This window comes from Neovison vison, chromosome 4 (genome assembly GCF_020171115.1).
Source record: "Neovison vison isolate M4711 chromosome 4, ASM_NN_V1, whole genome shotgun sequence".
In the NCBI taxonomy this organism is placed as follows: Eukaryota; Metazoa; Chordata; class Mammalia; order Carnivora; family Mustelidae; genus Neogale; species Neogale vison.
Genome location: NC_058094.1, coordinates 221,313,917 through 221,386,005, shown reverse-complemented (window position 1 = coordinate 221,386,005; position 72,089 = coordinate 221,313,917).

Below are 72,089 nucleotides of genomic sequence, written 5' to 3'. Positions count from 1 at the left end.
TTCTTCATGGTGACTATCACTTAGGTTTGCAATCATTGGTGGTTTTGCCTCAACTAAGTTGCAAGAGGAAATTTGTCTTACTGATCATTATATAAATAGTACTTATTAATTCATCTGGTCACTAATAGGTTCTTGGTAAAAATCCTTACATTAGAACAGATGCCAAAAATACCAAGAGATCATTCTGGAAAAGAAGATGTTTCAGAAATGAAATAGGATCCTTATGTTCTAGACCTTTCGTATTTCAATTAGACCTATTCCTATCTCTATGCCTTTTACATCTTTGAGTTAAAAATTTCTGTAAGCCATATTGGTATAAGCTGCAACATAATTTCAGCTAAATTTGGAAAGAGACCAGATATTTGTGCAAAAGTCATAGAGTAAGAAAAACATAGGTATTTGAGGCTCAATGAATCCTAGAGGCAGTCTCTCCGTCCTCAGTGCTGAGGGAGGGTTCTAAAGGACCTACTGGTCACTCAGAAATGGAAAGCACAAACATTTTCTATTAAGTTGCTAAAATTCCCTCCTTGCAGAGGCCTGAATGGAAAAACCACAAGTTGGAAAGCCCAGAGACATCGTGTGGTGAAAGAAAAGAGTGGTTAAACCATAGAGATTGATTTGCTTTAGATGAACTATTCTTAATATTTCCTTTGTGTTGCATAAATTCACAAGAATGTTATTAATTGAATAGAGTTGATAGTCTCTGTGATATTTTTTTCAGCAGTAATAAATGTGGCCCAGAGCTAAATTAAGACATCCTTCCACTACTTCGGGCATAGCATTTTTTCCCGAACAGCTGGTTTCTGTTAATAGGCATATCCTTCCTGCCAGAGCAAGCAAATTTGTAATCCCCATCATGCTTGCTGGTAACTGCCCCAGAGCACATAATCACAGAGTACGCTCCCATTGCTTTACAGGGATTTTTTTTCTTTCAAAGTTGTACTTTGGGAGGCACACCATCTATTTTGTACTCCAGTTTCATGCCTTTCTTTAATTATAGCATCTGATATTTATGGTAAGAAAAAGAAAATACAGCTAAAGGTGTACAATTGCCTGTTTAAAATATGTGAGCTCACAAATCCTCAAAATATAAAAAGTTCTCTGAGACACTATAGACACATATTTCAAATTACAAAAGTGTCTCTTACCCTTACAATTAGGAAATATTAAAGAACAGACTCTGGCGATACTAGATTCAGATTTACTCAAGCTCTAAGATGCTCTGACAAGGAGCGGAATGACCGTCTTACCGTAACCTCAAATTTCCACTGCCTGTTCTTTGGGAGTATTTGGTAATGCATTAAGATTGGGGTTTCTGAGTTGTACTTGGTTTTATTTTTCATTTTAGACAATGATTCTATTCCTGATTTAGCTGCGGGAAAGCACTAATTGGGCTTAATATTTAATTCACCAAGTAAATCAGATCTTGAGTTTGTCCATAGTTTCCGTTTGAGCGGATTCTTCTAAGGACACAGATGTTTAATTTGAAATATTTTCATTTTAATTTGGAATGTATAGGTATTTGGGTTGATTACCTTTTCCGCATATAAAAGCAAAACTCATTTAAACAGAATTTGTAGGTAAATATTTAATCTATTTAGGTGCAAATAAAAATGTTTTCTATCACTTAAGCATAAAATACATGAATATAATTTTTAAAGTATATAGGAAAGGTTTCTTCTCAAAATATGTTCAAAAGTTGGAAAGAGAACTGAGAAGAGTTTCATCAGCAACTGTAGGTAAGATCAGGCAGGAGTAAGTAGGGAGATCATGCACAGTGGTCAGATTGAGGCAAATGATTTCAAGATGGATTTACTCGCCGCCCACCCCTGGATGAGCCAGACGCAGACTGTGGTCTGTCTGAGGGGGATCCAAAAGGCATTGCTGGACATGAAGAGGACACTTCCTAAAGATAAAAATTGTAATTGACAGGAAGAGAAAAAGACTTAAATTCGTATTATGTAGTAAGAGTCAGAAAATAGAAACAAAAAATTGACAGAAGTAGGAGGAAACGTGATCAACAGTCAAATGAGACTTTGCAGCAAGACCATTGCAGGATGGCTGTAAAAAATCTGAATAACATGATTCACAAATGCAACCAAATTATATACATCATCTGTTTATAAGTTGCCATTCTTCCTAAATGCGCATGGAACACTAATCATAATCAATAAATTCTGGGGTATTGAACAGAATCATATAGATTGTGTTCTCTGATCACAGAGAAATAGGTTGGAAATCAGCAATAACTGTCAAATCACCATATCTTTAGAAATTAATAAGCACAACAGCAAATATATCCCAATATGTTTGGAAATTTATATAAAATGAGAAAATTTCAAGAAAACACAGTCACGAACGCTTACATAAAAATAAATTAAAAATCTGAATAGTCCAATGTCTATTCAAGACATTGCTCCCATGATTATAAAACTTCCACCAAGAATGCTCTAGGACAAAATAGTGTCATCAGTGAATTCTGCTAACATTTAGGAAAAAGTAATTCAACTCCTAAACAAACTCTCTCAAGACAAAAAAAGGAGGGAGGATTTCTCAATTTATTTCAAAATTCACTCTAGTCTGAATATAAAAACTGACATAAACAGAAATGTTAAGCAAAGTACTAGCAAATCAAATCCAGAAAATATTGGAATAATACATTATGACCAAGGTTGGTTTTGCTCCAAGAGTACAAGGTGTTTTGATACTAAAAAGACTCCATGTAATTTGCAATATTATGAAAATAAAGGAGAAAAGATATGGCCATTTCAACAATTGCAAACAAAATATTTGATAAATTTCAGTATCTGTTCATGCCAAAAGCAAAAGTATGACCTTAGTAAACTACCAAAGAAGGAAATGTCCATATATAGAAACCAATTTCAGGTCAATTTTATATATTGGTTATAAAAATAACCACTTAGTAGGGGTACCTAGGTGGCACAGTTGGTTAAGGATCCCACTCTCGGTTTTGGCTCAGGTCATGGTCTCAGGGTTGTGAGATCCAACCCTACTTCGAGCTAGATGCTCAGTGTGAAGTCTTCTTGAGATTCTCTTTCTCCCACTCCCTCTGCCTCTCTCCTGCATTTGCACACACACTCTCTCTCTCAGAAATTAAAAATAGATAAATATTTTTTAAAAAACACTGAGATTTTTGCAAGATCTATAACCACAGAAGCTCTCTCCAAGTATATACAAATGAACAAGTAAACAACAAATAAGGAAAACAACTTAATAAACAGGTGAACTACTTAAATGAGAAAGTCACAAGAGATACTTAATTGTCCAATAATGTCAGTAAAATTTTTAAGTTTCTCTAGTCATCAGGGAAATGCAAAGTATAAATACAATATGATACCAATACTCCAAAAAACAGCTAAAAAATTTTTAGTTGAATTACTGAGTGTTGGCAAACATGAAGCCAGAGGAACTCTTTACCTCTGATCAGAGGGTGAATTTTAAGAAAGCTGTTTGCCATTATCTACTAACACTGAAATACATTTTGACCCAATATTTTCACATTTCTTTTTAGATAATTCCTGGTAGAAGTACACTCACACATGCACCCAGAGGTCAGATACAACAGTGTTTGTACCAACATTATTGATAATAATCAAAAACTTAAAACAACCCAAATGCCCAAGAGTATTAAAATGGATAAATTTAAGTGAGGAATTCTGTTACGGGAAGGCTTTCCCCCCAATGTCTCCTGTTTCTCAGAACATGGTGGGCAACCTAGTCTTCCAGTCAAGTTAATCTTCTCGTCCTTCAAAGTACCATATTATTTTTTTCAGCAGCAATTCTCACGATATTTAGCACTCTCTGAACGTAATTATAGTTACAGGAGAGTAATGTCGATGTTACAGGCAATATTATTCCCCTAAATTAGCACTCTGTTCTTAGAGAGTATGCCTCAATAAATCTTAGCCAAATTTATGGATTAATGCTAATTTACCAGTCTAGTAGAATTTGTATCAGTGAAAGATAAGTAGGTTAGTCTGATGTTACCTGTTCTTAGTGAGCACGTGGTGTTTCCTAATCTTACCTTCTATGTTTTCCATTTGTTTTCACAGAATTTATGGGATAATCTATTAAGTGATTTTGGTGGGTACTGATATTAAGGTTTCCTAGTTTGCATTTTCCAAATTGAGTTTAATGATTTTTGATAGGGTTTCTGATTTGAATTGGTAATTTCACAAACTAGAACATTTAATTATTTCTAGTACCTAAAAAACACTTCCCTTTACCATAATCTCAGGTTTTAAGAGTTGCTAGAATCACTTGGATTTCTTCTATATAATGGACCTTAGGAAAAAAATGGATTAAATACACTGTTAGTACATTTTGCGTGATCCTGCTATTTTATTACTTTTTATAAATGTGGGATTTAAACCTTATTTGAAAATCACTTTGTTTAGTGCATAAAGGAGAGGCAAAACCACAATGTTTTTCTTCTACATTCTCTTTGTCAACAGTGCTGAGTTTTTATTAAACACTACGTATACTTATGTCAAAAAGATGCATCTTTAATACTGTGCTACCTACCATTTGTCATTTATCTTACTGCATTAAAAAGAATTGTAAAGCATATAATCAACTTTTCTTTTGATGTTCTCAAGCATCAAATAATTTGCTTTTTTAAAATCTTAGACACGACTGGTATGTATTTTTGATATTTTTTATTCATTTTCATTGTATACATACCCCCATCCTGTACTTCTGATTTTTTTTTTTTCTCCACACCCATGTTTGTCAGCTAATCCCCTATGCTGTTTACCTCTCCACTTTTGATCTTCTTTGAAGAGCACTTTTGGAAGAAGACCAGAACACTCCAGTCCTAAACCATGAATAATTCATCTTATACAACTTTGGCCTGACCTTCCCTGGCTCCCAGAGACTCTGCCATTCAGCTCTCATTGATTTTATGGTGAAAACTGAGGCCACGTACACTCTCTTCTTCACATCCAAGAATCAATGTCCCTCCACTTATATAACTTCCAGGCTCAGAGGAAGTATAGAACTCTTATTATATTCATGGACTTAGAGAGATATAAGGGAGACTTGGAGGTCATTGAGTCTAAGTCTTTTCATTTTGCCGTCGATGAACCTAAGGCCAAGAAAGGTGTATCCAGGAAACCCAAAGACCCAGGGATGTCTACTCCCTTATCCTTTTAATTCATTCTTTTTTAACATTAAAAAAAAAACCCTATTATTTACTTCTGTTGTGTCCTGTTTTGCAAGATGTTGCTTTGTCAAAAATGTCTTCTCTTCTGGGGCACCTGGATGGCACAATTAGTTAAGCATCCAACTCCTGGTGTCAGATCAGGACCTGATCTCAGGATCCTGGTCTCAGGGTCATGAGGTCAAGCCTTGAGTTGGGCTCCGCACGCAGCACGGAGGCTGCTTAAGATTCTCTTTCCCTCTGTCTCTGCCCCACTCCCCTCTCAAATAAATAAATAAATCTTTTTAAAAATCTCTGTCTCTTTAATATATTCTCAGCGAATTCCATTGAACTGGAAACTTTTGTTCACTCCATCTGTCACTGTATCAATCATAAATGCATTAAATTATGAGCAAGGTGAAAGTACTTTTCTTACATTTCAGATTTCTAAATTTAGAGCTGTGGGGGGCTCTCACTTTGGTTCAGCAGCTCAAGGATGTCAGGACTGGCTTATTTGCAGTGATGCAACCTCTTCTTCCTAGTGGCAAGATGACAGCTTAGCCTCCAGCATCACAGGTCCTCAAGGCAAGAGGAAGGGCTGAAGACACCATACCAGTCATATTTGCACCTTGCACCAGAAAGCAAAATTCTCCTCCCAATTCCATTCAAACACCTTCCACTTGTATCTTGAACAGAAATATACCGTGTGGTACTCCTAAATGCAAGTGAGGCGGGGAACTGTAGTGGGTTTTCTTTTATGATTTTTTAAAGTAACTGTGCACATGGCTGCTCTTAACAAAATTGAGGTTTTGTCGGTAGGGAAGAGAGAGACTGTAGAACAGGTTGGCAATTCGCAATAGCCTCCGGTATTCTGGTACCACGAGAATAGAATCCACCTTCCTTCTCGTGGCCTTCAAAGTGAGGGCCTTGATTCATTTGCACCTGTGCCCTCTTCAGCTGTATTCTGAACCTCTTTGGCCCTCACTACTGAATTCTACCTAACAAGCCTTCTTTCAGTGTCTTTAGTAGGCCAGCTTTTCTCCTCAGGGCTTTCTCTGTCTGGCAAGCTCTACGCTCTACCCTGCTCTTCCCATAGCTTGTTCATTCTTACCCTCCGTCTTCTAGAAACTCTGGGCTCCTGGTGGAACATTATCTTCTTGGAGAAGCTTTCCTTGATCATACTACTCCACGAACTTCTCCCTCCATTCTTCTCTGTCAGCAGTTAGAGATTTTTTTCTTGAGAGCACTTACTACAGTTTGAAAATAATCTCCTATATTTTGTTAATGTTTGTTTTTACTTGTCTACTCGGCTGCTGGTGTTACTCATTTACTCCATTTACCATTCAGCAGAAGTTTCTCAAGCAGCAGTTATATGGCAAGCACTATCCTAGGTGCTAAACGCAGCAATAAGTAAGATGAAAAGACCCTGACTTCGTAAGGTTCACATTTTAGTGGGACAGACAGCGATCACTCTGTATCTTGTTTCAACATCCTGGCTGATGTCCAATAAATATTTATCAAATGAATAATAAACAAGGATTACTTGCCAGAAACTATATGTACACTGAGGCTACCACCCTTATTCTTTGGGAATATACCACCTACTCATGGTTTTATTTTTAAATAGCTAGAATAGTTTTTGGCTTAAACAACCTACCACAATCACTCTTATGAATTATCATTGAAGACTAGTGTCTGCAAAAATTGCTCAAATTAAAGTTGAATAATTTTATTAAGAACAATCTGAATAATTGAAGTAACTTACAAGTTGTTTAAAATATTTAGACAAGAGGTTTAATGAGGAGGTTGGAATTGATGGTATCTAAGTTCTATCATACTTGTCAACCTCAAGCCGAGGGACGGTGAAAGGTGGGGATGGTAGGATAAACTATGATCATTTCAGTGATAAAAAGATCAAGAAGTAAGGGGCACCCAGTGGCTCAGTGGATTGAGTATCTGACTCTTGGTTTTGGCTCAGGTCATGATCTCAGGGTCCTGGGATCGAGCTCCGTGTTGGGCTCCCTCCTTAGACGTGAGTCTGCTTGAGTGTCCCCCTCCCCCTCCCCCTGCCCACACACATTCTCGCTCTCTCTAAAATAAATAAATGTTTAAAAAACATCTTAAAAAAGAGGTAATAGCAAAGGTTTTAGTATCTAACCACTAGTATTTTAATGAGTCCAGGGAAGAAAATATGGGTCACATATGTTTCTAGCCCCTTTTGTCTCCTAGGGAAACTTTGCTACCATTAGATTTATTAAGGAAACCAAAAATGAAATTATGTGTATTAGTAACAGCTCTTGTGCCTAGAATAATGAAGGTATGTGTACGGTGCTTCAGGATAGCTGATGATAATGTTATCACCCAAATAAATGTGGTTGTTCCAAAGGGGGAATTACTGGTTCTGAAATACCAGTCATAACCTGGAGGCTAACAAAAAGTTTCTCAATACTCCTAACTATTCAACAGGTGTCTGAAGAAGGAAACACATCTCATACTGAACTATAGGTTTATTATCAAGGCCATACCCCTGTTTCTCCATCTGTAAATTTAAAATAGGGGTACAGGTATTGCAAGAGTGTTGTAATTGACAAAGAGAAAGTGTTTTGCATCCAGCAGACTGCTAAACATGGATTTGCTGTTACAAACGTACACATAAAGCAAATATAACAATATATAAACTCGTTGTTTATATGTAACAATATATATCTTACTATAATATATTGTTATATATGCATATTACATATATGTATGTTATATATAAAACATATATTTATATATATATATAACAGCAAATTCTTATTTAACCGTTTGTACTATGCAAAGTATTTTTTTTCTAATGAATATATTATTACTTTAACCCATTACAAAACATATATACATACAGTTGACCTTTGAACAACATAGGGTTTCTGGGTACCAACTCTCCCCCTTACCTCATGCAGTCAAAAAACTGTGTATGCTTTTTAACTCCCCAAAATCCTGTCTACTAATAACGTATTGACTGAAAGCCTTACAAATAATACAAACATTTAGTTGACACTTATTTTGTATGTTATATGTATTATATACTATATTCTTTCAGTAAAGTAAGCTAGAAAAGAGGAAATTTTAAGAAAATCATAAGGAAGAGAAAATATATTGATAGTACTCTACTGTATTTATAAAAGAAAAAACAAAACTCATGTATAAATGGACCCCTGTAATTCACATTTGCATTGTTCAAGGGTCAACTCTATTACCCAAGAAAATTGTTTGATCCTCTTACTGAATTTGACTAGAATTTTGCAACTAATCATATCCTGGTCTTTTATTGTTATTGAATTTATCCTTTGATTAGTTCAACTAAGTTTACCCCCAAAAAGAAGAATGTAAATTTTGTTTGTTTCCGAGGCATCAAATGCTCTTTCTCATATTCACCTGAACAATTAAATAGAATAACTAAAATACATGAAAAATTAAATAATAATGCAGGGCCACTTGGTTCAACCGAACTAAAAGCTGCATTTGTAGTCAAATGCTCTACCACTGAGCTATACCCCCTAAAAGCTGCATTGGATAAAACAAGATCTTTTGCTTGTTTTTGTTCACTACAGTAGGTACTAAATAAATGCTGAAAATTTTGACTAATTAGTTGATAAAAATAAGATTTTCTTAAACTTCCAGAAGAGTATTTCATTCAGTCCATATGGTTTTCAACTACAAATTTTCCTACATGATTTATGTGGTCTCATTTGTACATACTTCCTGTTAATGGAATCAGATATTTTAAGGTATTTCTTATTCAGCTGTATATTGAATATCTATTTTGTGTTTAGCTCCAAGTAGCAAAAGCAGTGCAGTTTTTTTCATTCCTTGGACCATTGCCAAAATTGTCAATAAGAACATGTGAACCACCAAAAAATGAAAAACAGTAAATTTACACAATCGGGCCTTCTAAGATAGTCGCATTCTGTGCCACAGAAATTCTTGCTTCGGGGAGTTTGGGCTCTACCACATCATGTAACCTTGTAAAGATGTGTTCATAATAGAGAAATTCTGTCCAGTAGACATGCTTTCAGAATGAGTAATTCAGTCAGACATGTCTCTACAAATCTTTTTTCTGTTGGTTTTTTTTTTTTTTAAAGGAGGAAAAGGTGTCTGTAACCACCAGAAATAGCATGTACCAATCCAAAGAAAGATTTCAAAATTTGCAGAAAATTCTGAGGATCATCAATTCTATAATTTCAACCACATATACTGAATTTTAAGTAGAAGTTTGATTTATTTTTGCTAGTATAAATGTATGAATGATAAGGCAGTGCTGTTTGAGATAAAATATGCTTTATCCCTGAAAATATATTCACATCTTTCATTCAGATTAGAGATAAATGCACACATCTGGGCCACTTTCCTTGTCATCAAGAGGAAAAGAGAAAAACTATTTTTCTTCTTTATTATCTCTTAAATATATGTAGCTATTGATATATATGTAGATAAACATATAAATATACATTTATATGTCTCAGTGAATCCTGATACTTTGACTCTCTACTTACTGTTTTATTCTGTGATTTCTATCAACTTTCCGTCTGTAGGTTCTACTTGTTCACTAAGTAATGCGCCTTGCTGACTCCACATATGCGCGAATGTTCAGTGTTGTTCTGTCCCCAGGTGTCAGTGTTCACTTGTTCATTTAAATCAAGCTTCTGCCAGCAGGGAGCCTGGACTACTGAGGGCGTGGTAGCTGCATGGACCCAGAGACTCTTAGCAGAGTATTACTGATGATAACATCTCAAGAAGCTACTACAGAATTTGGAAATACTCTTGTCCCAGACATTTGGTTTCACCCTGCTCCTTGAACAAAAGTGGACAGAGAAGTAATATCAAAATAACATTTCCCCTTCTCAGTTCTACCCACCCTATGTAGGCCTGGCATAGTCGTGGCCCATGCTAGTCAGGGCACCTTCAGTATGGATGTAAGGAGGGTATTTTCCCCATTCTTTATTTTTTTATAAAAATGTTTAACATGTAAATGTTATGTATACATATACATGATTATGTGTAGGTACATAACGTGATAATGTTATGTATACATCTACATAGTAAAATGACTACGACAGCAAAGCTAATAACATAACCATCTCCTGGTATAGTGACTTTCTGTGTGTGTATGTGTTTGGTGAGAGCCCCTAAAATCTCTCTCTTTTTTTTTTTTAATTTTTAAAATTTATTTTCAGCGTAACAGTATTCATTGTTTTTGCACCACACCGAGTGCTCCATGCAATCCGTGCCCTCTCCAATACCCACCACCTGGTACCCCAACCTCCACCCCCTGCCCCTTTAAAACCCTCAGATTGTTTTTCAGAGTCCATAGTCTCTCATGATTCACCTCCCCTTCCAGTTTCCCTCAACTCCTTCTCCTCTCCATCTCCCCTTGTCCTCCATGCTATTTGTTATGCTCCACAAATAAGTGAAACCATATGATAATTGACTCTCTCTGCTTGACTTATTTCACTCAGCATAATCTCTTCCAGTCCCATCCATGTTGCTACAAAAGTTGGGTATTCATCCTTCTGATGGAGGCATAATACTCCATAGTGTATATGGACCACATCTTCCTTATCCATTCATCCGTTGAAGGGCATCTTGGTTCTTCCCACAGTTTGACAACCGTGGCCATTACTGCTATAAACATTGTGGTACAGATGGCCCTTCTTTTCACTACATCTGTATCTTTGGGGTAAATACCCAGAAGTGCAATTGCAGGGTCATAGGGAAGCTCTATTTTTAATTTCTTAAGGAATCTCCACACTGCTTTCCAAAGTGGCTGCACCAACGTGCATTCCCACCAACAGTGTAAGAGGGTTCCCTGAAATCTCTCTTAATGAATTTCCAGCCTATAATGTCGTTTTATACACTATTGTTATCAGGCTACAGATTAGAGCTCTAGAACTTATCCTACGTAACTGCTGTTTCTACCCTTTGACCAACACTATCTCCTCTGTCCCTCCCTCCCCACCCCTGGTAGCCCTGCTCTACTCTCTGCTCCTATGAATGATCCTTTCTTTAGATTCCATGTGTATGTGAGATCCCACAGTATTTTCTTTCTGCTTCTGTCTTACCTTCCTTAGCATCATGTCCTCTGCATTCATCCCTGTGGTCACAAACGGCAGTCTGTATAGGCAACGGAATATTATTGAGCCTTTAGAAAGGAGACTTTTTTAATACAAAAAGGACTGTAGACTTAGTCTCATCAGAATTACTGGGCTTATATATGACAAATAAATCAATCTGAAAGGGTTGCCTAGATGCTTTCTTCTTTCCAGAAATATTTGTCATCCTTACCTAATTTGTGGATGCATATGTGAAAATATGAGATGGAATGATATGGAACCATTGAGCCTTTCTTCCAAGACATAAAAAAAAAATCAGAGTGACATATCAGATATCTTCACTATATCCAGACAGTGCTGAATGCAATCAATATCAAAAGATAGTTTTTTTACTCTGTCGATCATATTTCTTGAAAACAAAAGTCACCTGTTATCTAATACAATCTTCCATCAGAATAAGTTTTAATGATCTACAACTTGAAAATCAGAAAATTTTTATAATAGTTAAGCTTGGAGGCTTTTTATAGTTTCCTTGTCCTAAGGAAACCAAAGAAAGGTTAGCTTCATAATTCACTTACATAGTTTAATTTCTTGCATTCTCATTCCTTCTGCCTACTTGTACCACCACAAATATACACAAAATCCTTAACTTTTGCTGAATAGGTAGTTTTTTTTTTTTTCAGATTGAGACTATTCTATAAGCCTATAATCACAGATTCTATTTTTCTTTGTGCTTTTTCTTTGCAATTCCTCAAGATGGTATTTGATGCAGAAGGTGGTACCAGAATGCTTTGCTCTTACCAGTTGGTGAATTAAATTGCCTCATTTAAAGTAATTCAAAAGAGGAGAAATTACATGGAACAGTGTAAGCTGAAGATCTGAGCATGAAGGAAGATCCTAGAATTTTAGGGTTAACTATAGGACCGAGAGGAAATCTCTTTAGCTGTCTGGATCTGTGACTACTTTAATAAAATATGGCAGCTTTGAAAAGTGTTTTTATAAACTCTAAGAACTCTAATACTCACGTACCACCTAACATGCTGAAAATATTGAAGGTGCTATGAAATAGCAAAATATAATAACAGGATTTTCCTTCAGCATTCTTAGAAATTGTATGTGTGTGTGCACGTGCACATGCATGTGTGTGCAGTAAAAACATAAAACATAAAATCTAGCCCCCTAACAAATTTTAAGTGTACAGTACAGTATTGTCTTATATGCAGATTATTTAACAGCAGATCCCTAGAATTTTCCCATCTTGCGTAAGTGAAACTCTGTGGCCATTAAATCACAATTCGCTTCCTCCTCCCTTTAATTTCTAGCAACCACTATTCTACCTTCTGTTTCCATGACTTTGACTGTAGACACTTCATGTAAGTAGAATCATGCAGTGTCTGTCCTTTTGTTTACTGGATTATTTCACCCAGCCAAGTCATCCATGTTTGTTTATTATATAACAGGATTTCTTTCTTTTTAAGCAGTAACTAATATTCTATTGTATGTGTGTATGTACATTGTATGTATGTCCATGTATATATGTAAACGATAACTAAATTTACTTATCCATTCCTACATCAAAGAATTCAGGTTGGGCGCCTGGGTGGCTCAGTGGGTTAAGCCGCTGCCTTCGGCTCGGGTCATGATCTCAGGGTCCTGGGATCGAGTCCCGCATCGGGCTCTCTGCTCAGCAGGGAGTCTGCTTCCTTCTCTCTCTCTGCCTGCCTCTCTGCCTACTTGTGATTTCTCTCTGTCAAATAAATAAATAAAATCTTTTAAAAAAAAAAAAGAATTCAGGTTGTTTCCACCTGTTGGCTGTTGTAAATAATGCTACAGTAAACATGAAAGTACACATAGTTCTCAAAGATCCCAGTATTGGCGCGCCGGCGTGGAACAGTCAGTTGAGCAACGTGCTCTTGCTTTCAGCTCAGGTTTGATCTCAAGCCCTGTGTTGGGCTCCACACTCAGCTTGAACTTTGCTTGAGATTCCCTCTCTCCCTCCCGCTCCTGCTTTGCTCCTCCCCTATCCACATGCACATGCTGCTCGCTCTCTCTCTCTCTCTCTCCTTTTCTCTGTCCCAAATAAATCTTTTTTTAAAAAGATCTTGATATCAGGGGTGCCTGGGTGGCTCAGTGAGTTAAGTCTCTGCCTTTGCTCAGGTCATGATCCCAGAGTCCTGGGATCGAGTCCTGCATCAGGCTCTCTGCTCAGCAGGGATCCTGCTTCCTCCTCTCTCTCTCTCTCTCTCTGCCTACCTGTGAACTCTGTCTGTCAAATAAATAAGTAAAATCTTAAAAAAAAAAAAAAGATCTTGATATCAGTACCTTTGGAAAAATACTCAGTGGGAGATTGCTTGATCAAATGGTAGTTCTACTCTTAATTTTTTTAGGAGCCTGCATACTGTTTTCCATAGTGGCTATACCAATTTACATAACTATCAACAGTGCACAGAGATTTTAACAACTTCACATCCTCGCCAACACTTGTAATTCTCTGGGGCTTTTTGTTTGTTTGTTTTTTAATGGCCACCCTAATGGGTATGAGACAGTATATCATTATGGTTTTGATTTATATTGCTCTGATAATTAGGGACATTTTCATATACCTGTTGGCCATTTATATGGGAAACTTCTTTGGGAAACTGTTCATTTATGTCCTTTTCCATTTTAAAAATTGTGTTGTTTGTCTATTTTTTGCTATTGAGTTGTAGGAGTTCCTTAAGTATTTTGAATATTAACTCTGTCAGACACACGGCTTGCCAATATTTTCTCCCATTTCATAGGTTTCTTTTCTCACTTTGTCAGTTAGTTGTATCCCTTGCTGTACAGAAGCCCTTTGATTTGATATAGTCCCACTTGCCAGCTCTAGCTTTCATTGTCTCTGCCTTCAGTGTCACATCTATGAAATCATTACCAAAACCAATGTTTCCCCCATGTTTCCTTCTAGGAATTTTATGTGTTCAGGTCTTATGTTTAAGTCTTTATTCTATTTTGAGTTGACTTTTAGAGATGGTATAATAAGAGAGTCTAATTTCATTCTTTGGCTGTGGATATCGAGTTTTCCATGCACCATTTGTTGAAAATACTCCATTATGTAGTCTTGACACACTTATCAAAGATCATTTGTCCATACATGTGTGGGTTTATTTCTAGGCTCTCTATTCTTTTCCATTTTCCCATGTATCTGTCTTTAGGCCAGTACCAAACTGTTTTGATTATTCTAGTTTTATGATACTTTCTGAAGCCATAAATCAGTGTTCTTAAATCTTAATTGGTGATAAAAGTTTATAAACAGGGACACCTGGGTGGCTCAGTTGGTTAAGCAGCTGCCTTCAGCTCAGGTCATGATCCCAGCATCCTGGGATCGAGTCCCACATCAGGCTCCTTGCTCAGCAGGGAGCCTGCTTCTCCCTCTGCCTCTGCCTGCCATTCTGTCTGCCTGTGCTCGCTCTCTCCCCCCCTCTCTCTGATAAATAAATAAAATCTTTTTAAAAAAAAGTTTATAAACAGCCAAAATAATAGATTAATATTAAATAATTCAAAGATTAAAATGAAAGGAAAAGAAAATGTTGTAGAGATCAATAGATATTACTATTACTTGGTAAAACATTATAGAAAACATGGATCCTATGGTATGTGAAGAATTGTATAAGTAAAACCCACTGCAGGCTCAAAGAGGACATCTTCACAGATGTTCAGAGGTGTATGCAAGAATTTCAGAAATAAGAGACAAAGGTGTTTCAGGAGAGGGAGGCTTGGCCCCCTTTCATTGTGCACTTCAGAGCACATTTTTTTTTTTTAGATTTTTTTTTCCAGTTTATTTATTTTCAGAAAAACAGTATTCATTATTTTATCACCACAGGGGTACCAGGTGGTGGGTATTACAGAGCACATTTTTTATTAACACACTCCATTTAGTGCTAGTTCTTTTTTTTTTTTTTTTTAAGATGTATTTATTTTAGAGAAAGAGCGAGCAGGGGGAGGGGCAGAGGGCAAAGGAGAGAAATCCTCTAGCAGACTCCCCGCTAGATATGGAGCCTGATGTGGGGCTCCATCCCAGGACCCTGAGATCGTGACCCGAGCTGAAATCAAGGCCCGTTAACCCACTGAGCCCCCCAGGTGTCGCAGTGCTAGTTCTTTTCTCAGTGGCCTTTGCACGTAGTCCGTGGGTGGAAACCTCACTTTCCCTCATGGGCACGGCTTCAGCTGCAGTTCTCTGGAGTTGAGGCAGCTCTGTATTCCAAATCACTCACAGAGAAGTGATGCTGAATCCCTTGTTGTTCACTCTTTGCTTCTTATGTTCCCCTTTTCTTCCCAATTCCTTAAAAGTCCAAACTCTTCTAACACTCATGTCCCCCAGCTAGATCCCCTGAGAGGCCTCGGTTTTGTCATGGCATTAGTCTGTTAGTGCTGCTTGTTTAAGCTCCTCTGGTGGCTTACATAACAGACATCTTTTTCTCACAGATTGTAGGCTAGAAGACCAAGATCAAGGTGTCACCAGGATTGGTTTCCCCCGAGGCCTCTCTCCTTGGCTTGCAGATGGCGTTCTCACTGTGTCCTCACATGGCCTTTCCTCCATGTGTGTGCATCCTTGTTCTCACTTCTTCTAATAAGGACCCTCTCCTCCCCCACTGGATTAGGGCCCAGGCTATGACCTCATTTAACCTTAGTTGCCACCTTTAAGGCCCCAAATCCAAATATAGTCACACTAGGGATTAGGGCTTCAACATATGAATTGGCAGGGATGGGAAGGGGTAGGAAGCATAATCCAGTCTGTCACCATCATATACTGCATCTTAGTCAGGTCCTGTCATTTAAAGATGATTTTACCTCCTCGTTTCTTGTCTTTCTCTCCTCCCCAGTGATAACCATTCCTGGTGTCTTAAATATGTATCACGTGACCTACCCACCATTTCTTCTCTCAGTTCCATGAGCATCTCACCTCCAGCCTGTTCTGCTTCAACCTCTCTGTTCCCAGGATGTGTCCCAATCGTGGTAAATCCACTCCTCCGAGAGATCAGTTTAAACATAGAGTTCTTTCATCAACGATTCCTGTGTTTCCAATTCACTGTTTCTGCTCTTGGATCTCAAAGCCATTCTCCCTGCCTGTCACCCCCCTGTCACCTTCCTTCTAACAGAGTTTAGGTTCTGGTGTTCCCACAATCCATCATCATATTTTTACCCTTTGTAAACACTTACAAATTTTTTTTTAATTTCTCTCCCTTCTTGTTATTTGTTTAAAATGGATTATATAGGGGCGCCTGATTGGCTCAGTGGGTTAAGCCGCTGCCTTCGGCTCAGGTCATGATCTCAGGGTCCTGGGATCAAGTCCCGCATCGGGCTCTCTGCTCAGCGGGGGGCCTGCTTCCCTTCCTCTCTCTCTGCCTGCCTCTCTGTCTACTGTGATCTCTCTCTGTCAAATAAATAAATAAAATCTTTAAAAAAAAAAAATTTTTTTTTAAAAATAAAATGGATTATATATAATTTTTTCTCTAGACTTCGAAATTAAAACCAGAACATTTATTGAGAAGTAAAATAACTGTAATTTCTTTTTTCATTTTAAATTCTTAACTATCTAGATTAATTAGGTATTCCATTTTCTGGATAGCCTTCCTTACATTAGTAAGATATTCCCCACATTTATAAAAATTGACCACATACCAAGTCATAAAATAATCTTCAGAAAAGTGAGTTTCTCTGCCCCAGGATAATTAAACTAGACATAATAATGAAAAGTTGAAGTACATAAAACTTACATTTGAAAATTGTGAAACACACTTCTAAATAATTCATTGAATCAAAAAATTAATAAAAACTTAAAAGTACAGCTGAGTACTATTTTTAAATACTTTGCTTTATATTTCATACAGTGAAAATGTTTAAAGAGAACTATATAGAAGGACAAACACTCCATGATTCCACTAACATGAGGGATACAAGGTAGTGCAGCTCATAGCAGTGGAGAATACAACAGCAGTTTCCTGGGGCTGGTGGTGGGAGAAACAGGGAGCTATTGTTCAGTATGTCTAGTTTCAGCTATTCTAGGTGAGTAAGCCCTAGAGATCTGTGTATAACATAGTATCTGTAGTTAATACAGTGTGGGTCCAAATTTAAAAGGGTAGATCTCCTGTTAAGCATTTTTACCACATACACATACACACACACACACATTTTTGTACCAGAAATAAAATGTTTTTACCTCCCACCCCCGCAAAGAGGAGACTCTGTACTATGTCTAGACTAGACGATGTCAGTACTTAGATTGTGGTGATGGTACCACAGGTGTTGCATATGCCCAAATCCATCAGTGTGCACACTATATCCATGCAGTTCTTTATGTATCAGTTAACTGCTTTGAAGAAGAGAACTTTATAGTTTAAATAGTTATATTGTAGTGTAAGCAGGCCTTAAAACTAATTGGCTAAATTCTCATTTTAGATATTCTTATCCTTGAGGGAAAAACAGTAAAAGAGGATAGAAGAAATAATAAATACAGGGTGAGAAATTAAAGAAATAGAAGCCAGTGTTTCAATTTAAAAATAAAATCAAACTTAGTTCTTTTAAACAATTAATAAAATAGCAAATACTGTGTAAGTTTCAGTGAGAAGAAAAAAAGAGAGAGAAATCTCTACCTAAAAGGGAGACAGGGGCGCCTGGGTGGCTCAGTGGGTTAAGCCTCTCTGCCTTCGAGTCGGGTCATGATCTCAGGATCCTGAGTTCGAGTCCCACATTGGGTTTTAGTCCTACATTGGGCTCTCTGCTCAGTGGGGAGCCTGCTTCCCCTTCTCTCTCTGCCTGCCTCTCTGCCTGCTTGTGACCTCTCTCTCTCTGTCAAATAAATAAAAATCTTTAAAAAAAAAAAAGTTTAACAAGTGACAACTAAAATTTTAAAAAAGAGGGAGACAAACTATAGACATACAGAGATTAAAGAGACAAGACAGAGAGGAGTTTTGTTTCTGCTCTGGTGGTATAAACCTCTCTTTGTCCATTCCTTCTGTTGCTTTCAGCTATAAATTTTAAACAGAATCCAAAACAAACTACCTGAAATTTCTGAAAAGTAAAGAAAAACAGATTGTCCAAGATGGTTAAAACTTGGAGAAACGACTTTCATGGGGATGAATTTTGTGCGACTTTTCCATAAGAACAGGTAATAGCTATGGAGAGCGCTACCCAAACAGCTAATGGTCGAATAGAAACCCCACCATATTCTCATGATCAGAATCAAGGAAACCCTCTAAGAACAAAAGAGAGAGGTAAAAGAAGCTATGTAAGGAAATGGACCCAGAAAAGAACGTTATCTAATTTTATATATGAACTTCTGCAAATATCAACCTAACTCTTGGACAGCAAATGTGTAGGATGGACCAAAAGGAGAAAAGTTAAAACTTAACTGAGATTTGAACACTACTTACAGAATGAGAGACAGAATGCACTGTATAAACTTAACTATGGTTGCCTGCTAAAACAAAAATTCAATATTATCTAGAGATTATAACTAAATCCAGAATCTATACAACAAAACATTAAAAGCGTCCAATAAAAAATCCAAAATTACTTACCATGCAAATAATGAGGAAAAATAAAGCTGATTTTCAAGGAAAGACATAATCTACATGTGCCAATTTTAAGGTGATCCAGATCTTAGAATTATCAGGCAAAAACTTTGAAGCAGCTATTATACGTATGTACCATGATGTAAAAGGGAAAAAAAGCACTTCAAATGCATCAGTGAAAGAAAATATTAGTAGAAAAATAGAAAAATTTAAAAACTAAATGGAAATTTTAGAACAAAAAAATAAAATCTGAAGCTGAGAACTTACTATATGCTCCCATTAGCAGAACAAACATGTTGGGTAAGCAGTAAACATGAAGATAAAACAAAAATACATAGGTATATGAAGAAAGAGAAAATATAGGACAAAAATCTAGAAAGTCTGAGTTACCTCTAGGAAAATATCCATCATCTGATACACATGTAAGTGGGGTCCCGGAAAAAGAGGAGAAGGAGATTGGTAACTCCCAAAAAGGTGAAGAAATTATGGATTAAAACTCCCTCAGTTTGGTGACAAACTTATATTTACAGATTCAAAAAACCCAGTCAACCCTAATCAGGATAAAATCAAAATGCCTAGAGACATCATAGTCAAGCTACTGAAATTAAAATGTTTTTACAAAGTAAAGCATTAAAGGTAGCAAGAAAACAACACATTCCAGAAAGGGGATAGGGGAAGAGACAATTTGAATTACTGTGGATTGCCACAGAAATCACAGAGGCCAGAAGACAATGGGATAACATTTTTAAAGTGCTAAACAGACAAACAAACAAACAAACAAACAGAAAAGCACTCCCAGCCCAGGATTCTGTATCCAGCAAAAATATTTTTTTTAGAAATGAAGGCAAAGTAAAGACGTTTTTTGGTGAAAGAAAACCAAAAGAATTTGTCATTAGCAGCTACCTGTTTTTCCCACTCTATATATGTATGACTGCTTATTAACTGGTGGGTAATGTTTATAGATGTAATAATATATATGAAAACTATAATAAAGTCAATTGGATCATGAGAATAAAGGAACCTGTGTGGTTGCCAAGTTTTTACATCTTAAATGAGGCAGTACAGGATTAATGCTGAGTAAATGTACATGTTTATTTAAACTGTAATAGAATGCAAAAAATACTTAGCAAAAATATCCAGTATATAGGTTAAAATAGCATACCAAAATTATTCAAATCCAAGCAAAGGCAGAAAAATGGGAACAAGGGAAGGAGAAAAAAAAACAGAGAAGACAAATGGAAAATAAATAATGGTAGATAAATCTAACCATATAAAAATCCACTAATGTTTTTGGTCTAAGAATTTCCATTAAAGGGCAGAGATTGATGGAGTTTTTAAAAAGCAAAACTCATTCGCAAGCTGCTGATGAAGGACAAATTTTAGTATGAAAATTCAAGTAAATTAAGAGCAAATCGAGAGTAAAAGATATACCATGCAAATCATGAACATAAGGCCAGAATAACTGCATTATTAAATGAAATGGACTTTAATACAAAGCGTACCACCAGATGCAAAGAGCAACATTCAGTAATCATAAGAGGTGTAAATGATGAGGAAATCATAGAAATTATAAATGTGTCCACCAATAAAAGAGCCCCAGATCACAGGGAGGATAAAAATGAACGAACTAAAGAGTGAATTAAGCTATTTTACAAATATAGCAAAGGACTGTGATATCACTCACTCAACAAATTAAGAGAAATGCAGCATAGGCATTCATTTCAAGTGAACATAGTATATTCACCAAGAGAGACCAAAAACAGAACTCCCTAAAATAGAACTTCAGACCCAGATGATTTTATTGGCTAATTGTATCAAATATCAAAGGGAAAGTTTGAAACTTTCTTAAAAAAAAAATATTTTTATTAGAGAGCAAGAAAGAGAGCATGAGCAAGGGGTAGGGGCAGAGGGATGAGCAGACTCCCCGCTGAGTGAAGAGCTCAATATGGGGCTGGTCCCAGGACCCCAAGATCATGACCTGAGCACAAGGCAGACGCTTACCTGACTGAGCCACACAGGCCCCCCTCAAGGGAAAGTTTCCTACAGACTTCCGTGGAAACATTTTTTTTTTTAAGATTTTACTTATTTATTTGACAGAGAGAGAGAGAGAGAGATCACAAGTAGGCAGAGGCAGGCAGAGAGAGAGGGAGAAGCAGGCTCCCTGCTGAGCAGAGAGCTAGATGCGGGGCTCAGTTCCAGGACCCTGAGATCATGACCTGAGCTGAAAGCAGGGGCTTAACCCACTGAGTCACTCAGGCGCCCTCGTGGAAACATTTTAAAAGAGGAAAGAACATAAACTTAGTACCAAAAAACTATCAAAGATGTTACAAAACAAGAGTGTTGATAGTTAATAGTTGATAGACTGATAGCACTCATAAATATAGGTGATAAAAATCTTTCAATCCAATATCAAATGAATAATAAATTATGACCAGATTGATTTGATCAAGGCATACAGAGTTGGTTAGGCATTCAAAAGCTACCAGTGAAATTCACCATGTTGACAGAATAAAGAAAAAACACCGATAAACATTTCTATAGATGCAGAAAAAGCATTGGACAAAATTCGGCAACAATTTATGATAAAAGAAAAACAGAAACACTGGTGAAATTAGGATATAATAGGAAACTCTCAAACTAAAAGAACCTATAGCTAACAGCATATGCAGTGAGGAATGAGTTAATTCTTCCCTTCTAAAGTCAGGAACAAGAAAAAGATGGCCACTTGTGCAAATTCTATTTCACATAGTACTGGGAGGTTCTAGCCATCCTTATAAAGTAATGAATAAAAGGTACAAACATAAGGGGAGGAAGAAAGTAAACCTGTTGCTATTTTCAAATGATAGAATTATATATAGAGAAAATGCCAGAGAATTTTCAAAACGTCTATTAGTACTAATAAGAAAATTCAGCAAAAATCAATTCCTTTCTTATATGCTAGTAACAAACAATTGAAAATAAAATTCAAAAAGTAATGCCATCGACACCATGAAACACTAAATATTAAATCTGATGAAAGTAGTCCAAGACTTTTATACTGAAAATGACAAAACTTTGCTGAGAAATATAAATGGGGATAGACTAGGGAAATAGTTATAAAAGTTCATGGGCTGCAAAAGTTGAAATCATTAAAATGGCATTTCTCTCCAGACTGATCTGTCAATTCAATGCAATCCCAATCAAAATCCTGATAGGCATGTTTTTTTTTTGGCTGGGGCCAGAGGGATTGACAAGCATTACGTGCAGTATGAGGGGACTTTGGATATCAAAGGAAATGTTCATTGGTTTGATTAGGTGATAGTTTCCAGGATGTACACATAGTCAGAATTCATCTATTGCACACTTGAAATACATAGAGTTCATTGAAAATCCATGAGGCCTGGGGCGCCTGGGTGGCTCAGTGGGTTAAGCCTCTGCCTTCGGCTCAGGTCATGATCTTAGGGTCCTGGGATCAAGCCCCGCATTGGGCTCTCTGCTCAGCAGTGAGCCTGCTTCCCCTTCTTTCTGCCTGCCTCTCTGCCTGCTTGTGATCCCCCTTCTCTGTCAAATAAATAAATCCCCCTTCTCTGTCAAATAAATAAATAAAATATTAAAAGAAAAACTCCATGAGGCCTTATGTTACAAAAACAAAAATATAAAGGCAAGGAAGTTTTGACCACCTAATGCCCATACATTTGAAAACTTACACAAAATGGGCAAATTCCCAGAAATCTATGAAATATAAAAACGAATATGAAAAAAATAGTCTGAATTTAAAGCTAACAATTATTGAATTTATTTGTTCAAAAATCAATCTTTTCTCAAAATACCAAAAGCCAGATAGTTTTGTGGATGAATTTGATCAAACCTGTAAGGAAATGATCAAAGCCTTCCTTAAACTATTTTTGTTTGTTTGTTTCAAGTTTTTATTTGAATTCCAGTTAGTTAATATAGAGTGTAATATTAGTTTCAGGAGTAGAAGTTAGAAATTCATCCGTTCCGTATAACACTCAGTGCTCCCCACAAGTGTCTTCTTTAAAGCCCATCACCCACTCAGCCTCTCCTCCCCTCCAACAACCCTCAGTGTGTTCTCTAGAGGCAGGAATTTGTTTTATGGTTTGCCTCCTTTTTTTTCAGACTCTTTAAAAGAATAGTGAAAGGGGGACCAGTACCCATCTAATCTGTGTGGCTAGTATAACCAAAACAGGAATATTAGCCACAGACAGTACAGAAAAGGAAAGATAAAAGCCAATGTCAGTCTTGAACATGGTGCAGAATTCCTAAACACAATATCACAATATTAGCGAAATGAATTCAGCAGTATATAAAAATAAAATACATAATGCCAAAATAAAGTTTAGGAATACCAGGATTGTTTAAAACCCAAAAGCCAAGGGGTGCTGGGTAGCTCAGTCTGTTGAACATCCAGCTCTTGATCCCGAGGTTGTGAGTTCAATCCTTGTACTGGGTTCCATGCTGGGTGTGAGACTACTTAAAACCCAACAAAACCAAAAATATAATTCAGAAAAGATCATGTTATTGGGGGGGGGGGTGGAAAATGTATTATATGAAATTCAGTTATTTTTTTCCTTAATTATCCAGTAAACATAGAAGAAAACCTTCTTTCTTTTTAATTATGTTCAGTTAGCCAGCATATAGTACACCATTAATTTTTGATATAGTATTCAACGATTCATTAGTTGTGTATAACAATGAGAGACTCTGGACTCTAGGAAACAAACTGAAGGTCACAGAAGAAAGCCTTCTTAACCAGATGAAAAGTGTCTTCAGAATTACAGAGACAAACATTATTCTTAAAGGGGAAACATTAGAAGAATTTGTCAGTAGTCCATTTTATGCCTTTGTAAGAATTATTTTAATAAGTAAACAAATTGCCTTTGTTTGGAATTAATGACTGTAAAAAAATACCAAAATTTCAAAATGTTATGTATGAGGTGAATGATGTCATGAATAAGCTATATGCTGTATAAAACATGACTCTAGTAATGTCTCTGAAAAGCACGCTAAAATGAAGGGGTACTGGACCTAAATTTTAGAAAATCAGAAATGAGACCCTCACATTTGAGTATTCCCAATTTAAGAGGGATGTTGAAAAGAAATTGGATGCCCTCCCCAAAAAAATATCTGTTAAGGTGGCGAGGGTATTAGAACATTTTCCCAGTTATTTGTAGCCCTATAAAGTATATTCCGTATAGGGTGTCATATCACTTCTAATGAAGAGTTTGGAATTCATTCATTATGGTATATTATTTTGATAAAGAGATACATTTTTTGATTATACCATTGATTCAGTCAAAAATTTAATGAGCATTTACTAAGTGCCAAGGCACCATTTGAGCCGTTAAGGTACATAGGGAATAAGGGAGACAAAAATACGTCCTCATGAAATTTCTGTTCCAGTGAGAAACCTACCCATCGGAGCATACTGTTACCCAGAAATCATGGCAAGTTTGGAAAATAGTGCTGAACAGGAACTAAAAATCATTGATAGTCCGATGCAAACATATAATATAGGAGCAGTTGTCGATGGCGTGTTGAAAGAAACATGGGTAATTATCATAGCCCATGGCCAGAAAGTCTGGGTGGACAAAATTCTGCTGGCGGCATAGGCCTAGTCAAGAAAAAAAAAAAAAATGAACCTTCCCAAGTCAGGAGAAGAGCGATTATATTTACTGAACTACATACTGAATATAACCCAGTCACTTAAGGGTAACGTAGCAGTGTTGGGTAAAAGCAATCCCTAAATATGTCAAGTGACAATGTAAAATGAGCTCGTTGCACCCTGGAAAATGCTTCATAATAAAAGACGCCCAATAAATATGAGTCCTTTGCTAGGCTGGTAATTTATATTCATGAAGAGGATGCATCCCGCAATGATCATTTAATTAACAAATATAGAAGATTCTAAAGAGAAATGATCCTTCCCTGATGCCGAATGTGTCATCCAATATCAGTGTCACTGCTAAGGTATCAGGAACGTCAGATAAATCTTCAGATGCCTTATACTCGATGCAGAGGAAGTAATTTCACTTGGGGATAAAGCTGCCATTTGGCTCAATTACCTTCATGCAGTCTAATTCTAGAAGGCAGGCAGGTTTCCTATTCAACACACTCTTTTAAGCTTCGAAGGGTTTCATCACCAGAATGATTTCCCTGGACATGGAATATGTTTCACTTCGGCATTAAACGAAGTTTAAAATCAAACAATCTTTGGGATTTAGGCAGTTTAGATCTCCCGGTGAGTGGGGTTTTTTCCTAAAGCCAGCACAGCAGTGAAGAAATGTTGCCATTGCACTGTATGACCGATCAGGTTTGAAAGACAACCTGTTATTTTATCAATATATTGGATATATTTTGTCAGTGAGTTGTGGAATGAGTAATTTATGTAAGGTCAACAAAGATTTATAGTGCGTGGAAGACAGGCACTCAAACCCTGTGGTACTTGCTGTATTTACTGTTCATTTCTCCATGAATTCTGGGTGCTCCTTGTGACCTTTATGCCTTAAGCTTTGCATTTAAAACACCTCATATGGGGCGCCTGGGTGTCTCAGTGGGTTAAGTCTCTGCCTTTGGCTCAGGTCATGGTCTCAGGGTCCTGGGGTAGAGCCCCACGTCCGGCTCCGTGGGGAGCCTGCTTCCCCCTCTCTCTCTGCCTTTCTCTCTGCCTACTTGTGATCTCTCTCTGTGTGTTAAGTAAATAAATAAAATATTTTAATAAAATAAAACACCTTGTAAGAAGGAAATGTAAGTTCATAGTCAAGTTTGTTTTTCGGCTTATAGGTAAACAATGCCTTGTTTTTAAAAAATATATATAGTAATAACATTACTGTATGCATAATGCAATATAAATTCCATTTTTTAAGATTTATTTATTTAAGAGAGAGAGCAGGGGAGGCTCGGAGGGAAAGAGAATCTCAAGCCGACTGCCGGGTAAGCACAGAGCCCTACTCAGAGATCAATCTCACGACCCTGAGGTCATGAGCTGAGCTGGAATCAAGAGTCGGATGCCCAACCAACTGAACCACCCAGGCACCCCTATAAATCCCATTTTTAAAAGAATATTAAGTAATGCTTTGGACAAAATAGTTGAATTTTGATGAACTAAAGAAAGGATTTTACTATAGGGTGTCCCCCTCAAATCAGATTATTTAATCAATTTTAGTCTGTTTTTGAATTATTTTTTTAAAGATTTTATTTATTTATTTATTTATTTATTAGAGAGAGTGTGCACACAAACAGGGGGAGGGGCAAGTGGAGAGGGAGAGGCAGACTCCCCACTGAGCAGGGAGCTGGATTCAGGGTTCTAGCCCAGGACCCTGGAATCATGACCTGAGCCAAAGGCTGATGCTTAACTAACTGAGCCACCCAGACATCCCTTAAATGATTTTTAACTAAATATCTAGACATAACATTTAATTTTAAGAGATTAAATTTAGAAGTCTTTTCTCAAATGCAACTGTTTTTGAATCTGTTACTACTTTGCTAAATTAAATAATGCATTATATATATAATATTAAAGGAGCGAAAAGGCAAAAAACACGAGTGGAAGTTTATGTCTAGGTGTTTCTGACTTTGAATTTCTAACTGAATACTTCATGATACTGTGTTCAAAATGTCTTTCATAATACATGTTAAATTTGGTTACCTTTAAGAACATGTATTTTATTTTTCAGGATATGCTTAATTTCAAATTGTGTTCAAACTCTATTTCTGTAATTAGCACTGCATTTTTTTTCCTATGGGCCTGTTTAAAATTATAACTATCTTTTGCATTGGATAATTACTTAGTCCTAAGAAATTTCTTAAATATTATGCATGATACACTTTGTCTGTGGGAAAATGGATTTTTATTCTGCCCCAGTCATTCTCTTATAGGTCTTTTCTCATTATGTATGTCTTATCATCCCAAGTGTTTTGTACCAGTAAATCCAGGAAACATTCTCACTCTCTATGTCATCCAAAAGAATGGAGAAGGGAGGGAAGAAAAACCTAATTAGCAAGAAGACAGTTCATTCCAGCTACTTAATTTAGAAAAAATAAAAAACTGTCTGCTTTGCTTCAGTCTAATGCCAAATGGAAAAATAAAGATAAGGGTTCACTTTGATGAGCTGACAAAAGATGTCACAGGAGAATAAAAATATAAATTTTTTCACCTAAGTTTTTTATCAAGTAAATTCAAATTCAATGATCATTATTTCTTTTATATACATGGCTGATAATGTGTTACTGCTAAGATTTGTATTTTGCAAAGTTTATTCAGGTATATAATAAAAAAATGAACCACTTGTAAACATTGTATTGTTTCCAACCTGTATAAATTATTAACAGAACCCTCATGATTTATACATGAGAACCTTTATTATTCATAAATTAGAAGAAATCACCACCATCTCCTATTTGCACTTACTGAAATTATATTCACTATTCAACCCTCAGCTGAAACTTTTTCATGAAGATTTTACATTTCACCTGCATATTATCATAATCCTTAAGTATGTCTCTTTCCTTTGAACTTCTTCATCACTTCTGTGGGGAAATAAAACTTGGATTTCTCAGTGCTTGTATAAAAAGCCTGGATTCTTCCCATATGATGAGAATTAGCTCTGCATTCATTGGTTTAGTTAATTGTTCTGAGTTGTTCTGAGATCAGAAAGTTACACCTCTTCCAGCCTGAAGTGGGTCCTTAAATTAAGCCCCCAAGGTGTCCAGAAGATTCAGGTGCTATCTCCCTAATTATTTACAGTTCAGAAGGTATGGGCTCCAGACCTTGAGGCATGTTTAGGTCACTATAGTCAGAGATGCCCAGGGTTTAGTTGGTCTTTGAAAGATGTATTCGAGGGGTCCCTGGGTGGCTCAGTGGGTTAAGCATCTGCCTTCAGCTCGGGTCATGATCTCAGGGTCCTGGGATAGAGCCCCAGGTTGGGCTTCCTGCTCAGCAGGAGCCCGCTGCTCCCTCTCTTCCCTGCTTGTGCTCTCTCTCACTATCTCTGTCTCTCTCTTTCTCTCTCAGGTAGACAGACAGACATAATTGCAATAAAAAAGGGTTAGGATGAGAAGCCAGGGTCGTTTTCACTCTTCTCCAAGGAATGGAAGTTCCCCGCCTCCCCTGACCTTTTAGGAGTGAAGGGCCATCTCTTATTAATCCACTGTTCTCTTTTCCTGATGCATAGAGTATCCCTCCAACTCCTATTTGAAGAATTTCCATTGATGCTCTTTGCATGGTCAGAAAGGAAGGTGGGGAACAGGGTGAGGGGCAGTCTCTGATCCAGAACACCTCATGTGAGCCTTCAGGGTAAAATTAGCAAAGACAGATATTAACCTCAGTAAAACAAACTTTTTACATTTTCTGATAACTTTCCCCCATCTTGGTTTCCTCCTCACTGTATTCCTTCACAATATGCATGCTTTGGACATTGAAGAAAGCAAGTGTTTGTCCCAGTCAGAGGGCTGTCAGTATTTGTTTCGCGGATAAGGACTAAACAGGAAATGAGCCACTATTGTCAAATTGAGATGTGGAGGGAGGATCTCCAAAGGGTGTTGAGACTGGAAATTGAACTTTGTAAGTAGCCATAACGGTATTTGACCTTAGAAAAACCAAAAGCCATTGACGTATATGGAAAAAAAATGCAAATCTTCAATTTGGGAAACATCTGTTCCTTATGAGAGTTATTTATTAAACCAAGAATTTAAATATATTTAGACGCACTTGAAATTTTTTTTAGTCTTTTGGCTTAGAATTAATTTTTGTCTTGTATAGCGCATTAATAGTTGAGACGGTTTTGCTGTATTTTTTCTGTTTTAGCTTTCTTTGGTGTCACTGCTGTCTAACTAAAAAGGCCACTGTGTGTACCAGGCAAGGACATCAGCTTGTATGAGGACTGAGGAAAAGCAGTGCAGCTGGGCCATGATCAGAACGGGGAAGAATAAAGTAAATCTGGCCAAAAGGGGAGCCAGAACCACATCCCACGAAGGCGGGCAGGTGAATGTTTGTGTGGAAACTTAGGAAGGAAGAAGGGAGCCACTTGGTCCTTTTCTAAAAAAACTTTTCACTTGGAAATCATTTCAAACTTGAAGAAAAGTTGCAGGAATCATGTAAGAATGCTACCCTTGACTCAGATTTCATAACATTTTGTCACATTTGTTATTTTTTCCCCTGAATTGCTAGACTGTAAATTGTATCACTCCCATATCCTGAAATATCTCCAAGGATTTCCTAAGAAGGAAAGAATTACCTTGTACAACCACAGGACAGTATCAAATTCTGCAAATAGTGAGTGTTAAAAATACCACAACCCACGTTCTGCTGAGCCCCTTAACCCATCGGGGTCTGTATTCATTTTGTATCACTGCTGTAACAAGTTAGCACAAATGTAGTGGCTTAAAACAATGCAAGTTTATTTCTCACAGTTCTGTAGGTTACAAATCTGGTACAAGTTTCCGTGGACCACAATCAAGGCGTTGACAGACTAGGCTCTGGGACAGTCTCCTACCTCACTCGTTTGAGTTGTTGGCAGAATTCAGTTCCTTGATACTGTAGGACCTTTGTCCATTTCCTTTCCTTGTTCATGACAACCATTCCCAGATTCTAGAGAGCACTGCATTTAATGGCTTGTGGCCCCCTTCCGCCCTCTTCAGGACCAGCAAGGTTGGGTCGAGAACTGTTGTCATTTTCTCTCTCTCTCTATCATACATACACACAAACCACAGGAAGATTCTCCACTTTTAAGGACTTGTGATTAGGTTAAGCCCACCCAGATAATCCAGGATAATCTAACCTCATCAACATCTGGAACCTTAATCACATCTGAAAAACCTCTCAGCCATGGAGAGTAACACACCCACAGGTTCCAGGATTAGGAAGTAGACATCTCGGGGTGGGGCCATCATTCTCCCTGCGACACAAGGCAAGAGTTCTGCCACCTGGGCCCCTGCTACCTTGCATGTCTCCACGTGGTCCATCGAGGCAAGACCGACCTGAGTCCTGGCAGATGTTCTCGATTCCTCCCGGATTGAGGAAAGATGTGCAGCTTTGGGAGAAGCTTCTGTGAAGCTGTTTCTCATCCCTCTCTCTAGTTTGGTTGAGCAAGGGGATTTCTCCTCCCCCCACGCCTTATACCACAGCTGCAGGCCTCTGGGTAGGTCTGCATAACTACCAGGCTCCAGCTGACCCATGGGCTCCTCAGGGACCTGCCACCAAGGCCCACCGGTTACCTAGCCCCTGTAGCTGGTGTCATCTTGTGAGACGAGGGACATGGGGAACTGACCTTGGCTATGGCGTGTACGTAATAAACTGCCTGACTCCATCGGGCCTGTTGTCTCCTGAGCGGCCAGATCCACACAGACATGGCAGATCAGCTCAACAGCTGCAGGAGCGATCCTTTTGGCCTCAGCGGCCAGTCTGCTTGACCACTTGACATCCAGCGATGTCCTACGTTGTGTTACCTTTTCCCGCCTAGGATCTGGTCCAGCGTGAAGCATTGTGCTTATTTATTATGTCCCTTTTACTCATTTAATCTGAAATAATTCTTTTACCATTTGCCTCCAGAACAATGACATTTTAATTTTTTTTAAAGATTTTATTTATTTATTTATTTGGAGCATGTGAATGGGGGAGGGGCACAAGGAGAGAGAAAATCTCAAGTAGACTGCGTGCTGAGCACAGAGCCAGATAAGGGACTCAGTCTCCCGACCCTGAGATCATGACCTGAGCTGAAATCAAGAGTTGGAGTGAGTCACTCAGGAGCCCCCGTTGGCATTTTTAGAGGGCGGTTCTTCCGTTCGAGTTTATCTAACATTGTCTGTCGATTAGAGTCAGGTTATGCATTTGGGGCTGGTGTGTTGAATGACTGATGTGTGTTCTCACTGCAACACGTCAGGATACATGTGACAGCCGTGTAACCACTATGAAGGATGCTCACTTCCATCTCTGGGTTAAACTAGTAGCCCCCAGGTTTCTCCAGCGTGGCATTACCATGTTTCCATTTGCAATAAATACTTCGATTCTGTGCAAATACCCTGCTCCTCCTAAAATTTCCATCCACTAGTTTTAGCACCTGTTGAAAATTCTTGCCTGAATTACAAGGATGTTGGTTGCAAAACTACAGATTCCTAACTTCGTCATTCAATATGTTTTTGTTATTTGGCATTCTGCTAAAAGGAAGAGCTGTTCCTTCCTAATTAGTTGTTTGGCTTGTTACTTAGATATATTTAGTTACAGTGAAAATCACGGAACCCTTATTCGAGGCTATTTAATTCAGTTTAGAGAATGGCATTGCTCCTCTCTTCAGTGTGATTGGTTTTATGGGGGAATTTTCAACAGCTGTAGTGGGTTGGTTTTCATTTTCTCTTTCCTTCTTACAGTAACTCTATGCATGTGATCTGCTTTTCCTCTTCCAACTCATCTCCTGGACAGAATTCGTTGTTCAGAAATGCCCTCTTCAATTAGAGTGAAATCCAACTTCATTCTCAGATAACGTAATTATTGGTAGGGGCAAGTCGGCTTGTCTTGTGGTTCTCTATTATTTGTGTCCTTCCGTTCCTCCTCGAACATCACTGTCTCCTTCTACTATGTGTTTATAAAAGATGCCCCCCCCCTTTCTGTTTACCTTCTTGAAAATTGTTGCTTCCTGAAGCAGCCACTTAGGTTCACATACTTCTGAGACCGTTCCCAGTAACCGGATCTGTGCCTAGTAGCTTTCCACTTAGCCTGGGGCTTTTTCTGGGGCATCAGTTTAGTGCAGTTGTTCTGTGCCCTTGGGCTTCTGTTTGCTGCCGCACAGCTCAGCAGACCAGTAGTGAAATCTGTGGCTCCGGTGATAGTTCTGATGTTATTGATGCAGTGAATTTTCTGTGTGCTCCTTACTAAGTTGAACGGTTTTTATAAAAACGTGCAAAGAAATGTGGATCTAGATAGCCGATCACCTGAGGAGAAACTGGAAATTCACATTAGACTGTGAGGCAGAGGGTTGCATTTTTAAAAGATCCTGACTTCTTTGAAGGAAGTAGATTATTAGACTCGAGACTGGGTGCAGGAGGTGGTTTCAGAGATGGTTATAGGAGTCTGCATGGAAGATTGCTCTGTTCGGATCAGAGGTTCTGGCAGGGAAGATGGAGAAAAATACAATCAAGAAATGTTTAGAAATTTTCACTGGAAAGACTTAATTATTGATTGGATGTAAGTCGTGCAGCATCCTAGCGTGAGCCCCAAGTGTGCTGTTATCTCACAGCTTCACATGTATTCCCCCATTTAATGGAACGCAGATGACTGGGTGTGGAATGCCACACCACACACACACACACACACACACCACACACACATCCACATCCTCCTCCCCAAAACCTGTGAATGTCCAACCTGCCAAAGGTTCTTTGCAAATGTGATTATATTAAGGATTTTCAGATGGGGGAATTCCTATGAATTATTCAGGTAGACCCAGGAAAATCACAAGGGTCCTTATAAGAGGGACAGAAGAACAGGGTGTCTGGCTGGCTCCATGGATTAAAGCCTCTGCCTTTGGCTCAGGTCCTGGGATCGAGCCCCACATCAGGCTCTCTGCTCGGCAGGGAGCCTGCTTCCTCCTCTCTCTCTGCCTACTTGTGATCTCTATCTGTCAAATAAATAAATTTTAGAAAATCTTAAAAAAAAAAAAAGGGACAGAAGAACAAACCAAGGAATGTGGCCAACAGTCTAACAGTGGAAAGTACAAGGAACCAATTCTCTCTCACCCTCCAGAAGGAAAGCAGCTCTGCCTACACCTTGATTTTAGCCTGGGAAGATCCTTTGTAGATGTCTGAGCTCTGGAACTGTGGCTGAGTTTCATGGTGGCCATAGCACGGTGACATTCCATGTCTCCCACAAGCTACCCCTTCACTTTCTCTAGAGCTCTGTGAAATCTTAGCTCATTAAGAAACCTTTCGTGATCATCCTATCCAGAATAATCCTCTCACTCTCGATCCAAAGCCACTCTTTTTCTTAATAGCTGTTTCATCATTTGACCTATTATGCATTTTTGTCCATTTTTTTTTATTGTTTTGTTTTGTGGGTTTTATTTTTTTTGCTGATGAGAACAGACTTGCTTTCCAGAGTCTTAAAACAGTGCCTGGCCCATGGTGGTAAATATTTCCTGAATAAACTTATAAAATAAATAAACTATTGAATCATAATACTATTTTATAATATAAATAAAACTGGATAAGGAGAGGATTTGGAGGGAAATTAGTTTGGGGATATGATGAGTCAGATGCTTGGAGACACTGTTTTGAACTCAAGAGGGCAGTTAGTCCTAGGCATGTAAATATGGCAGTCTTAGTCATGGTGGTTAACTGAAATCATGGAAGTGGATGGGCTCTTCTAGAAACAGTGTATAGTCCCTGATTGGGTATCATCGTGTGGGTTGCCTTACATGTACTTCAACAGTTCTGAAAATTGACTCATTTTCTTCATCATCTCCAAATACAGGTTTCCCCTCAACAACTTTATTTTAACTAATGGTACTGCCTAATAGGCATCCAAATAGAAACTTCAACTCTTCCCACTTTGCTTCTTCAATATTGAGTTACCAAGATGGGAAAAGACAAAGACAATAGTCTTTATAAGAGGGACCCAGGAGAATTCAAGTCAATTACACAAATTCTGTTGATTCTAGTCACGTAAATCTCAGAAGTCCGTCCATTAGTTCTATTCCTACTGCCTATGCCCTAGTTCATAGTTCTTCTCTTACTTGGCTTCATAATAATCTGCCAACCCATCTCCTAGCTCCAACCCTCTTTGCCAATTTATCTTCGTTTCATGAAACTAAAATTTAAATCTGTCATTTCCTGGCAAAAGAAGAACACCCTAGTCTACTATATAAGATCTGTTACAGTTGATTTCTTACATCCCTTGCCAGTCTTAGTTTAAATCTCATATTTCTACCCTCACCAGATACCCCCCCAAAAATGCTGCTTCAACCCTCACATGATGAACACAACATGCGTCTTTCTGCTTCTGTGCTTTTGCAAATGTTGTTGTTACTTCCCCCTTCTACCCAGGTTCAACCCATCCTTCAAAATTCACTTCAAACTTAACTCTTGCCTAGAATGTTCTTTCTGCCTTTTTGACCAGTATTGATTTCTCCTTTGTAATCCCCCACTATTGTGCATATCTTTATAGCAGAACTTTTCATACTCTTCTGAATTAATTTATTAGCATGCCTACATTCATGCTTTACAGTATTGTCCGCACTGCAAAGTTTTGTTGTTTTGTTTTTTCTTTTTATCACATTTGTCTGGTACTCTATGTGCCTGGCGTAGTGCCTACCCTTTATTAGATCCAAAATTAAAATGTTATGAATGACTACAGTCAAGCCCACTAAATTATAGCTTTGAAAATAATACATGAAGGAGGTCTGAAGATGTTTCTTAAAAAGGCAACTTGTCTGTGTTGATTTTTTATTATCTCTCTCTTTATTATCAAGAAGTACGGTACTGTGCAATATTGGTTAAAAATGCTTTGCAATAATCAGAGAGTAAAAGACGGGATTGGACACCATTGTACACCATCTCACATCCCATTCTGCCGTGTGCTCCAGCCCGAGTGCTGCTGCCATTCTTAGGATGAATGATGGACAACACTCTGTCTCCGTTGTACTACACTCTGCCTCTGCCCCAGAGTCTGGAACCCTGCTGGGGAGCGGTGGGGGGGAGCCTGTGTGAGAGGCTCAAGGAGCATAGCAAGTCCACATCCCTAGGGTGGGGTTATGGAGCACTGGCTCTGTGTTCTTTTCATCATGTGGGAAAGCTTGTTCACTATACACAGCTCCTTAGAAGTCCTGGGGTCGTTTAGCCGCCATTGCCTACCATGGACAGCAGCATGTGCCCTGCCTTCGTTGTCCCCATTTCTCTGGCTTGCTTCCCAGGCCCCCACTCCAGTTCCCCAAAAACACTTTCCCAAAATTAACTACTTGTCTTCAAGTCCTTGTCTTGGTTTCTGCTTTCCGACAGAAACCCTGACCAAGAAAACTCAAAATTGTCTCTGGAAAGCAGACCCTCAAGAAGGAATTCTGAAACTGCTCAGATGGTCATGACTTGGGGACTGACGCCCCCAACACCGAGTAGCCAGCACTTAGTACTAAGCTTCTAGGATGGGGTAGACTGAGTTGAGGTGCAGGTAAACTGGGTTAAGGTGCAGGTAAAAGGTGAATGGGATGCCTGTGGCAATGGACAGCTTGGGGCATACATAATCGTAAGAGTGTGGAATTGGCCACTTTTCTTAACTACTTCAGCTTGAAAAAGAAGTTAACAGGATCAGAATTAGTCTACTTACAGCTCCAAGCATGCCGTGAAAGTCAGAAAACTTCCAACCAGCATGAAAAGAAACCTTTATGCTATGGTCTCATGAGACAACCCATGATGGAAAATCATGCCCAGGACATAATCGTGAGACTGAGAGAGCTACAAAGCAGACTCCCTATGTAAGCTCAACAGCTGTAGGAATGTAGTGGGTCCCTGAGATGAAGCTTTTGGATAGGTGAAATTAAGATTCTTGAACTCCTAGGACCTGCTGGAACTTGTTTAGGCTAGCAGAATTAACTACTCCCCATTATTAGCAGAGGAAGTGTCCCTTACCTGGACAGCATGACAACACCCTACATGAAGTAGATGTCTTGCCATGTGCCACTTGTCCTTCTTTAGAGAAATCCAGGTGGAAACCCATTGCTTCCAGGTTAGTAAGTGTGGTTGGAACATAGCACAGCCTCAACAGGGAAATACAGTGCTCGCTCCAAGAGAAATAGATGTCCCCTCCATTGTGAGCCCTGGCTAAGTAGCTATTGGTAGCAAACAGGAAGAGAGTGCCCATGCTTTGTGAGGGTGTCTGATCAGGAAGGGCTGAAATCTGGCTAGGCAGTAGTATATTGACATAGGAAGATTCTCTCGTGATTCAGAGGTTAATGTATTAACAAGAACACTTAGTGTCAGCCTAAATGTGTTTGGGTTTGCTCCTTGAAGGTAAGACATAACACTGGCCTACAACAAATTTTGTAGAAATGCCAGAATTGCCCTAGCAAGTTCCAGGGAACACCTCAGAGGTGTGGGAATGTCAGAACGAATTTGTGACCCAAGATTGGAGAACCCGCCATCTGATTATACTTCCTAGGAGGGCCCAGAGAACAAGCCCTTCACTAACACAATAAAGAAGGCACAGGTACTGATGGCTTGTCCACGTAGATGATTCGATGATGGCTGTTCTAGAATTAAGGTCTGTAGTGTCCGTGGGAATCCTGGGATTCTTGAATGACAGAGGCTTTGTACAAGTCCTTAACTGACCACCATAGATGCATGCAGTTCTGTAATGGACAGCAAGATGTAAAGTGGCAACGAGGGTGCCTTGGTCCACAAAAGTCTATGACCAGGGGTAATATTCTGAGGAATTAAAAAGATAGGGAACTGATCATTTGTGCCGTTTAAGAAACAATTCAGAATTGTTTAACAGAATGTTAATGTCAGCTACCACACTGGAAAGGTGCAAAGTTTCATTCCTTTCCCAAATCTGATCAAGTTCACAGACCCAGAGCCCATTAATTGAGGAGGAAGCAGTGCTCCCTTAAGAAAGGACCCTGAAATGTTTCTACAATGTATACAAGCAGTGTTGTATCAGTGTATTGTGTATCAGTGTATACAGTCAGCGTTGTATCAGTGTATTGTGTATCGGTGTATACAGTCAGTGTTGTATCAGTGTATTGTGTATCGGTGTATCAGTCAGCGTTGTATCAGTGTATTGTGTATCGGTGTATACAGTCAGCGTTGTATCAGTGTATTGTGTATCGGTGTATACAGTCAGCGTTGTATCAGTGTATTGTGTATCGGTGTATACAGTCAGCGTTGTATCAGTGTATTGTGTATCGGTGTATACAAGCAGTGTTGCCCCAGTTCTTCTCCCAAAGTGACTTTTAACCATCTGCCAGAGGAGGGGCTTCCGGAGGCCAGAGGATAACTGAAATCCTAGCCCAACAAGGTTTCACAGTGGGTCAGTGGGTCTGTAGACCTGACATATTGTCTTTTCCCCTCTCTTCCAGTGTATAACCGAAATGGATATAATTAGGATCTGACACAATCCGGACCCATATAGGGAGAAGGGACCATTGAAGTCCCTGATATGTACGTTTTCATCATTATTCAACCTGTTATTTTAGTTGAAGTAGTTAGAAAAAAATTTACTTCACACAGATATTTAATTGGAAAAGGCAGATGTTCCATGTCCTGTTCAGATAATTGCTGTTCTTTGATATTACACCAAAATTCAACAGGTAGTGACTTTTTAAACATGAGTTGCAGCGTGGAATCTGATACCATATCAGTGAACCTTTCATACTTGGTTACTTAATAATCTATTTGTCTGTCTTGCATTTTAAAGACATCTTTTTACCCATTCTTGATTTTAGAGCACATTCTAAAGACTGACCCATTTAGTTACACAATAGCAAAAAATCCTATTTGTTACTCTCATTACCAATCTTCTCAGAAAGATCTTTAAGGGTAGAGAAGCTGCAGCTCACAGCATAGATAAGTATTTTCCAAAATTCCAGTTGTTGTGTGAAGTATTCAATTTTGTCATCATCCACACATTCCTTCTTTTCCTTCAGGAGACAGGTTTGCTTCATTCATTTTCAATGAAATGGCTACCACTTTCCCACATCTGAAAAACCAGCCTTGGTCTATCAGTTATTCTTTCTAGTAAAATGTTACACTGTGTGGAAGAATGACTAGGAAACCTCAATCTCATGAGTGCTGTTCCTGGAGACAATCTTCCAGCTTCGGGGTGCAGGAATATTGAATATGGAATTGAATATTGAAAATACTCAGTAAAATATAACACAAATAATATCTTATGGAAAATAGCTCTAGTTTCGAAACATAGTGAACAACAGAGAGACACTGTTTTACCAGATCAGAAATGAATACTTTCATTTCATTAGGACATTCTGAACTTCTCTCCCCTCTGAGTGCCTGGCAGTGGAGACTACGAGTCCAGGCGGGGGCTTGTTTGATCTGATGCTAAGGCAACAGCTGCATTGCCAGTCGCTGATGTTGGCATCACTGGCGCAGATATCCACAGAGTGAAAGGGGAAGATCACATCTTCTATTATTATGAAAATAATTGGGAACAGGAGACACCCTAAAAAATATCCCAGAGACACCCCCCCAAGGAGTCCACAAACCACACTTTGAGAACCTCTGTCTAAAAGCCAATGAAGGCTGGGGCACCATGTAGAAAGAGAGATTTGAAATCCCAGATGTGATCTTTATGAAGGTGCCACACAGAATAATGATCAGAAATTGCAACACTTTTCAAGAATCCCCAGTGTGCAAGCCAAGGAGATTGCGCCCCTAGTGCTTCTTTCCACCATGATGGAAACAGCCCCAGGTCCTAGCAGACAAAGAAGGCAGCTGTTGCCTTGGAGAGGAAGCCAGTCACCACTCTCCCACCAGTAATCACAGATAACCAGAGGCCAGGGGAAATTCACACGTACCTTTCCCTATCACCCTTAGAGCAAGGAACATTTGTGGGAATAGACATTGAAGAGCCACTGAAATGTCACAAAATTCCCAAAGGTTGATATGCAAAATGAGATCTAATATGAGTCTAGTAATGGCTCCTTCTTCCCCTAACAGGCTTGTAATTTCTTTGGCAAGGAAATACATCATTGGAAATACATCAGTGCCTCCACAGTCCCCAGCACAGCGCTGGCCCTGTAATAAGCCTTAGATAAATAACTGATTACTGACTTATTGATATAATAAAATGCTGAGTTAATGTGTGCGTGGGTAATGGTGGGGAACATAATGAAGCAAATATGCCCCAGGCAGAGAGATTTCATGCAAACTCCCACATAACACAGGTATGCACTTATGATCAAGTTCTCCTAATTCCATTTCCTTGATTTTTTTATTCACAGAAAAAAATCTTATTTTTTAATACATTATCATAGACACTCCATACAGTTTGTCCTGTTCTGTAAAGAGTGCTCAGGTGGCCCGTTCTCAGCTCAGCCTCACTCTGAGCCCTACAACCCACCTATGTCCCAAAGCAGCACAGCGGGAGGTTGGCCGGCACCTTGTCTCTGAGGCACGGCAGGTGGTGGCAGGCAGTTCTGAAGTCCTTGGAAGGGCCATGGCAGAGAATCAGCTGAAAGAGTCTAGCACTTCTCATGTTACACCGCGAGGACTTGCAATTTCCTAGGCATTAAGTGCTTCAAGAGTACCTCCCTCAAAGCACCGTTCTGCTGCTGTGACATTTAGCAGACATTTCAAACTTGAGAGTGCATTCTGCAGCTCTGGAGGAGGCTATGCAGCATTGAACACAGCACTCACAATCTGGTCCCCAGTGGAGGAAATACAGTTCTTTCTCGAAGCCCCTTGCCTCTCAGACCACTGTGATTGACTACGAGGACCCAAAGAAACTAAGCAACTTAGTGAATTTTAGCCTGTGTACAAACTATCTAGGGGGCACCTGGGTGGCTCAGTTGGTTAAGCCTCTGCCTTCGGCTCAGGTCATGATCTCAGGGTCCTGGGACCGAGCCCCACATCAGGCTCTCTGCTCAGCGGGGAGCCTGCTTCCTCCTCCCTCTCTGCCTGCTTCTCTGCCTACTTGTGATCTCTCTCCCTGTCAAAGAAAGAAATAAAATCTTTAAAAAAAAACTATCTAGAAGAAGGACATTTTATCATATGTATGTACACATACATACATTTATACACACATACGCATTCTGCATATTTTATATATATATTTACTTACATGTAATATCCTCTGATGTTTTCATATTTGTTTTATTTTCAGAAAATGAAAATCCCGTTGCCAGCCTCTGTCATTAGCAAAGAAAGCTAAGATGTGAAATGTAGTTTTAGGATCAGTGGCTGTTCCTCCCTCAGGCTTCTGAAATTCCCTTTGTCAACTGCTTGTAGGTGAGCGAAAGCCCTTTAGCGGAAGCACATGTTGTGTGTACAAAGCCAGTTGTCTTAAACAGTTGCAACAGTAATTCTAAATGCCTTTACACAAAAGTACAAAAGAATTCCCCATTTTGGGGGGTGGAGATTGTGAAGGACTAGAGCTTTTGGGAGCAGTGGGTGCCATCACACGGTGTGGAGGACGACCAAGTATCCCAGGGGGACAAAGGAGCTCTAAAGAGAGTAAAGATCAGAGAACGAGCTGCCCGGATCCCCCTGCTTTGTCAGACCAATTCAGAAAGTCTAAGTTCTTTGCAATAGTGCTATACAAGACAGCCTGATGTAAATAACTTTCCCAAAGCATATTTGCCTTCCATTCATTCCTTGTTACACAGAGCTATCCTAATAACATAGTTACTTGGCATTTTCCCTGTTTTTAGGGAAAAAAACATTTTTAACTTTTGATGCTTGATTTTTAAAATTTCTATATGTACATTAAAGATTTCGATTTTGGTCCTTTCTCTGTTATGGCAAGTTCTGTAAATGAGCCGAAAAATCCGAATTCCCTGGTAGTGCCGCCAGAAAACCCACCTGTCTGTTCGTTTGTTTCTTTGCCTTGAGAAGCCAGGGCTACACGCCCCCCTCACTGTCCCAGGGAATCTCCATCCCGTCTTTATAAACAAGGGCTGCTGAGGGCCAGAAGCCTCTGAGAACAAAACAGAAGAAGAAAGCAAGGATGCAAAACTGCTGTGAGGCCTCTGATCTTTCTACTTCAACAAACCTCTCTGCTCGTAGCTGTCAGATGTACCCCCAGAGCTTGCTTACAAAGCCTTGGCCCAACTCCTCAGAGGTTTTCCTGTTCTCCCCTTCCTTCCCTCTTCCCTTCTACTGCTTGCTCTCTTCACTGTTCTCTCTCCACATCTCAGCCAGACATCTCTGTCTCTCTTCTTCAAACCACTTATTCAAAAACTCCGCTTATTCGAAAATTGTTAATCCACGATGTCTGGAATTGACTTCTTCTGTCTTTTTTTTTTTTTCCAATTTATTTATTTTCAGAAAAACAGTATTCATTGTTTTTTCACCACACCCAGTGCTCCATGCAAGCCGTGCCCTCTATAATACCCACCACCTGGTACCCCAACCTCCCACCCCCCCGCCACTTCAAACCCCTCAGACTGTTTTTCAGAGTCCATAGTCTCTCATGGTTCACCTCCCCTTCCAATTTACCCAAATTCCCTACTCCTCTCTAACGCCCCTTGTCCTCCATGCTATTTGTTATGCTCCATAAATAAGTAAAACCATATGATAATTGACTCTCTCTGCTTGACTTATTTCACTCAGCATAATCTCTTCCAGTCCCGTCCATGTTGCTACAAAAGTTGGATATTCATCCTTTCTGATGGAGGCATAATACTCCATAGTGTATATGGACCACATCTTCCTTATCCATTCATCCGTTGAAGGGCATCTTGGTTCTTTCCATAGTTTGGCGACTGTGGCCATTGCTGCTATAAACATTGGGGTACAGATGGCCCTTCTTTTCACGACATCTGTATCTTTGGGGTAAATACCCAGGACTTCTTCTGTCTTAACGAAACCTCTGGGGCTTCTAGAAGAGCTCCACAAAGGCATAATAATAGAAAAAGAGGTGTGAGTGAGCCCAAACATGTTCTAGGTATGTTTTTTATGTTCTTTATTTTTTCTTTCCATGGTAATAATCAGAAATGGAATGCATGTATAATATATAAAGAATGGAATAGAATATGTATTTGCATTACCGTTGGTTTTGAATGGCCCAGCAGAATATAAAACCAATAACCGATCATGAAGTCAGAACTCCTGGGAGCTTCCTCCATCGTCTTCTGTGTGGCTCCTCCACCTAGATCCCTCTGCCCTGTCTGCACACACTGGGTTGGGGCGCCATGACACATTTGACCCGCCATTTGCAATCCAATGGCTCCCACCATCTTTCTATAATTGCATTCTGAAATTTTTAAGAGAGTCATCATTTTCTAAATCCTTGTAGAATTATTCCAGCTTGAAGAATAATTCTGGTGACCATATGCCCAAGTGATTTATTCTCAACTTCATCTTAAATATTCTCACAATCATTTTTCTCCTTTAAGTTTTTTTTTCTCACTTTCATATTTTTGCTCTTAACTCTTCCTTCCCCTCAGTTCCGTCTAGAATAACAGTTTAAGGTTTCCGTACCATTGCTTTTTATCCTTGTGCTTAAATTTTTTACTGCTTCTATACTAATGTTTTTAGGATTTGATCTTAGTCTTTATTTCAAATTGAATCTATTTTAACTGAAGTTTTAAATTTTAGCTTTAATCTTTAACTTTCATATTAGAGCTTAACTCCTGTATGTTTATGGGAACATAGGAGTTAGTAATGTAGCTTCAACCGTTTAACTTTTTTTCTCGTTTTATGTTCTTACAAATTTTTAAAATTTATTTTCCCAATTGCGCCTCTTATCCTTTTCTATACCTTTTTCATAATATTTGGTGAGAACCTTGCTCCACTTCTCTGCAAATTGTGTAATGATTCTAAATTATCAAAAAAATAGAGGAGGGTGTTCTTCCCCTCTTCTTTCTAGAGTTGTCCTTATGCTTACTTCTCTGGCTTTTCCGTACAGATCTAGACCTCACACTTCTAACGATGAACATTCAAAAACAAACTTGAAACATTCAGCTTAACCTGTTGGTTAATCCTTAAAAGATTTAGTTCTTCCCAGGTAGGCTTTCCTTCATAACAGTCTCTCACCTTATGCAGAAAAAGGCTCATTTTGACATTTACAGTCTGTACCTGTTATATGCATGTACCATGAGCCTGAAGGTTTTGTAAATTCAAAGCTAGGGCAGGACCCACAGTTCGCTGCCACTGGCCTGAAACTTGAAAAACCAGATGGTTATAGACCTGCTGGTGGTTGTTTGTGATTAGTAATATAGTAGAGAACCAGAGAAAAATTCTAGTTACATTTGCAAACTCATTCAATTTTCTTGGTCATGCCAGTTCCGTTCTCAGAGGGACCATCCAAGAGTCCTCCAAGTGTCGGAGTCCACTGACCCCCTTCACTCATTAGAGGCGTCAAGGTGAAGATTCCAAAGAAAATTTGATCCAGATTCTGAGAGATGAGTGCGTTATGTGGGGAACTATACTATTGGACAATCCCAGGATGAAAAACATATCAAACCCTGAGGAGAAGAAACATTTTTGCTTTAGACCACATATTTTGGTTCTCTCTAGGAAAATTCTGTATCACAATGGACAGAGACATTCTTCCTAACGGAGCACTGAATATTCTTCTGGGGAGAATATAATACCAGAAAGAAAATCTAATCTATGAAGTTCTAGATGAAAATCAAATTATTCTTGATTTTTTGCACTTTATATCCCTCCTGTTGAACCTACATAGTCATTGTCTTGTCCTGGACTTAACTTGGATTTCCATATAAGGACCAGTGTCAATGAACATCTTTTCATGTGCTTTCTTGGCTGTTTTAAGTATATTCTTTTGGTGAAGTAGCTGTTCAAATCTTTTGCACATTTTAATTGAGTTTTTTATATTCTTATTATTGAGGTATATGAGTTTTTAATATTTAGCACAAATGATCTCTTAAGTGCCTATTTTGAAAATATATTTTTCTATCTGTGGCTCTTCATTTTCTTAAAAACCCTCTCTGGGTTATGTGTTTTGGTCAGGAGCACACAGCAAGACAGCTTGATTCTAATTCCACCATTGTTTCCAGTAAGCCATTATAAGAACAGACTTTCCTCTGCTGATACCTCACTGAGTATTTGAAAAACATATCACAGATCAGGAGTTTATAGTGGAGGAGGGATCAGTAATCTGTAATTACTGTGTTGCCTCTTCAGAAGAAATCCCCTTGGAAATTTCCCATGTGGAAAGACTACCAGGCTGAAGTATTAACAGCAATCCCTTTGTTTTGTTTTGTTTTGTTTAATGATTTATTTATTTGACAGACAGAGAGATCACAAGTAGGCAGAGAGACAGGCAGAGAGAGGGGGAAGCAGGCTCCCCACTGAGCAGAAAGCCCGATGTGGGGCTCGATCCTAGGACCCTGAGATCACAACCTGAGCCGAAGGCAGAGGCCTAACCCACTGAGCCATCCAGGTGCCCCAATCCCTTTGGTTTCTTATACAGTTTATAATGCAATAAATCAATCTCTTTTTTTTAAGTCCTCAGGGCACGTGGGTGACTCAGTCAGTTAAGCACCCAATTCTTCATTTCAGCTCAGGTCGTGATCTCATGGTTGTGAGACTGAGCCCCCTGTTGGGCTCTCTGCTAGGTGTGTAGCCTGCTTAAGATTCTCTCTCTCCCTCTCCTTCTGCCCTTCCCCAACTCTAAAAATAAATAAATAAAATTTTAAAAGCCCTCAATGTGCTAAAACATTGGCTCAATATGTAAACAAATTTAAACTTTAATAGAACACAGAAATAAAAACAGCTTTGCAGAAATTTCAGTGGTCCAGTACTATAAAATGGTAGTTTATACCTAAGTACAGAATTTTGCTGAATTAACAGAACTGCTCATTTAAGACCATAACAATGACCTGAGTGTTACTCTCATTTCTATAGGAACATACATACTAATAGAACATCCTTAATCCATAAAGAATACAGATACATTTGTGCTGATCATTTGTATTCTCCCACTTCATTCCCCTTGAAGTAACTGGCTAGGCATAGAAGGATGCACAAAGTGACCTAAACAGGGATTCAGTCTACCCCGTTGGTCTAATGCTTCTAACAAACTCACTGGCTTGATTTTCCTCTAAAAATAAAATTTATTAAAATGTTTCCTAATGATCTATAGGAACTTCTACTTATATTCACAGTTACTAATTTAAGACAGTATCAAAATCACTGAAAAGTATCTTATTTCCTAAACAATTAACTTTAAAGGAAATTGCAACTTATGATTTACCAAGAAATTGTCACATTCCAAAGAAAGAAAATTTTGTGATACATGCATAGTTTCTCCTCAACTGAGACAAATGCGTCTTATTTCAATTATATAAAAGCAAGTTGCTTTCTGAGTTCTTGTAGTGCTTTCTAATTTTAAAAAATTTCATTTAAAAACCTAATTGGTTAAAATAAAAAAAAAACTGGGGAAGATTTTCTCACCCAAAAACTGATCAGTGAGTTCTCTGAACCATGGGCTTTGATTGTTGGCTGGTCATTTCTTTTTATACATACTGTTGGCATGCTTCCAGTTACACAGATGCAAAGGATAGTCTGTCCTAAGTTTTAAAAGGGCAACTCAGTATGTACTTCTGTCAAAATTTTAGACTCCTCATTTTTTTATATAATCCATCCAAAATGCATGCCACTGTTTTCCTTGATAAACAGCACGCTTCTCGGGGCCTTCTTAGGATGGGTCATTAAACTGGAACTACGTGTGTACTTTGGGTAGGGGCATTCCTCAGATGGGCCCAATTCTATATTTTTATTAAACGGCAGTTTTTATTTTTATCAGAATTATATGCCTATATTTTAACTTAAATATTTCTGTAGTACTGTTATATAAAATAAAAATTTCCTGACCAATTCCACTCTGTCCCATTTCCTCCTCTCCTTAGGTCACCATATTCAATTCTTTCCAAGCTGACATTTTAAAGAAATTACTTGGATATTATTAAATAACATGCTTACTAATTCTTGATTATTCAGTTTCAGTTTCTCCAAAAGAATACCCATTACAGAGGTTAAAGATGAAGCTTTATTTCCTCCCCCACCCTTCTGAACTTGCCTGTTTCTCATATCCATATCCTCCCAATATAGTTTTTCATAACATAAATCAATAGTCAACATTTACATTGATAGAACTATGTAAACATTATTCCCAGCTGAGCTGCACAGTACACTATGATTGCTCAAGTTCACTGAATACCTTTTTGTTTTTCCTGGAGTTAATAATTACACAATTGTCTAATTTTCTAGGTAATTATCAGTTTAATCTGAAAATTTCATCCAGTCCTGTATCTCCCCTTAGTAAATAAAGGTAGTCTATCAAAATTGTAGACTCATCATTTTATTGTATAATTTCGTCTAAAGCACATTCATTTCTTCTGGAGTCATCTGGGCAGTTTCCATAAGGACTGGTTGCTTGCTAAGCTTTCATCCCCTCCTAAAGATTCCCTTTTTCTTTCCTCTCTATGAGTTTTTTATTATTTTTTTATCCTATACCTTCCTCATTCCTGGGTTACTTTTTTATTTTGATAAAGGATTTTTTTGTTGTTGTTTTGTTTTGTTTAAATTTCATTTATTTATTTTAATTTCATTTCAGCATAACAGAATTCATTGTTTATGCACCACACCCAGTGCTCCATGATTTTTTTAAAAAATATTTATTTATTTGACAGGGAGATCACAAGTAGAGAGGCAGGCAGAAAGAGAGAAGGGGAAGCAGGGTTCCTGCTGAGCAGAGAGCCTGATGCAGGGCTTGATCCCAGGATGCTGAGATCATGACTTGAGCCAAAGGCAGAGGCTTAACCCACTGAGCCACCCTTTATCAGGTGCCCCTGATAAAGGATATTTTCCATTATCCTCCAAGATAAGATGTACTAGTAATAAATGTTGAGAACTTACACATCTAAGAATACCTACCTCTTTTAATACTTGAATGATAATTGGCCTGGGTATAGAATTATAGATTGGAAATCATTTCTCTTTGGCATGTTGTGTTCTAGCTTCTGGTGTCTAGTTGGTATTTTTCCCCCCATGTTCTGGTATGTTTTAATAATTTGTTTTGGCGAGGGTGAAATTTTGCCCATTTTTCTAGGCATTCATTGGGCCTATTTGTTTAATAACTCTTGCATTTCAGTTCAGGGGAAAATTCTTTAAATCATTGCCTGATACCTCTTTCCCTCCATTTTCTGTTCTCTTTCTGAAACTTCTGTTATTTATAATAATGTATCTGCTGTTCTGTTTCTCTAATTTATTTATTTCTCTGATTTTCCATTTCTCAATTCTGTTTTCTGGGAAGTTAATGTAATTTTATTTTCCAATCCCTTCTCTTGAGTTATTTTTTTCCTGCTGTCATGTTTTTTTAATTTTGAGAAAGTCTTTGTTTCCTGTGTCACCGTTTGTAACTGCATCTGTTCTTGTTCCATGATTCTAATAGCTTCCTTGGCTCTTTGAGGATATTCAAGATGATGATATTTCTTAAATCATCTATATGTGTGTATTTTTAACCATTTCCTCTCTGTTTCCAAGTTTCCTTTTTCTCTTTCATTTATTTAACCTCTCTGTCTCTGTCATGGAAGAGCTATCTGCAACAAGTTTCTGTTGTCTGTTCTTAAGAGTGAAAAAGGAAGAATGGACTCATTCAGTATATGGGCTAAGACTCACAAGCATGAATTTTGTTGTGGGTTGAGGAGGGGCACCTGGGTGGCTCAGTCCACTAAGTGAACTACTCTTGATTTCTGCTCAGGTCATGATTAAGATCCAGCCCTGTGTCGGGTTCCCTGCTCAGCGTGGAGTCTGCTTCCCCTTCTCCCTCTGCTTCTCTCCCTGCTTGCCCATGTGCTCTCTCTGTCTCTCTAAAACAAACAAACTAGCAGTCTTTATTGGCGCTGAGCAGACCAAAACGTTTCATTAGAGAATCAGTGATGTCAGTACCTTTAGAGCTTTCCTCTTAATTGATCAAATCTGCAGAGAAGATTCTTCCATGCTCCTGTTCTAAGGATAAAAGCCTGACTGTTAAATTCTAGGAACCATGTAAGAGAACAGGACTAGACGTCCTCAGTGTCATGCATGCCCACATTCACTTATTTGAACTATATACAGTACAGAATCTCCATTTTCACACGTAACGGGTGTTCCGCGTTGCAGAAGCACTGCATTTTACCAACTGAAGAAACATGTAGCATTCTGCTGGGGTAAGGAAAGCTGTATTGTTTTCACACTCTTTAGAAGTTCTTTTGCTGGGTTATATTTCAGCTTGCTATATACTTTGGGTGCCCTACACACATGCTAAGAAATGCTGTGTGAAAAGCCCCTGTTGTTAGTTCTGCTCTAATTAATTACACTACTGCATTAAGTTTGGAATTTGGAAAAGAAAGAGGGAGCCAGAAGAGGTTTCAAATTTGTCTCTGCGTGAAAGTGCATTGTGTCCAACATGCTTCGTCTAATCACAAGTAGGAATAGCCTTGCGGCCACAACTAGCTGATGTGAAGTTTGTACCACCTCTGAACCTCAGGGTTAGCTGGTCTGTAGAAGCTGCCACCCTCTTCTGCTCCAACTCCCAGGGCCCACCCACTTGACGTAGGCAGTTAGGCTATACTGCCACCGGGTGGTAGCTCGCGGTATCATTCCTAATGTCTCTACTACAAACTACATTTTGAAAGAGATTCAAGGTTTATCTATTAATGTTTCTACTCATATTATTTATGAATTTAAAGTACAGATATTTAAATGTGCCCCAGGAAGGAATACAGCTGACACTGACTGGGTTTTTTTGGTAAGTAATTTCTAAGGGAAACCTCACATCCTTCTCAAACTCATCTTCGTTACCAAAAACAGCTTAATCTAACCTGTTCTTTGTACAAATATCATACAGAGTACTCCTTTTAACACTTCTTGAATTCTGAATTTCAAAGTGCTATTTTAAATATTTACCTATGACTTCTTAGCCTTCAAATATTTTTGCCTCACAAGCCTGGAAGATTTTTAAATACATCTTCATTTCTCCTAGTATTTCGTTACTGCCAGCTCTTGTCCTCTTCTGATGTGCTAGTGATATCTGGATAAATCTTCCCCACCTCATTAGACCAAAAGAGTCCATGCCAGGAACCAAAATCTAAATCAGTCAAAAGCCATTGTGAGAATAAGCAATACTCAGCAATAAAAATGAGCAAACTATTGATACATACAACTTAGGTGAATTTCAAGAAAAAAAATAATAAAGCTACATCCAAAGGTCATATACTGTATGATTCTATTTATATAATGTCCCCAAAATGACAAAATTATAGAGATGAAAAACAGTTCGTGATTGTCAGGGTTTAGGGACGGCAGGGAGAAGGAGCCAGGAATGACTGTAAAGACTAGGAAGAGAGAGATCTTTGTGGTGATGGAATAGTTTTACGTCTTGACTGCTGTGGTGGCTACACAAATCTACCTACGTGATAAAACGATACAAAACTATACACATACAGTGTACCAATTTCAGTGTGCTGGTTTTGATATTATAGTAAAACTATGTGAGATAGAACCATTGGGGGAAGCTGAGTGAAGGGTACCAGCAATACTTGGTACTATCTTTCCAGCTTCTTGTGAATATAAAATAATTTCAAAATAATTTTTTTTAATTAAAAAAAAAAAAAAAGAATGACGAGCACCTAAGTGGCTCGGGCAATTAGGCATCCAACTTTTGATTCCAGCTCAGGTCATGATCTTAGGGTCGCGAGATGGAGCCCCACGTTAGGCTCTGTGCTCAGTTGGTAGTCGGCTTCTCTCTCTCCCCCTTTCCTTTTGTCCCTCCCCCCACTCATGTGCATGAGCGCATGCGCTGTCTCTCTCAAATAAATAATTAAATCTTTTTAAAAAAATTTTAAATAAGTAAAAAGAATAAAGAGTTCAGTTTCTTTTAATAATTAAAACTTTAATACCTGAAATCTAGACATTAGAAATTGCTTTGAAATGCACCATCATTGTGGGTACCTTGTGTTCTATTGTGCCTAGAAATGAAGTGAGGCAGTAAAACTCCCAACTCTAGGTAGGAACAAATGAGTTTTATCTTACTACACCATGTCCCCCATCAGCCTGGTACAATTCATTTATACAGTTTGAGAATCCATGTACCGTAATCTCTGTATTGAATTTGGAGTTTATCTTGAGTCCTCATTTCTAAATTTGTGCCTCTTTTGGACTTCTTTTCTTCCTATTGAAATGGCACACTTTTTTTTTTTAATGCTTTAAACTTGAATATCTGTATTCAATAATATGGTACCTTAGAATTTGGCTTTCTTTTCCTTTATTCCTTGTCATATAGTTTTATTACTTCTTGAAAGATTGTTTTCTTTTATTGTTTTGGGCTAGAGACTGTTAAAAAAGTGGCAGCAGTTGCTCAGAATAACAACAACATTTTATGGAGAAGTTTAGAACCTTTATTCCATGAAGAAAAGTCATTCTGAAGTTTTAATGGTGCCCCTATCAATCATTACAATTATGTTATTGTTTGAACCTGTGCCACTGGAAAACAATGTGTGATATTTCCCCAAATCAAATTTTAATGAATAACAACTTGGTATTTACTGCATTGTTATTATATTCTGGTAGCTTTGATTTAAACTTGAACCATATCAGCCATATATTTAATTGATAACAAAAGGCATTCCCCAGCCTAAAAACTGACTATATCCTATTCACAAACTGATGATTTTTAAACATAAAACATTCTCGTTGTAACACTATTACTTGTAGTTGATTCACAGATTAATGTATAGTCAGATTTAAACCTAGAATTGGATTACTACAACCAGAACTATCTTGGACCTATCTGTTGTCTTTAAAGGTTTGTTGATGTTGTTCCAAAAACCAAACAAATGCACAGTTCTTTCAGTAAAATGTGTTCAAACAACAAAGGAAAACATCTCATATTTTCTCTTATTACATTCTCTAACTCTCAGATTTCTTACAATCTTGCTCCCACTTTGTCCAATTCTGGCCTCGTCCTGACCCCCTAACTTCCATGGGAAGTCAGACTTCCAGCAGGAAGTCCTGACTCCATGAAGGTAGCACTGCGGGACCAGAAGGTCAGCTGGAATCCCTTTGCTTCCCATCTTCCTTGCCAGTCATCAGATCAGTGGCTCTCAGCTTGAAATGCACCCTTCGATATCTGTTCAGTGATATTGCTATTGTCATCCTTTGGAGCGTTTCTCTTTTAGAGCGGGCACAACCTCTGAGGGTGCAGGGGCAGGGACACTCCCAGGGTCTCTGGAGTCTCCGTGTGGGTGTGAGGATAGCCGCCTCGCTCTGCCAGAGACACTCCTGCTTCCTCGTCCATCCACCTCGCAGCCTCCACGTGGTACGACCTTTCCACACGAACCTGAGCCCCTCTAAGGGACCAGCACTGCAGAAGCCTCCTCCCCCAGGTCTTTCTGCAGCTCCGACAACCCCCGTCCCCTCTCGTTCCCTTGAACGTTCCTCCTAAGCCTCCAGAACCCCATGGCTCTGCGGTCTGCCCCTACTTACTAATCACCCGTTCCCTGCCTGCCAGTCCCACTCCTGCAGGACCAAAGCTGTGAACTTCTCCACTATCACAGGATGGAGAAGGGGACAAATGGAACGGGCCACATGAAGGAGACAGTAAACCTAAGAGGAGGTTAATCCTAAAAGTAAGGGGTGATTGGACATAGGCACACTTGCGTTATTCCCTTCTTTCTGCTCAAGAACAAAGAAATGGCTGTACCCAGGAAAGAAGACTCAAGCAAGGAGATTGCATCGGCTGGAATGAGAGAGCTCCATGGGCTGCCAGTCGGCATCTAAATAGCTCACCCAGCAGGCAGTGAGGAGTGGAGGTTACTGTTTCAGGAGGAGAGATTAAGAGCCTTCAGGAAGCTTGAAGGGCTCCTTGGTCTCTTGGGGATGTCCATGGATGGACTAGAGCAGATATTTGTGTTCCAGTGTCCAGACTGCCTGTGTGTTTTGGTGGGAAAAGAAACTATGTTTGGTCAGATCTGTTAGCTTCGTTTAGCATTATTTATACGTTATAACATTGACTATATAGCCCAAGATCCAGGAAGTCCCAAGTTTTTCTTGTTATATCTCAATTCAGTCTAGAGAAGGAAAAAATACCTCTGATGTGTCTCAGAAATTAAACAGAATACCAGCTAGACATCATCGGTCAGTGATTTTTTTTTTAATTATTATTTATTTATTTATTTTCAGAAAAACAGTATTCATTATTTTTTCACCACACCCAGTGCTCCATGCAAGCCGTGCCCTCTATAATACCCACCACCTGGTACCGCAACCTCCCACCCCCCCGCCACTTCAAACCCCTCAGACTGTTTTTCAGAGTCCATAGTCTCTCATGGTTCACCTCCCCTTCCAATTTGCCCAAATTCCCTACTCCTCTCTAACACCCCTTGTCCTCCATGCTATTTGTTATGCTCCACAAATAAGTGAAACCATATGATAATTGACTCTCTCTGCTTGACTTATTTCACTCAGCATAATCTCTTCCAGTCCCGTCCATGTTGCTACAAAAGTTGGGTATTCATCCTTTCTGATGGAGGCATAATACTCCATAGTGTATATGGACCACATCTTCCTTATCCATTCATCCGTTGAAGGGCATCTTGGTTCTTTCCATAGTTTGGCGACTGTGGCCATTGCTGCTATAAACATTGGGGTACAGATGGTCATTGATTTTTAAAAATAAAAGCAGGAAGTTCTACAATGCAGATTGTCTGAAGAGGGAAGGGTGGGGGCTCTTTGGGAAATCGCCGGAGCCCATCACTGAATCGGAAGTCCAAATAGAAGTTGGACAGCTGAGCTGGAAAATTATAGAAAGGGAGAAAACCACAGAGGTCTTATCAACCCATGAGTTCTATGATTCTAAAATCTGGGTGGGGGGGATCTGAGCATTAAAATAATCACAGTAAAGTTCATTGAGTTCAATTTTAGCCTGTAATTCTCATTTACTGTTTGTGTGGCACAGATGCAGTTCCATTCTTTCCCAAAAGGAGGCAGCCTATGTCCTTCAGTCAAAGTATAATTCCAGTGCAGAGTTGACACTCAAAAAACATTATGTCCGGTGCCTGGGTTAGCTCATTGCATTGAGCCTCTGCCTTTGGCTCAGGTTGTGATCTCAGGATCCTGGAATTAAGCCCTGCATTGGGCTCTCTGCTCAGCAGGGAGCCTGCTTTCCGCCCCCCACACCTACCTCTCTACCTACTTGTGATTTCTCTCTCTGTAAATTAAATAAATAAAATCTTTAAAAAAAAAAAAAAGAAAAGAAAACATTATGTGATTGGAGAAGGCCCTGCACCCCAAGTTGTAAATAATAAAGGAATAGTTACCCCTCAATTTAGACACTGACCTCTGGGTATTGTTCTGTTTCCTACCTGTCTAGTAAGTTGAAGGTTTAGGATGAGATATGGAAGCATGAATGTAGCTCTGAGGAAAATACTACCATTATTTATAACCATTGGAAGAATTGAAAGGAAGGTGGGTTTTTTTCTTAAGAGTTTTAAAATAACAGTCAATGTGTACAACAGACTACAAAGTAAAAACAAACATTTTACTTCCGACGTATTATTAAATTTCATGCTTTATTTTTAATAAAAAATAATTTAAACATAATCTCTTGAGACAAATTGCTAAAAGTTAAACTTTCTTAGATTCATTCAGAGAGTTAGACGGGAATTAGTCTTCCATCATTTATACTTCCACTTAGATATTTCATCAATATATTTTTCAGAGTTCACCGATGGCCCACCTTGGCGCTCACAGAGCAGGGCACCAGCATGTGCTTGGAACTTTCGATTGCTTCAAGAGAAGAAGGGATCGCAGACGATGAAGTGAGTTTTTAATCAACTTTCTTTTATGACACTTGTGCCCCTATTGCTCTTGGCCTCAAGCTTCCTGCTCCCCAGAATTTTTAAACTAACATTTTATCTCTTTATCCACTCAAGTATAGCAAGTTTGTGTCCAGTTCTACATGAAATTAAAATGTGTCAACACTCTCCTAGAGACTTCTTATATTGCTTTTATAAATGTGTCCGTTTTCTGTCATGAATAGGCAAGGACTAGTTCTTCCCTGAATAGATGGTATTGATTCACTAAACCCTGAAGATTTTTGACCTTTTTAAAAAGTGATTCCCACTGCACAGGATATTTTGCAAGATGACAAGGACTGCTGGGCATGGACATGAAATCAGCACCATTTAAATGGAGCATATTATCTGGGGAGATTCAAAATTGTATCTTGTTAACTAAGGGACATTTTTTTTCAATTTATTTATTTTCAGAAAAACAGTATTCATTATTTTTTCACCACACCCAGTGCTCCATGCAATCCGTGCCCTCTATAATACCCACCACCTGGTACCCCAACCTCCCACCCCCCCACCACTTCAAACCCCTCAGATTGTTTTTCAGAGTCCATACTCTCCCGTGATTTACCTCCCCTTCCAATTTCCCCCAATTCCCTTCTCTCTAACACCCCTTGTCCTCCATGCTATTTGTTATGCTCCACAAATAAGTGAAACCATATGATAATTGACTCTCTCTGCTTGACTTATTTCACTCAGCATAATCTCTTCCAGTCCCGTCCATGTTGCTACAAAAGCTGGGTATTCATCCTTTCTGATGGAGGCATAATACTCCATAGTGTATATGGACCACATCTTCCTTATCCATTCATCCGTTGAAGGGTATCTTGGTTCTTTCCATAGTTTGGCGACTGTGGCCATTGCTGCTATAAACATTGGGGTACAGATGGCCCTTCTTTTCACGACATCTGTATCTTTGGGGTAAATACCTAAGAGTGCAATTACAGGGTCATAGGGAAGCTCTATTTTTAATTTCTTGAGGAATCTCCACACTAAGGGACTAAGGGACTAAGGACACACTAAGGGACATTTTGAATAATTTCAGTTGTGCTTTTTCTGAAAACAGAAATAATGTAAAAAATAGGACTTCATGATGTAAATTGAATCTAAAATCAGCAAAGGGATTAATAAGTTGATATTGATATAAATTAGCTGTGAAGCTGAATAATGCTTTGGGGTATGAAGGAAAGAGTAAACCAGAAACTAATTAGCAATGAATGATCCAAATGACTATGTAGAATTAAGACTTAAAAGTACTTGTGATTTAGAGACAAAAGATCCAAGTTCTAGTCCCATCTCTGCCTCCTGATGAAATTTTCTTGCCTCCAAGGGCACAGTTTCTTCACAAATGAAAAGAGGGGGCTGAATTAGATGATCGTTAAAATTGTCCCTGGGTTTGGCAATTGATGCCTTAGCAGGCTCACGTGTCATCCAGTAATAACCTCTGGTACAAGCAGGTTAATTTAAACAAAAGTTCTATATTCATTCAATCAGGAAATATTTGTTAGGCAAGAATTATGTAAAAAGCACTGAAATATATGTAATGGACATTTGAAGTGGCAAGTTTGTAGAAGGAAGTTTGAGCTTGACCTATCTGTACCTCATCCCAGGAGAAGTATCCTGAAGACTCTGGAAAGGCATGTACAGTTTGGGAGAGGTTGAAAGTGGAGCTCGGGATTGGTGGGGGGTCAGCATGTGCTTCGCTTTTGTAATCGGTGAGCAGTTAGTACTAGAGGTGCGCACTGAGAGTCGCATTTACGGGGGTAACACACAGACCTGTGGTTCCGTCTGACATAGGGAATGTGGTGGCAGATAGCACTGCCATTGATTCCTCTTTCTCAGACACAAATGACTTTTCTTCTTTTCTCCTGTATTCTCCATAGCTTTCCTCCTTATGTCTCTCATTGGAAATGTCTTACAGTTATTAAAATAATTTCTCAAGAGTATACACACTTCAAAAGTAATTTTAGTAACCTAAAGGGGTTATCTGTCAACAGTAGAATGTCGGGCATCAGTGATAAGCTCTTGGAGGGATATTTCTATGAGGGGAGTATTACCAAGGCCTTAAAGTTTAGGTGAGCATAAACTCTGCCAATGCAAAGTGCATATTTTTGTGTTTGCTTTTGCAAGTCATGGTAAATCATCCTGTTCTTGAGATTAACTTGGTACTCTCCTACTCACTTCTACTTTCCATATAGACACACACAGGCAAATCACATATGTATTTGCTAAATTATTCAAGTACTTCCCATTTTTCAAGAGGATTTACATGCATGTATAACCAAAAAATATTCTTATAATTAATTGTACCATGAATAGATTGTTGTTATTTATAAGCTCTTCATATTCAAGTAAATGTATCATAGAGTATAATTTCTTTCCCTCTCTGAATCTCTTAGTAGATCAGTCTCTGTCTCTATCTCACTAAGCATTCAGTTAAATATGCTCAACAGAGTTTATCAGATATGCGAGAACAATGAAATCATTCATCCATTTATTAAACATGTATAAGTTGAGGTCCTAATATGTACTAAGTGATTGCTTAACTTTTTAGAAATATAAAAGTGGGTCAGGGCACCTGGGTGGCTTAGTCGTTTAAACATCCAACTCTATGTTCACCTCAATACATGTAGAAAAAGCATTTGACAAAAGTCAACATCCATTTGTGATAAAAGCTCTCCACAAAGTGGATATAGAGGGAATGTGTCTTAATATAGTGAAGTCCACATATGGACCCACAGCTGATACCACACTCAACAGTGAAAAATTGAAAGCTTTTCCTCTAAGATCAGGAACAAGACAAGGATCCCCACCCTTACCATTATCATGTACCATAGCGCTGGAAGCCCTAGCCAGAGTAATTAGGTAAGAAAAAGAAATAAAAGCCATCCAAATTAGAAAGGAAGAAGGAAAATTCTGTTTGCAGGCGATATGATCTAATATGTAGAAAATCCTAAAGACTCCGCAAAAAAAAACCTTTGAAACTAATAGATTCAATAAAGTTTAAAAATACAAAATCAATATGCAAAAATAAGTTGCATTTTTATATACTCACAGTAAACTATGTGAAAAAGAAATAGAAAAAATGATCCCACCTATAATAACATCGTAAGGAATAAAATACTTGGGAATAAATTTAACCAAGGAGGTAAAGATCTGTACACTGAAAACATAAGACACTGATGAAAGAAATCAAAGAAGTTACAGATAAGAGGAAAGATACTCCACATCTACAGATCAGAAGTAAAATTTTTAAACGTCCATACTACCCAAAACTATTTACAAGTCAATGGAATCTCTATCAAAATTTCAATGACATATTTCAAAGAAATAGACATTCCTAAAAATTGTATATAACCACAAAGTCTCTGAATAGCCAAAGCAATCTTGCGAAAGAACAAAGCTGGAAGTATCACACTTTCTGATTTCAAATTATATTACAAAACTATTATAATCAAAATAGCATGGTATTGGCATAAAAACAGATAAAGGTGAAAAGAGATATTGGCAAACATAGACCAGTGGAACAGAATTGCGTGTCCAGAAATAAACCCACACATATACAGTCAACTAATATTTGACTAGGAAGCCAAGAATAATCAAAGGGGAAAGGGTAGTCCCTTCAGTAAATGGTGTTGGGAAAACAGGTTATCTACATGCAAAAGAATGAAATTGAACCCCTATCTTAACATCAGTCGGAAAAATTAACTTGCAGTAGATCAAATACTTAAATGTAAGACCTGACACTATCAAGCTCTAGAAGAAAACCTAGAGTAAAGCTCCTCAACTTTGGTCTTGACAATGATTTTTTTTTTTAAATATGAAAATGAAAGCAGAAGCAACAAAAGAAAAAAAAAAATCACCAGGTGGGACCACATCAAACTAATAGGCTTCTGTACAGCAATACAAACAAAACAAAAAGGCCACCTACAGAATGGAGAAAATATTTACAAACCATATATCTGACAAGGGCTAATATCCCCAATATGGAAAAACTCATCAACTCAATAGCAGAAAAACAAATCATTAAAAAATAAGCAAAGGACCTGAATGGACGTTTTTCCAGAAAAGACATATAAATGGCCAACAGCTACATGGAAAGAAGCTCAACATCACTGAACAGAACGATGTCAGTTACAACCCTAATGAGATAACACCTCACACCTGTTAGAATGGCTCTTACCAAAAGGCAAGGAAAACGGGCCCTGGGGAGGATATGGAACCCTCGTGCAGTGTCAGTGGGAAGGCAAATCGGTGTAACCCCTGAGAAAACTAGTACTGAGTTCTTCAAAAAGTTAAGAACTTTTTGAACTGCCGTAGATGCAGGAATCCCAGTTTTGGGTGTATATCAAAGAAAATGAAATCATGGACTCAGAGATGTCTGCAGCCTACGCTCATTGCCGTCTTACTCATAATAGCCAAGACATGGACACGAAATGGACATCAACAATGAATAGATAAAGAAATGAGGACAGTGTGATTTTTATATATCCGTATAGATAGAGATGTTTATCAGCCATATTATTCAGCCCAAAAAAGGAAGGAAATCTTGCCATTTGCAACAATATAGATGAATCTTGAGGGCATTATGCTAAATGAAGTAAGTCAGACAAAGAAAAGACAAACATAATGATCTTCTTTACATGCAGAATCTTAAAAAGTCAAACTCCTAGAAACAGAGAGTAGACTGGTGTTTGCCACAGACTGGGGGTCAGGGGATGTGGGGTGTGGGTCAGAGGTTATAAACTTCCAGTCCTAAGACAACTAAGTTCTGGGGATCTGATATAAAGAATGTTGACTATAGTTACCAACACTGTTTTATATACTTGGAAGTCATTTAAGAAAGTAGATTTTAAATATTCTCACAACCAAAAGAAGATAATTTTTGAAATGATAAATGTGTTAACTAATTTTTCAGTGGCAGTCATTTTACAATATGTACATCTATCAAGTTGGCATGTCTTCATATTAAACTTACACGATGGTATATGTCAGTTATATCTCAATAAAGTTGGAAAAACACAAGACTCTTCCCATTGATTTTCATGGCAGTAAAACTTTCAGTGGCTTCTACTATTAACCAACTACCATTCAGCCCCTCTGAAATCTATCTAAAATGATCCCATCTAACATTGGATGTAAAATCATGTTGTATGTTGGAAATTAGAAAATACATTTTGATTTGTGTGAAGTTTTCTTTGAAGACTGTGACTCGAAGAACAGTGTGTGAGATAAAGAGAACGAGTTAAGAAACTGGCCTTAGGAATGACAAGTAATAATTCAAGAGTCATAACCAAAGAAAAAACCTGGAGGGGCGCCTGGGTGGCTCAGTGGGTTAAGCCGCTGCCTTCGGCTCATGATCTCAGGGTCCTGGGATCGAGTCCCGCATCGGGCTCTCTGCTCAGCAGGGAGCCTGCTTCCCTCTCTCTCTCTGCCTGCCTCTCTGCCTACTTGTGATTTCTCTCTGTCAAATAAATAAATAAAATCTTTAAAAAAAAAAAAAAAAAGGAAAGAAAAAACCTGGAGTCAATTAAAATACCGGAGGCTACTTTCTCTAAAACTCTGGAAGTAAATAGAAATGCCTCTGTCCAGAAATAAAAGAAGATAAGGAATTACATAATGAAAAGAACTTTCATTTTTAAAAATGTGTTACATCTTTGGCATTTGAGTGGTTTCTAGTTTGTTTTGCTACATAAACATATGTTTACCTGAATGTGTTTTATTTCTTATTTATATCAGTGTATAGTTTGACCCCCTCCTGCTATCCTCGCTTACTGTGTGTGTTACACAGGAGAATTCTGTGTATATGAATTTCTCTTTGTAGAACTCTAATCTCAGTAGATGTTTCCCCCTCAGTCCATAATGCCCTAAGGATTGCTTCCTGGTCAGTGTTGATTTAAAAAGATACCAACTGTGCGTTTATCTTTGATCTCATGTTTGACTTTTCAAATGAAATGACCCACATTTGGGAGCAGCTGGTTCTTGTATTTGGGTTCACACTGAAGGGTGACAGTCATTCCAGGCCCTCGGGAACAGCAGAGACAGAAGCATAGCTTCACCACTCATGGCTTTTTCTCCACAGTGATCCAAGTACATCAGTAGATTACCAAAGAGACTTTATGAAAAATTGTTAAAATATAACTCAATAGAAGTTGAGACTTTCAGGCAAGTGAAATATTAGTCCCAAATGGAGAAAACGAATCAGCCTCATGTGGTTTTTGTAGATTTAAACAAGAGAATTAAAGTATCAGGGACAAACTAAGTGATTCTCTGCCTGATTATACAGCACAGTCTTCTGGAAAACTTTAAAATTCATACACTGTATTCTCGGAGATTCTGATTAAATAGATCTGGCTTGGAACCCGGGGATCTGTGTTCTTAACCCATCAGAGGTTCTAATGGGTAATGGTAACAAATTAGTTTAATAAAGGTTACCTTTATTGCTTTCTAGGATCCACATTTCCGTGTGTTCCTTGTTGCTATCCTGGGTGCTGTTGGAAGTAAATCAGTGTGATCCTAGGTTTAAGCTGATGCACCCCACAAGCCTTCACTTTCTTACTTGTATCCTTTTCACTTACATTTCTTGGGTCATTTTCACTTCCCCTCCTGAGCCCTGAGTCAGAGCTTCAGGAAACATTCGGGCATGAGCCCTTGAAGCCTAGATGGTTGCCTGTTCACTAATCTATGCCGTGTAACCTTTGCGGGAGGCTTGAAAGCCTTCATCTGAATCGTACATTTCCTAGAATATTTTATGACAAAATTGATCTAGACCCTGCTCTGGCATATTTGTGCCACGAATTATTGTGGTTGATATTGTAATTTTTAATTTTATGTAACTCTTCTCAGAAAATATTTAACAAATTTAAATACCATTTTTAAACCTCTTCCTCATTCCTTACAAGCCTCTGTTCTTCAGGACATCAGGAAGTGGGGATCTATTCGTTACATTGGTTATGGCTGCATGTAACAAGAACCCCAGATAAGAACAGTCTAGATAGTACAGATTATTTTTCCTTCATGTAGAAGACACCTAGAGACAGGCATAACAGAACTGGTAGGGCAGCTCCATTGTAGTAAAAGGTGCAAGGTTTATGAACATGTTATAGCATTCCGGCTGGTGGCTGTTATTTCAAAGATTATTTCATCTTGTAATACTATTGGAGTTAGTGTTTGCATAAGCATTTCTGTTACCTGGTAAGGAGGGGAAAGCAAATAGATGCTTCTCCGGATAAGCCAGTTCTCTTTACGTGGCCTCAAGGAAGTCCCAGCCGTTCCGCATAGTTAATGAGGTTCGCGTGCTGCAAGAGAAGTAGGGCGGTGTGGTCATTTAGCTGCGTACGTTGCCATCCAGAAGAAAACTGGAATTATTTTTACTAAGGAGAAGGGGATAACAGGTCTTGGGAGCAGATGGCAGTCTCTGCCAGAGTGATCAATAAAATAAATACTGCTCATGATGCCATCGCAGTGAGGTTTCCAACCCCACCCTTCAGTGTGCTCCCTTTCGTGTAACTGTCTGCCCAATAAAACCTGTGTCGTGGAGGACATAGCCGGGGGAGGACCGATGGTGGCTTCCCCTGAATCCCTATGCAAGAAGTTGTTGGAAATACAACCAGGGAGACAGAGGAAACACGGGTCTCAGTAGTAATCGCTGTTACTTACTGATCACTTTATGTTAGGGGAATTACATGTGTTGCATTATTGAGTCCTTACTACAAAACCAAGGGATTATCATTCCCGTGATACAGATGAAGAAACTGAAACTCCGAGTTGGTTCTGTTACTCAAGCTGGGCTCATTACCCCTGGTCTACATGGCTATTGCTGGAAACAATAGTCATATGGCCTGTTTTAGGGTTGGGAGCCACCGTGAGGCCAAAAGGTAAATGCAAGGTTCTAAGCTAAGAAATACTAACCAATGCCTGTTCGGGGATTTCTCCTTGGCATCTGGTATAGAGGGAAGTGACATCCCATAATCACTACTCTTCAGAGCAGTGTTTCACACCATACTCTTCCACTGGATATTAGGTGTTTGTTGATTAAAAAAAAAAAAAAAAAAAAGCTATACTGAAAAGCTATACTGTTTGAGGAATGTTGTGTAAAATCAAGTTAAGCTGGAGCTTTCAGTGTCCAGGAGAGCTCAGAGCTTGAACCGAGCTGGTGTTCTTCTCCTTGTACTCATTTTGTACCTTCTACTCTTGCCCACAGGCACGTAGGAAGTAAGACCATAGGTAGAATTTCCTTTTCTTAACATTGTGCCTTTTTTTCCATTTGGCTAAGGCATTTTTCCTGTCCTCACCCTGTCTTTTCCTGGGTACCATCTCTAACTATATCTGGTTTTCTTTTCTTCTTCTGTTTTAACCATAATCAGATCATAAGATACTCATTTCTCTGTTATGTTTCCCATTCAGAAACATGTTGTATGCATCCCTTCAGGTCCATAAATACAGATCAGACTCATTTTGTGATAACTAAGTGACATCCCCTTGGATTACCAATGACATTCAAAATACCTAGCAATTGGTATATATCAATTGTATCTCAATAAACCTGGAAAAAAATGTTTTGTTTTTTTCTGGACATTGATCAGTTAGAATGGTCATCTGCTCTAAAAAACAAACAAGGATAAAAAAAGCAAAACTAAAAAACCCCTGGTTTATCGCAGTTAGTTTTCAAACCTGCTGAGCAATTTCTTTGCCATATCCATTTGAGTAAATATTAATGTTTCTGGGCTTTTGTCATCATGAAAATAATTTAGTAAATTTTATTATAGGGTAATAGTCTTATATCCTTTTACAGAATGAAATTGAAAAGATCTACTAATTAGCATTTACAATCAGTGTCTTTATTTCTATAAGAAATGACTACCAAAAATGGGATTAGTGTATCAAAGGAAACATATATTTTTGAATTACTAATTTTGGCTGTTACTGCCTGACAACCTCCAACTACCAGTGACAAAGGAGTGCCTATTGTCCACCTTTTGGACAGCATTAATGTTTATCACTATTTTTTGACAATCTAATGGGCAAAAAGTGGAGTCTGTATTCTTTTAATTTTCCTGCTAAAATGGAGAATAAACATCTTATTAATTTATTGGCCTTTGGATTTCCTCTTGGCTTAGTTGCCTAGTTATATCCTTTGCCAAAGTTATATCCTTTCTCTTATTCTTACATAGGAATTCCTTACAAATTCTGCATATCGGGGCCCCTGGTTGACTCAGTCATTTGAGCGTCTGACTCTTGATTTCCTCTCACATCATGATCCCAGGGTCCTGAGATGGAGCCCTGGGTGGACCTCTGTGCTCAGCAGGGAATCCGCTTAAGGATTCTCTCCCTCTCCCTCTGCCCCTCCTCCCCCTTTCAATAAATAAATTTTTTGTAAAAAAAAAAAATTCTGCATATTAACCTTAATCTGACATAAATACTGTAAATATTTACCTACATTGTTGCTTTTAACTTGTGCTTTCTTTGGATTTACACAAATTTTAATCATTCTGCAGTCAGATTTACCTCTTGTTTAAGTTTTAAGGGTTGCTTTCTTGCATTAAACAGTATCCTTCACGATTTCTAAGTGTCTTTCTGTGTTTTCTTCTGGACTTTCTGGTTTGTTTTAATGTTATTATCCATGCTACATTTCATTTTCTCCATAATGTGAGGTGGGAATCTATGCTTGTGTAACTCTGCACGGATGGCCGTCTTTGCCAGCACCCCTTTGAAATAAGTCACTCTCTTCAATAACTGAATTAAAGTAACACATTTGTCACATATTACATGTCCTCTATACTAGATATATTTCTGGGCATTGTTTTTCCAATTGATCTATTTAGCTATTCCCTTGCTATTATCATATATCTTTATTATCCTGATTCCATAGATAGTTTTAGTATCTGACAAACCAAAAATTATTTCACTGTTTATTTCATAACTTTGGGAGCTATTCTCCAATATTTATTTGTCCATTTGAATTTTAGATTTTGTATTCTGTCTCAAAAATAAAAACTTGTGAAGTGGCACTTTGTTAAATGCATATATTTGAGGATACAAAATTAACTTTTCACATCCTAGAACATGATATGAGTTGACATTGTTCAGATCTTTTTATATTTCTTAATATAGTGTCTAGATTTTTGTATAGAGATACTAAGCAGTCTTTCTTAGTTTATCCCAAGGTATTTTAGTTTTGTTTTTGTTCAATTTTTTTTTATCTTCAATCCAAACAAATTATTTCCAGTACAGATAAAACCTAATGAATTTTGTAACATTATTTTTTATTCAGCCAGCTTACTGTCTTCTTATATTAATCTCACTAGATTTATTCTAGGGTGTCTATTCTTAGTAAGTCAAAAGACCAAGCAACCCAAGAAAAACAAAAAAGTATTTATAACAAAAATAACAGATAAAAATGCATTTCTTAACACAAAAAAACTCTTGAAAACCAGTAAGGAAAAAAATTCAGTGGATGATCTTGTAAAGAATATGAAAAGGTAAATAGAAGAGGCAAACACAAAGAAAAACAGAAATGGCCTGTAAACATTTGAAAAGATGTTAAAACTCATGACACTAAAGAAATGCAAATTAAAATAAATTACTATCACATCGGTAAACATTTTACAGGTTGTAACTTCCTAGTTTTAAAATGGTAATGAAACCGAGATACTCTCATGGGCACTTTTTTTTTTTTTTTTAAGATTTGATTTATTTATTTGAGAGAGAGTGAGAGATAGCAGGAGAGGGGAGAAGGTCAGAGCTGGGATCCTGATGCGGGACTCGATCCCAGGACTCCGGGATCATGACCCAAGCTGAAGGCAGCGGCTTAACCCACTGAGCCACCCAGGTGCCCACTCCCATGGGCACTCTTAATGGCGAATTCATTTTAGATTAAACTTACGTTAGTTGGTACTACCAGTTTGGTTACCTTCAGCTCGGTCAAAGTATGCCCGAGTTCCCACAGGCCAGGGTTAAACACAAGGTTAAAGACATAGACAGGGAGGAGATTGTGTAACAGAAGAAGAGAGGTCCCTTCTCTTTTCTGTTGCTTGTGTCTGGAAGGACCTGCAGTGCAACTCATTACCAGAAGAACAAACACCTTTGCTATTAGATAACCATGAGAGCAGAGTAATGAGAATGTGCAGTATCTTCCTTAACAAATGCAGATGCCCCTCTGATGCCTACCTGTGTTTACCTCACTCTAATCATTTCTCTCCCCTCCTTCTTTCATGTTCCTTGCGTCTTTTCTGCTATTTCCCCTTCACCCCCAGAACTCAAGGCTGTATTTGAAGGAATTATGTAAGGGGTTCTGCTGCTTAATCCATTCAGTGGATCATTGGAAAGAATGAGATATTCTGATTCGTAAGAGTAGAACATCTAGGGGCACCTGGGTGGCTCAGTGGGTTAAAGCCCCTGCCTTCAGCTTGGGTCATGATCCCAGGGTCCTCGGATCGAGCCCCACATCGGGCTCTCTGCTCAGCAAGGAGCCTGCTTCCTCCCTCTCTCTACCTGCCTCTCTGCCTACTTGTGAAGTCTGTCAAATAAATAAATAAAATCCTTCAAAAAAAAAAAGAGTAGAACATCTATAAGACATTAAATTGTTATCAACAGCCTTTTATAACAAATCGACTACATTTACTCTACTAAAAAATGCTGCCTAGTTCTTCCAAGGTGCTCCTCACTTCAGGACTGAATATGGGGCAAGAGAGAAGTGAAAGTAAACCTTGTCTTGATCCAACAATACTTTGTGAAATACAGTAAAACAGGTTAGAGACCAGAATCTTGCCATTCTTCTCTGGCTGTTTCTATATTATCTCAACTCTGACTCTTAAAAAACAAATCTTATGGGTTCCAGAAAGATCAGTTATATTCTTCCATTTAGTAACTGTGTCACATACTGACTAAGGACAGTCTGGGAATCACCGGAAGGACAATGTCTAGGACATTCTAGGATCTAGATTATTGTTCACTGTTGAAGGCTTGTCATGATTCCTTCTCATCTGGGAACAACAGCTCAACAGATAATAAGAGGTGGGAAGTCGGGCAGGGATACAGCAGAGGCTCCATTTCACTAAAGTCACCCTGCTCGCTCTTTAAGGCAAATGGTCTCCGTTGAAGAAATTTCAGGCTTCAACTATAAGAACAATGGTGGGGTAAATTGGAAATTATTTCATTTTAAAATGCATGGTTTTCATAGGAACTGAAGGGGAAAACATAGGTCAAAGCTCGATATGCTCGACAGAGGACATGAACGGAAAACACCTGTGTGGGTTGTTTCCCCCCTCCTGTAGATACAAAATGCACTCACCTTTCAACTCACTGTGGTCATTTGGTTTATTTCCTGGATTTTGTGCCTTACCAGAACCCATCATTCAGGTTCAGGCCAGCACTTCCAGTGTAATGACTGGAGCTTTTTTTTTTTTTTTTTTTTTTTTTTTTTCTTTTAAAGCCATTTTTTCAATGTCCCATCTCCGTAGCCAGGAACATAATAATTCAGGTTGAGGATGTTAAGGATTAGCAGATGGAAGAGTGCAGTCACTAAAATCATTACATCAAACTCTGGGTCTTTGCTTTTCCATGCAGTTGTCTTTAGAATTCTCTACCCAACTTCCCATCTGTCCATTAGCCATTGCTCAGGACTCAGCTAGCATCAAGGAACCTTGTCTGTCTCCTAGCCTTCACAGCCTTCTGTGTCCAAGCCAGGTTTTTAATCATAGTATGTATTATTTGAGGCTTTTGGGTTGTGGTATCCTCACCCACAGCAGCTCCAGAAAAAGGTAAAGAGTAATTATAAAAATAGAAAGGACATGAATATAGCCATCCTCAAAAATGGAACTTGAACTGAAAAGAAAGATGTTGAAGTCTCTTTCTCATCTTGGCTTTTTTTTTTTTTTCCTATTTCTGTTTTACTGTTTTCTAACTCTACTGGCCAGTCTTATCTTTTTTTTTTTTTCTTCAGTCTACATACTGTATTGTGACTGCTACACAGTTCTATGGTTAATTTTACAGTCCAGCCACATGCATAGATTTGCAACCATTCAGAGCTCACTGCCATCCCTGAAGAGAATGCCTGGCCCAGTTAGAATCAGTGGACCCCAGGATCAACCCTAGTAGCTAAACAGCAAGGACCTCAGGATCAACCCTAGTAGCTAAACAGCAAAGTAACAGGCTAAGCGTCAGGGTCCAAACCTGTGGATAAAGGAAATTTTTCAGAAAAGTTGGCAACATTTTAAGTAGGAAGGACATCCCAAAATTGTTTGCTGTAATTCATAATATCTTCTTGAACTTACTTCCCTAACTTAACCTAAATAGAGTAGAAATCATTTGAGAGTTAGTATGTATCTCATCATCAATTTTTCACCACATAAAGCTTGGAATGTGCCATATAATAAGTGCCTGGTATTGTTTATTAAACAAATTCTTTTTTATTTAGCCCTTTTGAATGAAACATTTATCCAGGTGCTAATGGATGGTCTTATCAGAGCCTTATGAAACTTGAGTCCAGACCATAACCTTACGTGGACTCTTTGTGGGAGGTGGAGCAAGAGAGTATACTTTTAGTGTCCACATGAAAGTATCTTTGGTCATGTATTGAGATAGTATAGCAAAGTGATTTTTTTAAAAAATGAGCCTTGGATTGAAGAACAGCGGGGTTTGAATAAGGACTATTCCTCTTTCTGTTTATATGTTGTGGGCTAAGTCATTTAACTTCTACACCTCAATTTCCTCACCCACAAAATAAAGATGATAATAATTTCCATAGGAACATTTAAATACTGAAATAAGCTAGTGTACGTAATTGCCTTATAAGAAATAGACAATCAAATGTGGGTGTTTTTCCCTCTTCTTAGCATAATGCTCCTAAGCAAATTGCCCACTATGTAAATTGCCCACTATGATGCTATGAAGTGCTTAAAAGGTAAATATAATGAGGCTTATGAGGCATAAATCAAACCAAGAATTCTAGGAAAACTCATTATTGAAGTACAGAAAAATTACAGCAATGAAAAGATTACTGAGATTGAAAAAAGGTTTAGGCACAAAGAATTTAAACATTTAGAACTTGTTGACACTACGGGTCAGATGGTTCAGTTTCATCATTTAAAAGACAACTATGGGGCCACCTGGGTGGCTCAGTGGGTTAAAGCCTCTGCCTTCAGCTCAGCTCATGATCTCAGGGTCCTGGGATCGAGCCCCACATCGGGCTCTCTGCTCAGCAGGAGGCCTGCTTCCCCCTTCTCTCTCTGCCTGCCTCTCTGCCTACTCGTGATCCATGTCTGTCAAATAAATAAATAAAATCTTTTAATTAATTAATTAATTAAAAGACAAGTATGTGGGGCACCTGGGTGGCTCAGTGGGTTAAGCCTCTGCCTTCAGCTTGGGTCATGGTCTCAGGGTCCTGGGATCGAGTCCCACATCAAGCTCCCTGATCAGCAGGCAGCCTGCTTCCCTCTCTCTCTCTCTCTCTCTGCCTGCCTCTCTGCCTACTTGTGATCTCTCTCTGTCAAATAAATGAAAAAAAAACTTAAAAAAAAAATACAAGTATGTGATGTTTATGGAATTGAAGTTAAGTCCGCAGAGTGACATAGTAGCTAGTGGTGGAACTGGATTTCCTGATGACCAGTGCAGGGTTCTTTGTGAGAGTAAGGAAGGCACGACCTGTGCCTATAGAAGATGACGCACAGCTAGGTCCTCCTGTCAGTCCACATTGCCAAAATTCAAGTTTAATGGGATGATTCAACCTAACACCTACCATCCTTAATTTTCTCAACTGAACTGAATTCACTTTATACTCTACTTCAGTCAGGCATTCCTTGCCATTCCTTTGGTCTCACAGTTGACCTTGCATTCACTCAAAACTGCTCTGAAACCTTTAATCCTATAGCCAACCCCATGTTCACAACTTCTAGTCCTTTTAGAGCTTGAATTCCCTTTCTCCACTGCATGTTCTCTTAGAGTCCTTGACATCTCCAGCTCAGTAATTCCTTCCTTTTTTTTTCCCCCCAGAACATCTTCCCAATGTTTTCTGTTCTTTCTCTTTTGGCCCAGATTCCAAGAAACTCCATGGGGTTCTTGTTTGCCAATGATATCACATCTCTGGGACCAAGTCCTCACACAATACTATTTCTAATAATGACAGACAACCAAAACAGAAACAATGTATTCCTTCTTTGCCCCTAGTACTTGGGTGCTGAGCTTTGCTGAGTAAAAACTCAAAAGGGGGCAGATTAGTCCAATTCTCAGTGTATGGATTATAACCCAATTGACACCTCCAAGTTTCCCTCTAATGATAATTTCAAAGTCATTTACTCAGTTCTTTTTGCATCCTCAGAGAAGCATCAAATGTCCTGTTTCACAGAGAAATAGAAACCATTATGCTAAACCAACTTCATTTCCTGCCTTTCTGTTTCCCTCCCATGCACATCTTCTTCTTTGCCTCTCACAGGATGAAATATTTTTCCATCAATCCAAAGATACCCCCCTACTGTGCTCTGTACCTCATCTCTTCTGACTCTGGAAACTTCAAGCCACCATTTTCCCCTTCAACTCTGAGGAGAAAGCATGTGGTATATAAACATAGTATTTCTCATCTTAGAAATGACATTATAGTTAACTTTGAATCCTCCCCTTAATACCTTGTAAATTCCATGTAATGAGATATGTGAGCACTATTTGGCCATAAAGAGGAATGAATTTCTGCCAAATGGTACAACATGGGTGAACCTTGAAAACATGGTGCTAGGTGAAAGAAGCCAGACAAAGGGCCACATGTTATGTGAAATTTCCAGAGTAGGCAAATCCGTAGAGCTAGATAATTAGAGCTTGAAGGAAGTGGGAAGCAGGAATCAACTGCCAGCAGATAGGGGTTTTGTTTTGGGGGTGATGTTCTCGAACTCATAACTTTGCCAATGTATTTAAGAAAACCGAATGATAAACTTTTTAAAGGGTTAATTTTATAGTATGTGAGTCATCTCTCAGTGAAGTTTTTACTTAAAAAGGAGACAGTAGAACTGCTAAATCCCGTATTATTAGTCCAGCTAAGCAAATGGAACATCAGTATTTCTATCTTTAAGGCATAAACCTATGACCAAATTATAGTTACCTAGAGAATCCACTCATAATAGAGAATTTGCAATAGAAAATGTAACTGCAGTAAATCATTCAATAACTGCCTGATTAAAAAATGAACTCAGGCAATAATAGGTAATCAAAAATGTAAAATAAAATTTTTTGTATATCAAAATCAGTAGAAATTCATTTTCTATATCAAAATTAAAATAGATATACTTTATGCTAATGGAGATTTGGGGGAAAATTATCATCGGCCATCTATGTAAATTGTTCCTAGAAAAAATTAAAAGTTACTTTAAATGCAGTGCAATTTTAAATAAAATGTAAGTAAGGTGAGATGTCTATAAAGTCCCCAGGATATTACATTGGACTTTATATAACCTAACAAATTTTCTTATGGACTTAAATATAAAGATGATTTTTCTCAATGAAGGAAATAATAATTAACTTCTAAAATGCACCATTGTTTCAAAAAGAAGAAATAATGTAGTATCATGTATGCCTCTTCTGCAACTTAAGAATTTCTAACGAAAGAAGATCAATTGCTATTTGTTTCTTTTGGCTTCGAAGATGAGGACCACTTGTCCAATAAATGGACATCAAAACTTCAAGGAATCAGAGGCTATGTTCAAGTGAATCGATTTGCCCTAACAGAGAATGGTAATGGGAAAACTGTTTTATATTTTACTCAAGTCCAAATATCTTGAAAAGATTTCTTTTTGAATTTCCGTATTCTCAATTCTGCCAGTAGGTTGAAATGAGGAGTTACCTGTTTGATCAGTAAGGCTCATAAAGTATTCATTCACATAACCTCCCTGTTCAAGGCTCCTGCCTTTTCCACGTCTGTTCACTTGTTCAACATGGGATTTAAAATCGAATTATTTTTAGTTTAAAGATTGTTCCTCCCTCAAGACTTTTTTCCAGCCTATAACTCTCAGTTCTCTTTCTTCAACAAGGATTGCATTCTCTTTTTGTCTCAGTAATGGATAGAATAGCAGAGTCCCTTAACTCTAGCTGCTCAGATATTCTGTTTTTCTGTGTTGAAGGCATTTTCCTCGGGGGCTTCTGTCATCATGCCAGAGCCTACAAAGGAGGTGATACTGTGAGGTGAAGGGAAGCTCAGCGGGCCATCAGATGTAGAATCCCACCCCCTCCCCCCAAGACCACCTATCGTTTTGCCAACAGAGAAACTGTATCTTGATCCACATAAAATAGTTAGAGCTCAGGGACCCACTGACTCAACAACAAAATGAACCAAACAACCAAAAAAGCTACATAAATTAGAACGTGAACACATTTGTTTTTGATGAGAAAGGTCTCTGTCCCCTACGTTCAGATCACTCAGTCCTGTCTTTTCACTGGAAGACAAAGTATATGAAAACAGTAGAGCTAAGCAGTAAGTAAAAACACTGGAAAAATAGAAAAGGTGATTTTAATTCAATTTTCTGATCGTAAAAGTGATTCTCGGTTTTGGGGCAAGATGGAATAACAGGGATCTGATTTGCTGTCCTCTCCTGTGTAGTTTCTACATGGTCTTCAGAGCTTCATTAGGCGTAACCTCCAGAAGCCTCCGTAGCTCATCCTGGTCTCTATTCATTGCCCGGTGTTCATTTTTACTTTACCGTATTGTAATTTTCCATTTACTTGCCTTTCCCTAACTAGGCTATGAAATCTTTGAGGGTGAAGGCTGTAACCATCATTTACATACCCTCATACACAGGCACATAGTTGGTTGTCAATAAATATTAAATAGGGAGGGCAAAAGGAAGGGAGGGAGGAAGGGAGGAAACTATATATGTACTATGATACTTAAAAAAGATTCATACTCAACAACTGCACTTTCTCTACGTTCCATTGTAATTCTTTCCTTTCTTTTTACCCTTAAATGCTCTAAAAATTAACTTTTTCAGCAGTGACTTCAGTTTAGGCTAACTAATTCTTGCTGACATTTAAGGAAGCACATTTAAATATAATGATGAAACTAGTTTATTTTTTTAAAGATTTTATTTATTTATTTGTCATAGAGAAAGAGAGAGCACAAGCAGGGGGAGCAGCAGGCAGAGGGAAGAAGAAGCAGGCTCCAGCAGGGAGCCTGATACGGAACTCGATCCCAGGACTCTAGGATTATGATCCAAGCCAAAAGCAATTAACAGGCTAAGCCATGCAGATGTCCCTATGAATCTGTTTTTAAATCTCAATGTAGAATGGGTTGTTTCTGAAAAGGTTTCTGAGGACCACAAGTGTAATTTTTATACATGGATTTTTTTTGGTAATATTACTACAAACAAGTTTCTCTTAGATATTTTTGTTTTTATCCACCTCCTCCTAATAAATCTGTCAACGTGTACAATAAACTGCCATTTCCAAATTACTATTACTTATTCAAACCACATCACCTTTATGTAAAAAAAAAAAAACCTCTTCTAAAAAAAAAAAAACCTTAAAAAACCCCTCTTCTTACTTCTAAAATATTATTTTTCTAAACACTACAGAAATATGTTTGTATTTGAAAAATGGTATTGAGATAGGAATTCATATTAAAATAAACTCCTAAACAGTTGGTTAAACATGAAAATTAAAATCCTAAATCCTTAAAGATATATTTAAGGCTTACTTAGTCTTTAAAAATATAACTTTTTTAACTTTGAGAGTAGATTATTGAAAGAAATAATATAAAAGTGTTTAACACTTTAAAAATCAAAATAAAAACACAACTTCT